The following is a 60,948-nucleotide window of genomic DNA, read 5'->3' as shown; positions in this document are numbered from 1 at the left end:
TACTCTACTGTTTTTCACAGTTATAGTTTCCATGTTTTGTATGTGCCTGTTTTCTATCTTTCATCTTCTTCTTTTTGATTATGGCTCCTTGGTGAGTTGCCAATGTCAGAGTGAGTGGCGAGACCACAGTATAGCAATATTAGTCCCTACAGTAACGAAACGCCTTTGACGTCGCACGATGCCGCCACCAGAGTAAACAGAATTATAGAGAATACCGACTTAGAACTGATGTTGAAATTTTTAAATTTGACGTATTATGACGAAAATCATCGCTAGGGTCAGAGTAGACAGAATGATAGAGTATGCCGACTTAGAACTGATGTTGAAATTTTTAAATTTGACGTATTATGACGAAAATCGTCGCTAGGGTTGTTAACTTGTTACCTACGAATTTAAAACTATGACATATTCGCTGGACGTGTCCCTCTTTGGTCGGATTGTTGTTTGTATTTTGGCACATGCGATTAAAATTGTCAGAATCCAATTTTGAAATCTTTATTTTAAATATTTAAAAATAAATTATATCAGCCAGCGCGGGGCACATTCCGTTCATAGTCCTAGTGAAACCCGACGAATTTGACAGATATTGAAACCTGTCCGTTTATTTGCAGTCGAACTACTGGTAATTATGTCTATTGTGCCAGGGTTGTTAAATTGTTACCTACGAATTTAAAACTATGACATATTCGCTGGACGTGTTCCTCTTTGGTCGTATTGTTGTTTGTATTTTGGCACTTGCGATTAAAATTGTCAGAATCCAATTTTGAAATCTTTATTTTAAATATTTAAAAATAAATTATAATATCAGCCAGCGTGAGCGGTGAGGCACATTCCGTTCATAATCCTAGTGAAACCCGACGAATTTGACAGATATTGGAACCTGTCCGTTTCTTTGCAGTCGAACTACTGGTCGTTATGTCTATTGTGCCGCCACCGATGACAGGTACCGAGCAGATATGCCAGGGTTGCCACGAAACGGGAAATAAAATAAAAATAAAATATTGTGCTTGTAATGCAAATGTTATCATTTAATCTGTTTAATCAGCGTGTTATATTTATATATTTATTTATTTTATTTATTTTAAGAACATTACACATATAGGTACAAAGGTGGACTTAATGCCGTATGGCATTATCTACCAGTCAACCTTTGGGCGATACAAGGACAAAGTTGTGTAGGTTTAATAATAAATATATATAATTATACTTATAAAATATATATTGTATAATATTATACTATACTTATAATATACATATTATCACACATAAAATTATATATAAATAAAAGCAATAACCATACGTAATATATTATTATATAATAACTATATTATAATAATATATAGTTGATCAATGATGATGCTAAAAATATTATAAATATTAATTTATGCCATAAATTATGAAAACGAAGAGTCTGCCAACTATTTCAAGTAAACTCACGTACCCTGCGCTTAAAAGTATCTCTGGTTTTTGACATCCTAATTTCCGGAGGAAGAGCGTTCCAGAGGAGAATAGCCTGGATATTAAAAGAAGAGTGGACGGAACTTGACTTGTAAGAAGGGCAACTTAAAAGCTGATTTGAAGTGGATCGGTGGTTTTTATCGTGCCTGCTGCAACGGTATTGAAAGTGAGGGGCGAGATATTCGGGAGTATGGGGATGATGCAGCAGTGAATATAGCACACACAGTGCCTGTACAGAGCGGCGCTGACGTACTGGTAACCAGTGTAGCTTGGAGCGATACGAAGATACATGGTCGTATTTTCGAAGGTTGAATATGAATCGGAGGCAATTATTAAACAATCGGTCGAGTTTATCGAGTTTGTCGGCATTAAGATCAAAACAGCACAGGTCATCATAGTTAATTATAGGAAAGATAAGGGACTGGACCAGCAAGGTCTTGACCGGAGTGGAAAGGAAATTTTTGAGCCGGTAGATGAATCGTACATATTATGTCGTACTGCCAGATATTTACGTGAAACTTTATTTTTAGATGATTTTAGTTCTCTATTTAAAAAAATAATTATGTAACCCATCAAGCCCCATAAGCTCACCGGTGAGCGAGACACAATAGAATAACAATAGATTTCCAAGGATCCACGAATCACGATCGAAGGATTAAAATAAAGACGCATTCGAAATTTCGATTATATATAAAATATCCAATAATTAATCACACGTCAGGTGTAACAGAAGCACTTCAAAACTCTTATTACGTGCGCGATAAGGGCGCGGTATGTTACACTTGATATGTGTACCTGGGTAGGTAGGTACTAATTAGTATGTAACAGGGTATTTGACAGATTTTTAATTTATTCTATATTTTTTCTCTCCTTGTTACACTTCTTACAACGTAAACAATAAAACAGAGATGCAAATACATGCCGCCAAGGACAACACAATATTAGTGTAACTGTGAGCCGATATTTATGAAAATTTAAATCCTTTTTGTTTTTTGAATCAGATTTACATCCGTACACTGAACATTTATTATAATATCCCATTGTTTATAAGATAAGTTATCGTTTTACAACACAAAATTCGTAGACAACGCGCCAACGTCACCCCTGTGGGCGCAGGTACACAAACTCCGCGAGTTTGTGTACGCGGGCCCGCGCCGCCCGCTTCCCTGTAGTTTCGTTTTTCGTTTTACTACTGTAGGGATATGTCATATTGCTATACTGTGGCGAGACTCTGTGTTGAAGAAGGTCTAATGACTTAACAAGTGTACGGTTTACTAATTTAAAAACGAAGTCTGTTGAGAGTACCTAAAACAACACAAATTGCTGTTCTTGAGCGCCACCCATGCCTCACTTTACTTAAATATAAATAATGATTAAACTTGTTTAAAGTTTCAGTGTGATGTTAAAAAGTCTCAGTTGCGATAGGTGAGGCCAACCTCAATAACAATCAAACAAAATTATTGTCCACTATCAAGTACACAATAATTTTGTTTGGGTATTTATGTTAAAATATGTGGCTTTAACTAAATGTAAATAAATATGTAAATATAACTTTTACTACAATTTTGTTGATGAGCTACTTATTATTTGTGGATGACAACACAGAGCAAAGACTTAATTGAATAAGAAGAAATTGCGTTCCCTATACAGTTTCTAATTATCCGTTTTACAAATCATTACAGTAGCTGGAATCCGAATCACCGCCGCCATGTTATGACTAAGGACATTAATTAACATTGCCAATGTTTTTCTTCCTCCCCTTAATTAGGTAGTTAATTGGTGTGGTGTTTTGAAATAGAGGATCTCGTGTGACAGAACCGTTAGTTATTTTAATGAGCACAAATAATTACAATATAAAAATAAATAATACAATTAAAATCGACAGTAAACTAGTGCACCTACAATTTACTTTGCAATTCAAAATAAAAGCATTAAAAATTATGCATCACAGGCTGGTATATCTATTAATATAGTACGGGAGCCCATAGAATATTTTTTTTTATTCCTATCAAGCTAATTTTTTGTGAGTAGCTTCATTTTGATAAGACAAACAACATTTTTATCTGCGAAAAATCTTGAAAGCAGTATTTCATACTTTGAATTGATGGTCCTAAAATACAGACTGTTTTATTTGTAACACAATAATATTCTTTAATTATATGACTATTAATCTATCAATATACAAAACATCTGCTTGTTAGGGTTCCGTTTTAGGGTTCAGTAGTCAACCAAGTTTTGTTGATAATAGAACCCTATAACGGAACCCTAACGAGCTGATTTTTTGTATATTGATAGATTAATACTCACATAATTTAAGAATAACATTGTCCTACAAATAAAACATTCCATGTTTTAGGACCATCAAGTCAAAGTATGAAATCCTTTCTATCTCTGCTTAGCTACCCCTTTCGAGATTTTTCGCAAATAAAAATGTTGTTCGTCTTATCAAAATGAAGCTACTTACAAAAAATTATCTTGATAGTTAGTAATAAAAAATTTGTTCTAGGGCTCCCGTACATTTAAGAAACCAAAAAATTCCATGATTTTACTTAACATTTTTCAACGAATGATTTTGGTAAGTGTATTCACGAATTAATAAAAAGCCACATTTAGGAATAGACTAATTAATTCATACTTAATTAAATTATTTAAAATTATATTTTTCTCATGAGACACAAAAATATTATTATGCAAGTTTTAAAATTATCATTTATCTATACTTAAATTAATTATGTAATTAACTTGGAAACGGTGAAAAATAACAAAAATTGGATGGATGTATTTTACTGCAAATCTAATAAAGTAATTTGTAGATACAAAATAAATCATAAGTACTAATACTATAAAAACGAAAGTGTGTAATTGTGTGTGTATGTTTGTTACTTCTTCCCGGCTGAAGCGATTTTAATAAAATTTGGTATCATGTAGCTTCTTAATAATATGTACTACCTTTCTACGAGTATCCTCCATATACTTTGCCGTGCATCATTATAATTTACCTTGGTTATCCAAGTCCTTTCTAGCAGTCCTTTTTTTAGATACAAAATAAATAAATCAATAAAATGAACGAGTAGACTGTTTCTCAGAACCAAGAATAGACACTATCATATCAGTAGCCCTAGCACGGCCATCAGTAGAAATGCGAAAGTATAGACAAACTGTGGAAATAAACTAAAGGTGCCGTTCCGATCTTTACTGCGGCCAATCGCGACCGACAAAAATTTAATTAAAATGCCACTTTATGACAGACTATAGTTTATGTCATAGAGTAAAGCGGGGAATTGACTATCGGGCCGCCCGTCACGGGCAGGTCTATCGCATGTCTGCTCGTCAATTCCTAGGTACGGGCACATACTCTGTGCCCGTACCTAGGAATTGACGAGCAGATGATTGAGAGACGAAGCGGGAGGCCCGATAGTCAATTCCACGCTTAAGATATTATTTGAATTTTAAGCACTATAGTCTGTCATAAAGTGGCATTTTAATTGAACTTTTCGTAACGAAAAAAGATCGAAACGCCACCTTAAGTTTATTTCAACGGTTTGTCTATACTTTCGCATTTCTACTGGTGGCCGTGCTAGGGTTATTGCTATCAATATATAATATTATATCAATAACTATAATATTGATATAATATATTGATACTTTGATATCTACTCTCTATTCTGGTTTCTGCGGTACCATATTGTGGTACTAACCACAAAGTGGTATCATAATATGTAGTGGCTTACATTTTGCCGTAATAAAGCAATACTCTGTATAAATGAACTAAAAGGTAAACGTTGTCTCGTGTTTTGGTAGCGGACGAGGACTGAGTGGGGAAGTAACGAATCAATATTTGATGTAAGTGCTTTTTCGTGCCATGGAGAAGCTTTTATCTGGACAAGGGCAAACACTGAGAGCCTGAGACTGAGCTTTCACTCAGCCCGGGCTTACCCAACACTAATGCGTTTATTAATCTATCATTTTCTCTTAATTACGCTCTAAAATATACTTTATGTTGTGTTTTGGTGTTAGTTTAATTTTGGGTAAATGTGGAATAATGTTTTTTTTTTTTTTTTGCTGCATTAGGTATACAGGGTGTAACAAAAATAAGTTATAATACTTTAGGGTATGTACGTTTTCCTTGTAGAGAGTTCACTGTGAAAGTAGCAGCGCTGAAAGACCAGAATTTTTTTTCACTTTTGTATGGGGAAACTCGTGACGCTCGGGCCCTTCCCCATACAAAAGTGAAAAAAATTTTTCGTCTTCCAGAGCTGCTTTCACAGTAAACTCTCTACAAGGAACACGTACACACCCTATTATCACTTATTTTTATTACACACTGTAGAGTAATGTAAAACATTAATTAGAGAAAAAAATCAGTACAAAATGGTCTTAAAACAACTGTTCAACAGATGTTAAGTTTTTTGTGGTAAGACCATAAGAGATAACTTATCCTAAGTTCAGCTCTCTTGTTTTTTGTTGGTACTTGGTGTAAGTCTCTTTTTTTGTATTTTGCTAATGAGTAAAATATTATTAAAGTGATCCCAATGCTTCTGTAGTTACTGTTTATATCATCTTCAAACATATTGATATCAAGTTTCCTTCAACTTCTCTTAAACGACTCCTAATTAAATTAACACCATTAATTAATTGCTTCGAAGCTAGCTTTCATTAGCAAATGTCTGGTCATCGTATGCACTAGAAAGTTGTACGTATGCAAATTGCAAATATACTACCTATCCAATTTAACTCGACGACCTCTGTGGCTCAGTGGTGAGCGCGTTGGTAGCTCAAGCCGGGGGTCGCGGGTTCGAATCCCGCCGACGGAACAAAAAGTTTTCAATGTTCCCGGGTCTGGATGTGTGTACCTATTAAATATGTGTATGATATAATAAAAATCTTAAATATATGTATGGTATAAAAGTATTAAATATATTTCCGTTGTCTGGTACCTGTAACACAAGTCCTTTAGGTACTTAGCACGGGGCCAGACTGACGTGGTGTGAAGCGTCCATAGATATTATTATTATATAATTTAAGCCAGCTCCGAAGTCGTAACACGAAAAAGATTTTAATTAATTTAGTCAACGAAGGCTGAACGGGACTTAGAACTAAACCACGAGCGTTAATTATTATCTGTGAGTGCTCTTTGTTTAGTTGCCAACTCTAAATTAGTTTTGGAAATGGATCATTCTCCCCCTCCCCGGCCGGCCCACCCTGGACTTAATTGGAATGTTCTAAGATGACACCACTCTTGCCCCTAATCAGTTAACCCCCGCTGCGTTTTACTAATTTTCTGAAGACAGTCTGACAGGATTCATAATAAAAAGTTTATTTACTGGAGTACATTTGAATAGATGTAACAACTTGCTTAAAAGAAGCATATTGTATAATATTATGAGCTTTTTCGTAACCACTGTAGATCAGAAAATGTAGAATCCTCAAAAAATTAAATATTAATTACCTGCATACGCTAATAAATGTATGGAGGTTTTATAATATTATGTACTATCAGAGAAGTTGATTGCTAGACAGATGGCGGACCTAAGTAATTTGGTCGCGTTACGTCAAACCCAGCCGACAGATCACAGCTAACATTGAATTGACATAAGCCGACCAAATGACGTAGATCTGTCAACTGCCTATAGGAATCAATTTCCTCGATGGTACATTTACCAACAAAATTAAAACTTTCCTAATCGTTAAAAGCCTGAGTATAAATCTATTTCGCATATAAAACCTCTTAATATAGTTTTATTCAGACAGAATTTATTTTAAGTTAATAAATACGAAGAGATTTAAAATTTTTAGCACAATGCCTAAAAGAGCTTGTAGGAATTGTCCTCGTTTTAACTTAAGTACCTTATTTTAGAAATTTCCATAACAACATGCTTCATATAAATATATAAGTACAACTTTTAATAAGCAACAAAATACAGGGTGTAACAAAAATAAGCGATAATACTTTAGAGTTTGTACGTGTTCCTTGTAGAGAGTTCACTGTGAAAATAGCAGCTCTAAAAGACAAAAACTTTTTTCATTTTTGTATGGGCGAGTTTCCCCTTACAAAAGTGAAAAAAATTTTTGGTCTTTCAGCGCTGCTATTTTCATAGTGAACTCTCTACAAGGAACACGTACACACCCTAAAGTATTATCACTTAATTTTTTTGGTCATTTGGTCAAACATTTGGTCGTACTGTCCACATGCGTTATAATTTTGTTCCTTTTTTTCATAGTCAACGTATTTACTAACACTTTCGACTCACAAAGGGCACAATTATCACTTAGTTTAATTACTCCGTTAATGATCTCGCCGGTTCAAATTACGTACTCTAAAACGCATTAGCGTCTGACAGCCGGAGATTATCCGGCTCGGGCTTGGCCAGCCCAGCCGCCGCGGGACCGATGCCATAATGAAATTTAATGAGCCTTAATCGCCGACGACTTAATGAAGGAACAGTAAAGATAATGCCGTCCATTTACGTACACAGTTGCTCGGTACAGAGAGCGACCCTTCCGCCGTCAACATAAAGGTTACGTCGGAGGTAAAATATTATTGAATCGTACATAATTGCTTATGCGAAAGGCGAATAGACCGAGCCACGCTTTATTTAAAGCACTAATTACAGATAATATCGTGTGTGAGCCGGACATGTCAATCTCATTTAATTGCTTAGAATCCTCGACCATCACTCTATGGAGTAAGCTGAGTCCTCAATATTACATCATTACGGTTTTCAACTAAATAATCTTCTTGATATCAACTAAAATTGATACTTTATAGTTGCTTCACTTTTTTTAACGCATGTGAACCGTATTCTTAGCTATCTTGTGACGTTTCCTGAGGACACAAAGTACACCAAAGATGATCAAAATAAGTTTAGCGGCTCACACTTTAAGATGTGGTAGGCAGGCTGACATCACTTTCACATTAGATTACAGTATTATTATAATTCTATTCATATAGAACAATTTTATTTACGTAGTTATTTCAAAATAAAGATATAGCTTTTAAAGAATAATTAGGTGTATCGTCTACACCGTACCCCACAGTGACTAATGGAAGAGACAAGATGTTTCAGATTCCAAACAAAATGAAATTTAAGTTAAGATACACTCGGGATCCGAGCGAAAGCTTTATGTCACTTCAGTTTTGTGTTAGGAGTAAGTGTGCCTCGAGTAACCCGCGGGTAGGGGTAATATATTCCCAGATATACATAAGTGAAAACATTTTAAGAAGCTCCACGGACCCACTGCATCACCCCCGGGGATAGGGCCTAAAAGCACTATCTTCAAGCCAAAGCCTTACAACTCTTCTCAAATTCTACTTACTTCACCCTGTGTGGAGGTACCCACGTGTTTGTAATGTCCTCGAATGCTCTTGATACTTTATATAAATGGGGTCATTAATTTGTCATTATAATGTAGATAATTGGGCACTTTAGGTCCAGGAAAGAATTGTTATTACGGAAAAATTCATCAAAAACGAATTTCGGTGCGAATTTATTGTGAGAACGTCTAATAATACCAATAAATTATTAATTATTATAAGAGAACTCTCAAGCTATCTAGTAATCTAACTGCTAACCTGCTTATTTTTTATACGATTGAGTAATTCCTGGTAATATGAATATCAGATAAAGTAGGCGTACCTAACCTGAAGTGCTCTCTGGCGCCGATATACCAGGCGTCGAGAAAATGTGTTATGCGGATGACACTCTTGCCATCAGCCGCGGCAAGACATATCATGAGGCAGTGGTCCGCGCGACGGCTGGAGTCGCTCAGATCGTCCGTCAGATCCGCGGACTAGGACTGACAGTGGCCCTGGAAAAGTCCGAGGCTATGTGCTTTCACAGGCCCCGGAACCCTCCACCACCCGGACTGGAGATAGTAGTTGGCGGGATCCAGATAAAAGTCACTCCATCTATGACTTACCTGGGTCTCGTCCTGGACGGAAGATGGACTTTTAGGGAGCATTTCAAACAGCTCCAAACGAAGGTGTCAAAATCGGCAGGTGCCCTGGCCTCACTGCTCCCAAATCTCGGGGGTCCAAGCCTGAGTTGCAGGCGACTTTATTTGGGAGTCGTGCGCTCAATGGCAATGTACGGGGCGCCGATCTGGGCAGACCGATTGCGCAAGGAAAACAGTCTCGCGCTAGGAAGACTACAAAGGGTGATGGCCATCCGGGCAGTCCGCGGCTACCGCACAATCTCCAAAGATGCGGCTTGCCTGCTCGCGGGGGCCATCCCCTGGGATTTGGATGCGCGTGCCCTCGCCGATGTATTCTGGCGTTGCGCTGCGGTCCGCGCGGGGGGCAGCAACCCCCTACCAGATGCCGTACGTCGGTGGAGGAGCGATGCGAGAGACATGGCAATTGATTTGTGGCAAGAGCGGCTAGAAGAGCCGCAAGCCAGCGTGGACTTAGTTCTGGCCATCCGCCCAGTACTCAGACAGTGGCTTGATCGCAAGGATGGAACTCTCTCATTTCGCCTCACACAGGTGCTGACCGGGCACGGGTGCTTCGGTCGGTACCTGTGCGAGATCGTCGGAAGGGAAGAGACCCCAAGATGCCACCACTGTGACGAAGACAGGGACACGACCGAGCACACTGTATCGGTCTGTCCCTCTTGGAATGGACAACGTGCGGCCCTCACGGCCGCCATCGGATATGACACCTCGCTCCCAGCATTGGTTCGCTCGATGCTGGGCAGCAATCAAGGATGGAGGGCGGTTGAAGACTTTGCTGAGCATGTAATGGCCGCCAAAGAGGAGGCCGAGCGCATACGCGAGCGGGAGGCGCTCGACCCTCGAAGACGTAGCCGGCCAAGGCGACGTAGGGTCAATAATGACGACCGAAACGTTCCGCCATAGCCGGGGTGCTCGGGGCATCGGTGTGGGGACGCCGATGTCCATTGTACAGAGCCCCCGAGCGGGTCGCGACGCACTATGTGTTCCAGTGCATCGCGACGTAAATACAGAGGAATGACCTAAACAAGCCCTAGTAGGGTCTCTGTTAGGCCTGGAGGGTGTCTGAACACCCTCGATCAGACGTGTCTGCCGACGACCAGGCAGACGCCCGCTGATAGAACTGCGGTGGCCCCACATTTCCCGTGGTTCTGCGAGTAGCGGCGCAGAAAGGAACACGGTCGGGTTTTAGTGGGTAGAGCTGCGGTCACTTACCATCTCATCGGCCGCAGCGAGTCCCACATACCCCGGTTGTCTTCCCCAGCACTGCCGGGGATGCATAATAGCATTTCCCCTCTAAAAAAAAAAAAAAAAAAAGCGTACCTAACCTATCTTATTTGTCAAAATAAATTACTGTACGCTATTGGCCAGTTTTACCTGAACACTTTAATTGACAATTGCCTCACCTTAGAATGTCAGCTGCTTTAAAATGAGTCTTTGCCGAGTTTTTATGGATAAGATAACAGACTAATATGTTTAACCGACATCCAAAACGGCCGAGGATATATTTTGTTTGTCTGTTTATATCTTATTTGTTAATTCATTCCCACAGGGTAGTGTTTAAGGCCCGAGTTTTTTCCTGGTCTATTTAAATAATCTTTGCAACTACAAACCCTGTTGCGATAAAGTTTATTCATATGCAGATGACACTGCTTTAGTTTTTACAGGAGAGACTTGGGCAGAAACACAACGAAATGCTGTATCTGGACTCAGGCATACTATTTCTTGGGTCCACAAAAATTTATTGACCATAAACATAAAAAAAACCAAATAAATTACTTTTTCCAAAACAAAAAACCTATACCAAAAAAAACTGGTTTCAATTATGAGTCGAACCAAACCGTGGGTGGTTTACAAAAAAATAACCACGATGGCTAAGGCGGGAGCGTAGCGCAGCGAAGCTCGAACTTAACCCAAAAAAGTCGTAGTGGGCCAACACGGAGTTCCTTAGATGACGACGACATGACAATGATGATGAAAATCATTTCTCATCCAACCTATTCGTCCTCAACTAATCTCACCACCAAAATGGTTGGGCATGATTCTAAGCTCTAATCTTACAGAACCCTAACTAGCTGATTTTTTGTAAGATTGTCCTACAAATAGAACAATCCATATTTTAGGACCATCAAATCAAAGTTTGAAATCCTTTGAAGTATCTCTGTTAGTTATTGACTTTTGAGATTTCGTGCATTTAACGATCTGTAGTTTTCCTTAAAATATCAAGCCTCAAATAGAATATCAGTAACCAATAATCATTAATAAAGCAGCTCACAAATTTTTGCTCAAAGTGAAATTTTTAGTAGTTCATAATGTATAACCTCACTTAGAAAATTTTTATCTATCTTTAATACTGAAGTTGCCCGTTATGTATTTCCAGTCGCTCACTTAGTAATACAGTCGCTCGGATAGAATTTTAATATCTGAAATAAGTAGATTAATCACAATCGACTTTTTGTAAGCTCGTTCGCTGGATTTTATTATAAATCAATATTAGTCGTTAGTTTAGTTTATTTTTCGCTTACTCAAATTCATACCGCTCATGTTATTAAACTAGAGTACTTATGTTCATCATCAGCCGCAAAGTAAGTTTTTATTCGCTCGTTTTATTATTTCCCAGTAATAAATAATTATTAAGCAATATTGTTCTATGCATCACATTATTTCGCATTTTATTATTTTCTAAACTAAATGAAATACGTGGACGTGTTATTACACGTCCAAAGCAAATGTTGTTTCTAAATATCAGTACTTTCATTTCACACTAATTTCGTCAGTGGCCACCGATAGTCCAAATGTGCCCATACTCTTTTGACAAACATTAGTAGCTCAAGATTGTTTGAGCGCAGTACTCATATGAATTCATGTAACGAATTCAAGTTTGAAGTCGCGTAGAGTGAGAGAAAAACCTGCAATGGATTTGGTTGCTTAAAGATAAGTGACTGATGAAAACGGAATATTTTAGTGAAGTTCTAAATCCGGATATATTATCTGTTGCAAACAAAATGTATAGATAAATACCTTTAATAAAATGCCATTGATTTAGTTCAGATTAACTAATTATGCCTTTTGTAATGAAGTATTTTTGGGTGAAATGTTTGCAGGTTCTAAGCTCAACAAGGAGTGATTTTTATTACTTTTAAGGATAGCTTCCCAACTTAAAGCTTAAAACGGAATCTTAAAAACATATTCAATATTTTTGTCTGAATAAATTTAGAACATTACTTAGGGAAGGCTCTAAAGTGTAGCAGCTATTAATGAGCACTCAGTTGGCCTGCGTCACGGAATCAGAGTGAAATCCTCACTCGATTGTATGACGGCGAGTGGCGACGGAGCGGAAGTGGATCCCGATGTTTTGTAATGGAGCTTTTTAAAATGGAAGTCGAACTTTTGTCAGACACTTTTAGCCGCGTCGGAGATACATTTAAGCTTTTTAACTTTTCCAGTCCGGTAATGTATCCCGCTCACTTCGCAGAGGTGACGTGTGCTTTTTTTATTCGTACGACACTTTTATGTATACTTTCGCGTTGCATTCAGGATTGTACAGTAAAACCCATTAGAAGTATTTCAGTTTCAGAAGTTGTAGTTCATTTCTTTGATTTTTCGTTTGCTTACATCATCTGTGTGTTGTTTAATGTTATAATATTATTATTAAACTTACTATTATGCCATATTCTCGAGAGCTTATTCCTGTGCTTATCAACCTTATCTGTGCCGAAGTATTCATATCTCTGTTTTTAACCGACTTCCAAAAAAGAGGAAGTTATATTATGTTCGGCTGTGGATAATTTTTATTATGAAATATGTAGTTAAATATAACAATATCACAAATAATACGAATGTACGTTTTTCTGAAATTATTATAATGAAATTTGGCTAGGAGCTTAGGACACACTTCCAAAAAGCCAATGATTACCGAGGATAATTATTATTATCAACTTTGTCGCCCACTTATATTTATATTTGTAGCCGATAGTGGATTGGAAGTGAAATAATTTAAAGCAATTCCGAAAAAAGCTTGGAGCTATCTTTCGAATGTTCTGTAGTATATTCCACGTCGACAGAATAAACATTTCACCTACGATCCATTTAGTAAATGAAATCTGGCCACCACTCAGCGCATTAATACTGGGTTCCGCTAAATCAATATTACTCTGTCATATTATATTACATCGGTAGAGTAGGTTAAATACTTTGATGTTAAGAATATTATATAGTACATATCTCATATCTCATATTACCTAGATAAACTATGTGAAAAAGTTCGTAAGTTGTAATATTAAATTAACAATTTTTAAATTAAAAAAAATAACAACCCCAAATTATAAAATATTTCTGTGAGTGTCGACCTTTCTGGACCAATTTTGATGTTTTTTTCATGATGTTTCTTTATAAAATGAACGGTTAATGTTCTATTAAATAATAAATTTATTCAAGTGAATGTTCCAATTTTTGGTTATCTTTCATGAGAATGCAAAGATGCTAATGTAAGTTAAATCGCATACTAGGATCGATAAGTATTTGTATGAGATGTGAGCGGGTAACGAGCCGCGAGGACTTTTGAGCAGATCAGCAAATGGAGTGCTTCATGCATAATGTACGAGCAGTGCTGTTTACAAAATCGCTCCGAATGTATTTTCAATACGGCTGATGGCCTCTCATGAAACATTGAAAGCTGGCCGGAGCCCGGAACAGCGTATGACGGAAACCGTACTTTTAAGGAGTGAGCACACTGAGACGGGCCGTGCCGGGGCTCAGCGTGCCGGGGCTGATCGCAAAAATCCGCCTCCATACAATATGTATGGAAGCGGAAATCTGCTACACAGTGTGCGATACGCGCATCCGCTTCCATACAAATTGTATGGAGGCGGATTTTTGCGATGAGCCCCGGCACGCTGAGCCCCGACACGGCCCGTCTCAGTGTGCTCACTCCTTTACACTAGCTCCTTCCCGAAAACCTTATATCATTTTTCATCGAAATCCGTTCAGTGGTTTAGGCGCAATGAGCTTATTTTCGCAATGTCTATAAGGATTACGATGCGACGAGCCGAACCTGATTACCCATTACCAGTATTACCCAACTTTATTAAATGATAACAGTAGATAACTGGTACCTCAGAATTAATTAATCCACTCAGAGATTGCATCTAAAAGCCCCCCCCCCTCCCCCTCTCTTCTCCCCTCCGGGCGGGTCGATCCGTTTCCAGCCACTTAAACTTCACGCGCCGCGCTCTAGCTTCCGTTTTAATTACAAAATTAATTCAAAATGTAATTAAAGTTAACAATAAGGCAGCAAACAATTGAAGTTATTTACGTTAGTTTATGCTTTATAGCGGGTGCTCGGCGGCCATCGTAAAGTGTGCCCTAGCCCCCCGCGATAGGATCGCTTACCGCGTGAACTGGGGACTCCATTGTTTTAATTTTTATATAGCTTTTAAAGTTGTAAAGTGATACAGCTATTATTAAATTACGGGGTACTGTGTGGAAGAATGATCTATTAAACCTAATTGTTTTTTTAATCTCGGTTTATTGCCGATTGACGGGCTTTTAGTTTTTAACAGGAAAACTATACTTAATAATATTATTTACTTAATAATTTTGTGGCAGTGTATAATTAAGCAGCCGTAAGTGGTTTTTAACCCCCGACAAAAAAAGGGGTGTTATAAGTTTGACGTGTCCGTCTGTCTGTCTGTTTGTCTGTCTGTCTGTGTGTATCTGTCCGTGGCATCGTAGCATCCAAACGGGTGGACCGATTTTGATCTAGTTTTTTGGTAGACCGTAGAGACCAGTATAAAATGTAAGTACCTACAAAAAAGTTAGTAAACAGTAGTTTTCTGCAGCTTGGCAAAACAACCTTTTTTTTAATTAGCTACTGGCTACGCACGTACACTTCGTAGAATTCTACGACACGACGTAACTAGATCTCGTAGCGTGCTACGAAGTTCTACATTTTCGACACAATGACCATCGACCAATGGCCAATGCAACAAATACTTAACTATGGAGTTAATGTATGATAAGTTATGTTATGTTATGTAAGTATTTGTTCAGTGATCATATTTTATATTCCCGATTAAATAATAAAGCATAGTTCGTTGGAATTAGGTAGTTTATTTTTTAGATATTTCTTAGCAACGCATAGCCACATTATTTGTGGCATAGTCATTTGACAGCTCTTGTTTAAAACACATACTAAAAAATAAATGTACTGCGGGCCCACTTAATTTTAGGTTGCTTTTTAGGGATCCGTACCCAAAGGGTAAAAACGGGACCCTATTACTGAGAGTTCGATGTCTGTCCTTCTGTCCGTCTCTCTGTCTGTCTCCAGGCTGTAACTCAAGAACGTAGCGTAACGTAGTTAGAGAGTTGAAATTTTCACAGATTATGTATTTCTGTTTCCGCTATAATAACAAATACTAAAAACAAAATCAATTTAATATTTAAGGTGGGCTTCCCATATAACAAACGTGATTTTTTAAACATTTTTTCCTTGTTATTAATGATAACAAAAGGTGCCACCTGAAATGTTCACAAAATACTCAGTTTTTTTTTCACTTTAATAAATAATAAAATTTGAATAAAATTAATAATTGAGGCGGGCTCCCATATAGACGCACTCATTTTTTTCTTATTTTTGCTTTTTAGTGGTACGGAACCCTTTGTGCGCAAGTCCGACTCTCACTTGGCCGATTATTAGATATTCTTTCGACATAATAATATATCTTTGATGCAAATATTTAACAATATCTCCTTTCTTAAGTTGACTTACCGGGCTTCTACATCTACACTAATAATATTATTATACTCGATACACGTAATATTATCAAGCTTATTCTTAAAAGCTTCCGTCGTTGCTATTCCAACCACTACTTGTTATAAAGCTGTGTTGAAAAGCACTTAACGGAATTGATTCAGGCCATTTACCATTCTTTATACAAACAGAAAAACCTTTCCATTATCGTAAATTATAAAACCTTTTAACAAATAGAACTCTCAGATTACAGGTTTTATAATTATTACTTACTCAATTCATTTATTTTATTACGACACAAATTCAGTGGCACCTGACCAGTGCTGAATTTATATTTTTAGGGTTCCGTAGTCAACAAGGAACCCTTATAGGTTCGGTCTGTCCGTCCGTCTGTCTGTCCGCGGTTTTGCTCACAGACTATAATAAGGCCTAAAAAGCTGTAATTTGGCATGAATGCATATCATCCTAATGATGCCGACAATGTGATGTTGCTTCTGGAAATGTGAAAAAATTCAGGAGATTAGGAAATATTAGGCTGAATTTAAAAGGAAAATTATCACGGCTAGGAAAAATTTCTTTCTGAAATTCCTCCTCCCTTAGTCTACACGTTATAATTCCCAAACCGAGGTTGTCATGATTTTTGTGAGCGATTCTCGCTTCAGTTACGTGGAATTTGGAAACGTAAGAGAAAAGCATAGCAAATACGACACTTATGGCCTAGTCAACGAATAATTATTATTATTGTGGATGGAAAAGTCCAAAGAGGACTTTGAGTTGTGAACTTTGTTTGGATTAGTTATGACTTACGAGATAATTATACATAATAATTGTACTTGTATAATGGAGGTCAGTGTCCAGGCTCCATTAAACAAGTACGCTGGACAGATACCCTTTGAAATGACAGCTATTTTTTGTGCCTATTTGACACTGGCCTCTATAATAATACACTGGACAGGCCATGGACAGGCTATGCCCAAAGACTTCTATTTAAACTGATGTAGACGGGCCACAGGCACCAAATTTTCCGCCGTTCCAATAGAGCTAATTCACACCGTTGCAGTCAGTGTTCACTGGGGCGGTTAGCAAATAAATTTTTAAAACAAACTTAGTTTTATTTTCAGATACTAAATGTAATCAAAGGGCAAAATGCTATCTTGTGTTATAAGGTTTTGTAAAAAATATACAAATAAATCAAATAAATCTTCAGGGATTACCTTTCACATGTAACTATCATAGTTGTTCACAATAGAGGAATAATTTTAACCTGGCTACAGCAGGGCTGTAGCTAGAGTCAAATTTGAGGTAGGGCAGCGTCGGTTACAGGTAGGGCGGAAGCAAAAAAAATCGGTCAAGTGCGAGTCGGATTCGTGCACGAAGGGTTTCGTACCGTTATAGATAAAAATAGGCCAAAATTGTGTTTTTTGTAATTGAGCCCCCTTTAAATATAAATGTTATTTTAATTGTATTATTAATTAATTAAGTGATTTCGCAAAAATGTCCAGTGCCTACTGTTGCCATTAATATCACTATGCAGCAAAAAAGGCCAAAAAACACGAATCCTTAAATATTGATTTTATTTTGTTTTTAGTATTTGTTGTTTTGATTTATCTCTAGGTCAATGATGTATTAATTTCATTCAATAGTTATTCTTAGATACTTAAAAAAATTCTGTGACAAAGCATGAGCACTATATCTAAGAACTACATATTATTAAATCCTCAATTACGAAGAACAAGCGAACAATATGGTTAAACTTCTGGATGTAGGTAGTGATCCACGAGTAGCGATTGTATTTTGCGCTTTCACCTGTTTTGAGCAGTGAGGTTTTTCGTCGTCAATTTGCTCTTCAACCTTCCGTTTTTTTCCAAAGAAAGCCCGTATATCCATCGCGAAATCAAAGAATATTCAATTTAATATTATGTCAATACAAAAAAGAACTGTATTTATTTTTGAAGAAAACACTCTTTACTTTACTTCACTTGAACCAAACAACCAACAATCATAAATAACCTTTCGGTAATGTAAAATGTTTATTAACTGGGATTCCCCGTACGAAAGATTGCCGATATTGCAATCTATGGTATTCACAGATACTATTATAATTAAATGGACGCATCGCTTCATGTAATTGTGATCCAAATGCCATCTATACACAGAACAAAGAATTATTATCGACGACTTCTGTGGCCCGATGGTTGGGCGTGTGGCAGCTTAATCCGGGGGTCGCGGGTTCAAATCCTGCCAACGGAACAAAAAGTTTTTAAAGGTATAATAAAAATCTTAACTATATAATGTATAGTTTATATAAGAATAAAGTATATTTCTGTTGTCTAATACCTGTAATGCAAGTCCTTTAGGTCTTCCTTTTTAGGGTTCCGTACCCAAAGGGTAAAAACGGGACCCTATTACTGAGACTTCGATGTCTGTCCGTCTGTCCGTCTGTTTCCAGGCTGTAACTCAAGAACGGTAATAGCTAGAGAAATGAAATTTTCACAGATTATGTATTTCTGTTGCCGCTATAACAACAAATACTAAAAACAAAATAAATTAAATATTTAAGGAGGGCTCCCATACAACAAACGTGATTTTTCTAACATTTTTTGCTTAACTATCAATGATGACAACAGGTAGGCACTTGAAATTTTCACAAAGGCCTTAATAATATATGTAATTTAATAAATACCTAATAATAAAAGTTAAAAAAAAAATTAAGGGTTAGGTAGGTAGGTAGGTCCCATACTATTTCTGCTCTATAACGGTACGTGCGCGGTATAACCCTTCGTGCGCGGGTCCGACTCGCACTTGGCCGATTATTGGTATTTTTAAGGTAGGGCATTGTGATTTTAAGGTAGGGCATTGCCCCACTATGCCCCACCCCTAGCTACGGCCCTGGGCTACAGCAAATTAAAAGTAAGAGTTATGTGTCTCACAGGCTATGTATGTATGTATGTATGTATGTTTGTATATTATGTTATCGTTAATTTACGTAAGCCAGTTAGAAAGAAAGAAAGAAAGAAAGAAAGAATGAACTTTATTTGGTAAAAATAATTGTACATTAAAAGAGGAAATAAAACATTTGAAAACCGTATCTACCAAATTGATGCCTACTCAACATGTGTTGCGATCATAGTCGCAACGCTGATTTTTAGTTAGAGTGCAAATTAACGCGGTATTCTGCAGATTTTCTGGGTGAGTCAGTTAAAGTGCAAAAAATTGATTCTATTCTTACATTACTAGATAATCTGCAGAATATCTAGGTAATCTGCAGACTACCGACCATGCATACGGTAAATTGCATAAAACAGGTTCTTGTTTGAATAAATCATATTATTTAGTAGTAGGTATAGAGATTATTGAGTATATTTTTTAGGACATTAACAAAAGAATAAAATTCTTATTAAAATTTAAGTAACCAAAATATTACTGCACTGATAAAATAATTATAACAGATGAAAACAACTAAAAAAAAAACAATAATAAACAATTAAAAACAGTCTAATGTTAGCCATACACGCAACGGTCTACCGGAGAGGTCTACCTGTGCAGCAGGTATGCCTGCGCAAGTAAATCGGAATGTGTGTGGGAATAGACCTGTGCAGTTGCTTGGACCTGCGCATTCGACCGGCGCAAAATCGAGAATCAATTCTTTCGAGTCACACCTGCGCAGGCATACCTGCAGGTGACCTCTCCGGTAGACCGTAGCGTGTGTGATTGCCATAAGGTGCTAACATGCTTAAGTCAAAAAAATTTAGGACACAAACGAAGGAAGAGCTTAGCCTAGAATGTGAAAGAGTGACGTTAATGTGTTTTTATTAATTTCCTAAGATTGTTCTGGGTTTTTAATGTTTTTATTGGTAGAATATTAACCATTGGATATTTATTATCATGCACCAGTGTAGGCCAGTGATACAACTTCTAGAAACTTCATCGACAGTTTTAGTAAAGCGTCTACTATTTTACTGAATCGACCGACTTAAGTCCTTGACTGTATTGACTTTTACTTTGTCTTTGACTAGACTTTGGACTTTACCAAATAGAAAATCGATGCTAAAAAGAGAGAAAAGAACATAGTTTTTCCGCCACTTAATTGACACTGGCCATGGTTATACATATAGCCGAAGCGCCATAATAAGGAAAAAATAAACAAAAGATAAAATATTCAATATTAACTTCAATGTTGTTGTTGTTAATGTTACTCCACTGATAAAATATAACAGACCAAATCGTCAAACATAGGAACAGAGGGGTGCAGTCCCAGCGAAGGAGCGTAACAAAAGTATTTAGTTCACTGTCTTCCGCAATTCAACGATGTACCATTCGTTACTTAAATGCAAACTAACTAGGTAAAGTACAAAAAATAGCTTTTATGGTTTAAAATTCACACCTTACCGGATGGTATCAGGAAATCTGCAGATTACCTAGTTAATTTGAACATTAACGTATTCCGCATTCTAACGGTAACATTTAGATACAATGCATTCGACCACCCTCCCGCTTCACACTGACCTCACCCGCGCACGCCCTTTTCAGGTACCAGTTAATTGTAAGTTGTAGTTTAAGTTTAATTAATATTATTATTAAAAACATTATATTTAATAACGAAATTTTGCTTCTTAATTTGTAATAGACTTTTTTTGCAGTCAGTACTTGCGGGCGTTTTTGTTTACGATCTTTCGGGTAGTTAGGGAGCATACCCATACTACGTACGGCCTACTTTTTAAGATTTTTTGACTCCCCCCCCTCCCCCTGGTGACCACGACGCGTAGTATATGCCAAGACCCCCCTTCAATTGTTTACGTGGTATTGACAAGAATAATTTTTAATCATTTTGTAAGTAGAAAGAGTAGCTAGAAAATTAAAATAACTTGACTTATTAAGTTATTTATAACAAAAGACTCTTTGCATGTTTATAATAATAATTATTACTGCTTAATTAAATATGGGAATAAGAAACGATCACCAAACCATACTTTCATACCCAATAGTTTGCCAAAAAGAAATAAATACTTAACACCTATATTTAAGATAATATTATATTATATGCTATACAAGGTGTAACAAGTACAAGGTTTAACGCCTCCGTGGTCTAGTGGTACAGAGCGCGGCTCTTGACTCGGAGGTCGTGGGTTCGATTCCTGCGTTGGAAGCATGTTATTTCCAAGTTTGGTTAGCACAATGCAGGCTGATCACCTGATTGTCTGGCAAGTAAGATGATCCATGCGTCGGATGGGCATGTAAAAAGTCGGTCCTGCGCCTGATCTCTCGCCGGTCGTGTCGGTCTGCCGTCCCACTGGGTTATGAGAGTAAAGGAATAGAGAGTGCTCTTGTGTACTGCGCACACACTTGGGCACTATAAAATTACTCCTGCGTAGCTGGCCTGGTTTCAATGAAACCGGCCACCGTCACCGAAACCGGTGTGGGAGCTATTATTAAGGTGTAACAAAACTAAGTGATACCTTAGGATATTGTGTACGTGTTCCTTATTTTACTGTGAAAATAGCAGCGCTGAATGAGCAAATTTTTTTTTTACGTTGGGCAAGCGCCCCAGTGTAACGAGTCTCTTAGATTAAAAAAAAATATAATATATAATAATAGTCTAAAATTACAATAGAACAATCAGAGAAATTAATTTCTAGGCACATGGCGGACCTAAGTTATTTAAGTTAAACCCAACCGACAGATCACAATCAAAATTTAATTATATAATTTATACGTGGGAGAGCCATGCTTCGGCACGAATAAGCCGGCTTGACCGGAGAAAGACCACGTTCTCACAGAAAACCGGCGTGAAACAGCGCTTGCGCTGTGTTTCGCCGAGTGACTGAGTTTACTGAAGGCCCAATCCCCTACCCTATTCCCTTCCCTACCCTCCCCTATTCCCTTCTCTTCCCTTCCCATCCTTACCCTCCCCTATTACCCTATTCTAGGGTTACCATCTGACCGGATAAAGCCGGTCTAGACCGGATTTTTACGTGTTAGACCGGACTCCGCCCGGATTTTACGTCAGACCGGATTTTTTTCATTCTTGCATGTCGTTTCACCCGCTCAAGCGATGAGTGCCGCACGCACTGAGCTCGGAAGCCCCGGATCGCAAGCAGTGGACTTCTCATAGGACTAAAGAGAGAAACAGACTTTCAAGTTTCAGTGGAGTCAGTGAGAGCCATATTGCTTACGCAATATAACTATAAACATGTGACGTGTGAACAATTTTATTGCGAAATAGCTTAAAATAACAACTTTTTGTATGTAACGGTTGCTAGCATCCAAATATATGGGTCTAAATTGAGCCCTCAGGGTGACAACGACAACTTCTTAAAACGACAACTTCCGAAAACAACAACTTCCGAAAACGACAACTTTCTAGAATGTCAACTTCCGAAAACGACAACTTTCTAAAATGTCAACATTCGAAAATGACAACATCCTAAATCGTCAACTACCTAAATTGACAACCGCCAAAATTGAGATCTTCCTGGAACGACAACGCGTTTGATCCTTTTTTAAAGGACTTTTGCCGCTGACTGTTTTTTTTTTCATTCGTTTTTAGGGTTCCGTAATCCGTACCCAAATGGTAAAAACGGGACGCTATTACTAAGACTGTGCTGTCCGTCTGTCCGTCTGTCTGTCACCAGGCTGTAGCTCAAAAACCGCATTGCAAGACATTGAAATATTTCACAAATTATTTATTTCTGTGGCATCTATAACAACAAATACAAAAAAATTATTATGAGGCGCTCCCATACAACAAGCGCGATTTTTTGCCCTCTTTTGCTCGATATCAATAATGGTAATAGGACTTGAATGGTAATAACTTTAAATATTCACAAAAAACTCAGTTTAGTATTTTTACTTTAATAATAAAATTAAAATAAAAAAATATATAAGGGGGTTCCCATTTTATAATTACCTAGTCAATGGTACGGAACCTTTCGTGCGCGGATCTGACTCGCACTTGGCTGGTTTTTTGTCATTAGTATGTATATGTGTATATAAAATAAACTAACAAACAATTCATTCTCGAATAAACTGCACTTTACTATTCTCGAAATGCTACTTCCTCATTGCCCCATTGGAACTCTATAATAATAATATAATAGCTCCCACAACGGTTTCGGTGACGGTGGCCCGTTTCATTGAAACCAGGCCAGCTACGCAGAAGTAATTTTATAGTGCCCAAGTGTGTGCGCAGTACAGTGCTCTTCTGCAGTTCTCTATTCCTTTACTCTCATAACCCAGTGGGACGGAAGACCGACACGACCGGCGAGAGATCAGGCGCAGGACCGATTTTTACATGCCCATCCGACTTACTTGTCAGACAATCAGGTGATCAGCCTGCATTGTCCTAACCAAACTTGGGATTTACATGTTTCCAACGCGGGAATCGAACCCACGACCTCCGAGTCAAGAGCCGCGCTCTATATACCACTAGACCACGGAGGCGGAAACTCTATAATAAAGGTGTTATTGCATGCGTTCTTAAACTTCTAATTGGTCTTACTGGCATATTTAAAGTATGTCTAAGAAGAAAGCAGTATCTCTCAGCTTGATAATCCTAAAATGCAAATAGTGTTGATTTCTTTCATGAATTAATAGTGAATTTCTTAAAATCACAAAAAGGGAAAGACTTATACTTACTATCAACGCCCTCTGCCCCTAACATGCAGGTACTAATAAAAAAGTGTCGAGGTCAAATCAAGGTCATATATCGTTCTGTCTAGCCTTCAGATTTACGCCGAACGCGCGATATGGAACTTCGTTCCACTATTTTTGGGGAGTCTAATTAGCAGTGGTTTGCAACATTCCGTCGCACGACTGTGGCGCCTCATCTAGGGGACTTTTCACTTGAGACGCAATCTAGTATAAATTAAACATTTATCATTTTCGGAATTTGTCATTTCAGGAATTAATTTTTTCGGAATCTGTCAATTTAGGAATTTGACATTTTAGGAATTTGCCATTTCAGGAATTTGCCATTTTCGGAAGTTGACGAGTTTAGAATACACGTTCTCGGAAATTGGCATTTTCGGAAGTTGTCGTTTTAGGAAGTTGTCGTTGTCACCCTGAGGGAAATTGAGGTCTAAATAATATAAGTAAAGAAAAACGTACTTTAATACTATGATTTTTATTTAATACAGGTGTGTGACCGGACTTTTTTTTCAAAATCAGCATTTTTAGACATGTCAGACAGGATTTTGCATTTTTAGGCCTGGTAACCCTACCCTATTCCCTCTAAAAAGGCCGTCAACGCACCTGCAGCTCTTCTGATGCTGCGAGTGTCCATGGGCGACGGAAGTTGCTTTCCATCAGGTGACACGTTTGCTCGTTTGCCCCCTTATTTCATTTAAAAAAAAATTACATGATCCGACTACATGACGTTGTTCTGTCAACTACCTAGGATTTAGGATTTTCTCAATTTCATAAATTTCCTCGATGGTACATACTAGCTATTTTAGTCACGACTGTAGTTCAAATTGTAATCGAACACCAAATATAGTTGATGATCACCAAGCTTGACAGCTTTCACCAAACTTCAAAATGCCTGATAAGTGACAAAAGTGGCTGTTTTTTAATGGCTGTTGGCTATAGCATATAAATAACCATAATAAATGCCAGTGTCAAGCATTAAATGGCGAGAAAAAAATTCGTATGACGTTTCTCTAGTCGAATTTGACTACGTAACAAAACTCTAGACCCCCTCCCCCCTCTTGTGACCGAGCGTAGTATTTTGAAAACCCCCTAAATGGGTCACGTAGTATGGGCATGTTCCCTTACGTTCGGTATTATAACCGAACACCATAGACCATCCTTGTCACTCTTGTAACTTGTTACAAAATAATATTGGCATCTCGCGTGTAATGTAATTTATTTCGCGTGCTCTTGTGTGTAATGTTTTGAGTGTATTGTTTTAAGATTGCTTTTTAAATGACATTTCGTAGAGTACGGCATGTCTAGTGTCTACATCAGTTTAAATAGAAGTTTTTGGTTACGTCAAATTTAGTTCTCTTCCTCCGCATGGGGGCGCTGATTCCACTTCAAATACTGCACAAAAAGCAGGTGGGTGGGTGGGCAAATAGAGGTCAGTGGCTCGGGCTAGAAAGAAAAATAACACTTTTAGTTTTTACAAAGTATCGACTGCAGTCATGCCCTAACTCCTAAACCCATATCACTCTTATAAAAGCTTAAACTGTCAAGTGTCAACTGTCTTTGTCAAAAGCCACGCCGTGTTTGACATTTCAAATTCAAATTATAAAATTGTTATTGTTGTCAAATGTTGTGCAATACATTAGACAATCGGATTGTAGAAATCATACTAGTAATCTGTGGTAGAAATAGGTACTAGATTGGCGCGAAATATTAACACAATATTCTGTTCTTTTAATTCTCAGTTAATTAATGCTGGTGCCGTCATAATATATAAGTTATGCCAACTACAAGGAAGAAAGTCATAAAGACGGTGTATAAAGATGAAGATGACAGTGCTGAAGGCGGCGACTTCAGCGATTCCGGTTCTGAGGCCGAAATAACTCCACCATCTAGTTCCGATGAGGACATCTCAGATAACAACCATTCGGAAGATGATTTTAAAAAGAGCCATCCACGACAACGACAGCAAAAATCGTCTAAGGCCAGTAAGCCCAGAAAAGTAAACTTTACAAAATCATTTCTTGGTAAAATAAACAAACAGAGTCATTCACAGGAAGATGAGGAACAAGAGGAAGAAACACCCTTTTCTGTGAAAGATTTAACAGAGGCCGATAAATTACTTCCTTCTGTATTAAATTTGTCTGAAAGTGGTATGTATATATTCAAGATTTAAGTGGAAAGTTATATTTAACTTACCTAACCTAACCTACTAGGTATAACAAAGTATGAAATTAAAAAAATTAATGATCTTTAAACCTACCCTATTTTAATAAAATAGGGTATTCAAGATTTTTAAATTTCCAAATTTTATTGCTTCCAATTAAGATTAATTGCCTTTTTATGATGTTGTATTTATTATAAGTGTGTATTTATATTACAGTAAATGTGTTATTTGCCATACTTTAGTTTACTTAGTTTCTATAAATTATTGCAGATAGCAGTGATGATGAATCAATCCCAGCTCCACGTAAAAAGGCTCCTGTAGTTGCTAGTACATCCAAAATACTTGAACCTACTAGTGATTCCGAAAATATAATTATTACAGAATATCAAGATGTGAGTATGATGTTACTTAACTTTTTTTAAATCTTTTGTACCTGACTGCTTCAGATTTTGTCATCTGACCTTTTTCGCATTATTCTACCTTGAAGGATATAATATAATTATTTTAAGGAAGAAAACATTAAGTGTTACATTCTTATTGCAACAAGATATAACTTAGGTTTTTAACCAATACTAAGATCCAATTTCACCAACCTCTGTTTGTTAAATCCTAAAAAGGCATTACTTAACGGACCTTGGAAAATTAAACAGACTGTTAAAATACTTATGTCCCACAGTAAAAATTTAACAGCGGATTAGTAAATGCAACGTTAAGTGAACAACGAGTAAATAACATTCAATTTGTTCGTTCTTGTTATAAGGCGACGAAATTGCAATGTAAAAGTTTAATACGACATGTTGGCTGCAATGTGTCATTTTCACCTTATTCGTATAATACGTCATCTGGTAGATAATGCGACCAAATTAAAATATCACTGATCGCATACATTTGTTACACTACAATAGTCCTTTTTAATTTACCAGGTTACTAATTATGATCTGTCAAAGCTGAAAACATAAATCATGATACAAACTTTTATTTACTTATTTCGGCTTGGTAATTTTGATACAAGTCAGTGTATTTGCAATGTCAAGGAAAATCCGAGGGCTGAATTTTTGACAAAATGAAAATAAATAATTATGCATAACATGAAAAATAATAAATAATATGTAAGGATGTGGCGAAACATGGCGGCAACACTCAAAAGTCAAAACAGATTATTTTATTGATATTGGATATTGTCTTTAAAAAGTTGTTGTTTTGACTATTATACTGGCCTGTTATATATTTAACGGACCTCCCCAGCAGGAATTAAAATTTAACACTGTGTTAGGCGATTTGACATGACATTAGCGTATGGTGGAACGCTCGATAGCTCTAACAGGTCGTTAACTGATTTAACAAGCCATTATTTATTTAACACTAGCTGTTGCCCGCGACTTCGTCCGCGTGGACTTCAGTTTATAGCGCGCGATGTCAACAAAGGTGTCAAAAGCTTTTATAAAAAAACCCTGGTACCCCTTAAATCAATACAGCTGTCCAGTGTGCACACAATAAGTATTTCATTTTTTTATATTAAACTTTATATTTATACCCTAGAATAGATATAACAATCGAAACTTAAAAATGTAAGATGATACCACGTCTTATAGAAAGACTTTTGAGCAAGCGTCAGCGCGATGTAGAAGACGCACGGCGCCATCTATTATGAATTTTTGGAACTAACTTAATTTGAACAAATTTACGCATTTTCACCCCTTTACAACCCTTTTTTCCAGTAAAAAAGTAGCCTATGTCCTCTCTCAGGCTTTAGACTATATGTATACAAAAGTTCATTACAATCGGTTCGGTAGTTTTGGCGTTTGGCGTGAAGGCGAGACTGACAGACAGACAGAGATACTTTCGCATTTATAATATTAGTATAGATTATGTGCACACTGCACAGCTGTTTTTGGGTATTTTGATTAATTAAGGGCCGCGCTACACCGGAATAGCAGTGGCGAGGCGAGCACTTTCAGCGCTGCCATTTCGGTGTAGCGCGGCCCTAAGAAATTTGACACAAATTTTGTTGACACCGCGCGCTATAAACTAAAGTCCACGCGGACGAAGTCGCGGGCAACAGCTAGTTATGAATAAAAACAATATATAATAAAGTAGGTATGATTAGTTCTGTTACAATAATGCAGTAAAAAATAAAACGCCATCTGTTTTCATATATTAGAATTAAAATGTTGATTGCATTGATATATTTTCTGGATGGAATATACGAGTAGGCCAACACGGTACACTCGAACTCCTTTATTTTAGAGCGCCTTCTGTTGTCAACTTGTCACATATATTAGAAATGCAGTAGGAGTTCTATAAGATAAGATATATTGATTATTATTATACCAAGTGATAATATTTTTAAACATAATATTCTAACGTATTAAAAACTATAAACAAAAACAATATAATAACTAATAAGTATGATTAGTTCTATGTTACAATGAAGTAAAAAATAAAACGCCATCTGTTGAATCGTATTAGAACTAAAATGTTCATTGCATCGATATATTTCTGGATTTTTTATAATATTATACATAAAATACCTATGTTTAAGATTTTTTAAATTTTATTTTAATACACATCCAAGACCCAGGAACAAAAACTTTTTGTTCCGCCTGCTGGACTCGAACCCAGGACCTCCGGGATGAGCGCTGGCCACGCGCAATGCGAATTAATTTTCATCGATATTTTCATGGAACTAAGATATTTTCCCACATCAAAATGTAGCCTATGTCCTTTCTCAGACTCTAGAGTAACTGTGTACAAAATTTCATTGCAATCGGTTCAGTAGTTTTGGCGTGAAAGCGAGACAGACAGACAGACAGAGATACTTTCGCATTTATAATATTAGTATGGATTGCTTGATGAAACTGGGTCTAAGCCTGCAAAATAACCAATTGTTCATTTAACTGCAGCAAAGCTCAAAGGAAGGGTGATATTTTTATAATTTATATTTGCCCAAAATGCTGGTCTAGAATAAATGAATGGGGTTAATAAATTTATGATTTGATATATTATTTTATTCTACTTTATATAATTAGCATCTGAATAATATGTTCTAGGTATGGTCCCATAACAAGGAAGATAACAGTGAAGAAGTTGCTCGTAAAACTTATTTGGAACTGGAAATGCACAATAACAAAATTGAGGAAACAAAAAAATCTATTCGGAATTATGTAATAAAAACAGACAGTGCTAAAGAATCAAATATAAAAGATTTACTGGCTTTGGGAGAAGAGGAACTGCTAGACAAGTCAGGATATAGTGCACAAGATGTGAATGATGATAGTGATGCTGAAATGGAAGACTGGGAGGAAGTCAAAGGTAACTAACACTTTTTTCCCAAACATGCTTACGTGTCTTGGTTAAAGTGAATTCAATATAATGTTGTTGCTTCTGTTTCTGTATTGATAAAAAATACCAACAGTGAGGAGTAATCAAAGGTTTGGCAAGTGGGCCTTGTAGACTAAAATTTTAAACTAATTATGACTACCTACTTCACTCTAGAGTCAGGACTTCCCAGACTGTGCGTCGCGACACTGTCTCAGAGGCGTCGCATGTCAACACAACCAAATCGTGTGAGCGCCGCGCCGCGCGTATTATGTCAATCATACATCCCGGGATTCCTGGGCAGTCTAAATCCCCGGTTTCAGAAGCTATGCTCAGAAAAGCAATCGCAGCCTTCACATTAGCCAGCCTTGCTGGCTTTAATATCTTTCATAAATATCTCTTTAAAATAGGCTGGTTCTAAAATTAAAAAAGTATTTTTGGGGGCTGGGTTGAGGGGCGTCGTAAAGAAAGTCCCAAGGGCGTCACATGACAGTACAAATAAGTTTGGGAAGCCCTGGTCTAGTGTATGCAAGAAATGCAGGTTTATTTACAGATTATTTTCTTGCACACATGCATGGGCGTACTGAGGGGGGGGGGGGGGCAGGGGGGGGGCAGCTGGACCCCCTGGATCATGTTGACGTCCCTACTAAGTATATTATCTAGTACTTTTATCTATAAAAATTAAGAAAACGAATTTTTGCCTTTTGTTTGCAATACAATATTTTTACAACTAAAAGTTATTATTTTTTAAATTCTTTTTAAACACCTAGCTTATGAAAAATCTGATTTGCCCCCCCCTGGCCCAGAATCTGGGTAATTTGCCCCCCCCTCCCTGGCCCAGAACCTGGGTAATTTGCCCCCACCTGGCACCAGAACCTGGGTAATTTGCCCCCCCCCCCCCCCCCCCCCCTGGCCCAGAACCTGGGTACGCCCATGCACACATGACTATAGTGCATAATACATTAGGTATATCACAAGGAACCGATTATATTAATCACATTAACACAACATTGAAGCACCAACATGAAAATTTAACTGCAGTAATTAGCATGTTATTTTCTATCATTACTGTAAATTTTGTTCATCTGTTTTCAGAGTCAAAAGGAATACCAACACAAGGGCTACAGTTAATTGTTAATATTCCTGACGAGTTATGTAGGAAAAGAAAAAAGGTTGATGTTGAAATGATGTTGAAAAGGAAAGCCAACAGGCACACAAAAGAAGCTCAAGTTTTTAAACATAAGGTGCATGTACTGTGCTGGCTAGGCCACGGAAACTATATCAGTCAAGTTATAAATGACCAGGAAATACTGGCCGCTGTGTTGTCATTGTTACCTTCAAAACAATGTTATCCTGGAGACCAAGTGGATATGAAATATGTGGAGCACATCACAACTTGGTTCAAAGATAAAGTAACACTGAAACAGGATAAAAATGAAAATAAATATAAACCAAAAGCACCACCACTGAAAACTTTATTGCTGCAGCAAATAAAAAGTAAGGTTTTCTCAACAAAAAAGTATATAGTTTTTGCATTTGTCGCCATGCTTCGGAGTCTGGGATTAAAGTGTAGAGTGATGCTGAATTTTGTAACAGTTCCTCTACGACCTCCGGCTTCTGATCTTCTTTCGCTGTCCACAAAACCAACATCGGAATCAGATAAACCAAAAGAAAAAGATGAGTCAAGTAAAACACAAACGAAAAAACAGCCACAAGTTAAATCGAAAGACAAGAAATCATTAAACAAAAAACCTATTACCAAAGCAAAAATACCTCAATTAGATGGAGTTTATGATTCATGCAGCAGTGACAGTGAGATGGACAATATTGTACAACTTGATGGTAACAATGATACTATGACAGTGAGGACACGAAAGGCAAAGAATGAAAATACTAAAAGCATCGCAGATCAAGAAAATAAAGTGAGTGATAATGATGCTTCCCCTCCAAAAAAACCAAGGCGACAAACACGTTCACAAGCACCGACAGCCAAAGCTGCAGTAAATGCACCTGATCCTGAAGTTACAAAGACACGTAAAGGTAATCAAAAAATAGAAAGTAAAGATAAAACCACTAATAAAAGAAATGTTACAACTACAAGAAAATCATTGTCCTTAAAAAAAGATGTGCGGAGTGACGAAAAGAATGAGTCAGAAACATGTGCTGTTGAATCTCAACCAAAGGCAAAAGGTAAAAGAACATCAAATGTGCTTGCCAAATCAACAGCAAAATTAGAAAAACGCTCGGAAAACTCTAAACCAAAAATTGTTATAAGTAGTGTTGAGAATAAAACTGTCTCGAGTGAATTTTTTGAAAAGGATGAAGAAAATATTGTTAAAAACAGAAAACGCTCTCGTACTACTGAACCGATATCAGATAAAGTAGAAACAAAACCACGCACAAGAAGTGCACAGCAAGATAAAAATAATACGAGCAAATATTTTCAAAACGATGATTTAAAAAAAAGCAAGGTAAAATCTCCAGCAAAGAAAATTAAAGTAGAAGAAGATGATGATGATTCAAAAAGAGTTAGTCACAAAGACCTTTCAAAAACGAAAGAAAAACCTAAAAGTGATGTGTCAGAAGACCTAAAACATATCATAAAGGGTAGGATTAAAGAAGAAAAAACTAAAGCAAGTTTAAAAGTTGTGAAAGGTATATATTATCCAAAAAAATTATACTATGTCACTTAAAACAACATAATTGTAATATACATTAGATTATACTATACAACATTATGTCATAATGAATTTTACTAGAAACTTTAATGTTTTATTATTATTACAGGTAAAGTTAAAAAAGAGTCAGATGATGATAGTGATTATCTACCTGTTGAATCGCCTAAACGTAAACCGTCGGGCAGTGACGATGATTTTAAAGTAAAAAAGACAACACCCAAGCCAAAAGGTAGTGCTACCAAAAAGAAAGATAGAAGAGTGCTTTCAACCGATGATGAATTGCCAATAAATAAGGTGGATGTATGGGCAGAGGTGTTTGTAGAAGAGCTAGAAGAATGGATAGCAGTTGATGTTATAGAGGGAAAAGTGCATTGTGTTTCTGATATTTATGTAAGTTATTGTTTACTACTGCTGCGTTCCAAGCTCCAGCACATTAACTAATTTCTGTTTAACTCTAATTCGAAAACTTCGGTCAATGTTGACTTGCTACTCTGTTGACAAAATAACCGCGCGGTAAATATAAAATATCCAAATGCAAGTTTTCGTCGGTGTGAATCAGGCACCAGATTTCAGCCTGATCTTAAAGGTGACATGAAGAATCGCGATATCGATCACGATAGTCGACCATAGGCTGATTTACATATTATAAAGGTAGGTAATAGGTATTTCAATGGAAAGCACCTGACACAAAGAAGCCAACATTCCATCGGCGTAAGGCCTGAAGGCTCATAATTGTAAGATTTAAAAGGAAAAAATACTAAAAAATTATAACAATATAATATTGCTGCAAAGTTTTCACGCTAGATGGCAGCAACAGCAAATATAGTTAAGAAAAGTTTTGTTCGACGTTTAGCAACATTTCTGGTACGTGTGCAACGTGACGTATTTTGGTCGGATTATTGACTGTATAGTGTATGTGCTAGTAGGGCCCTCTGCTCCGACCTTTACTTAATATTCCCTATTGAAAGATAATGTTATGGTTATTTCAGCGGCGAGCCACACATCCGGTAGCGTATGTAGTAGGTTGGGATAACAACAACCATATCAAAGACCTCACCAAAAGGTATGTGCCTCATTGGAACACTGTAACGCGTAAGCAACGCGTACAACCTTCGTGGTGGGATACCGCTGTGAAGCCGTGGTTGGGACCCAAAACTGCCAGAGACAGGGAGGAAGATGAACGGTTGGAGAGAATGCAGCTGGAAGCACCTCTGCCAAAAGCTATATCTGAGTAAGTGAATGAATTTTACCCCCTTTCTAGTAAAATTATTCACACTTTGTATGCAGAAGTTATAATATTCATACAACTTTTCGTCCCTGTTTTTTTTTTCATCAAAATATGTCTTGATATTACACCTATATTTCAAAAATTGACATTGGAATACAATGAGAATATAATAGAAATGTAGAATAACTATATTTTCAGGTACAAGAACCATCCGTTGTATGCTCTCGCGCGGCACTTGCTAAAGTTCGAAGCGATTTACCCCCCAGACGCTGCGACGCTCGGCTTCGTACGTGGCGAGGCGGTGTACGCACGCAATTGCGTATACGTGTGCAGGTCTTTTTTTCCATTGTATTTAAATCTAATTATTTTTATTGTGAATTTATATATATTTTTCGGGAATTTTTCCTAGTGTTTTCCTTTTTAATTTCTTATTTGTTCCTTTTTTATTTATATTCGGTTATTTAAATTTAATTTTAATTATTTTACCTAAATATTTTACTATTTTTTTTACATATGCAGGTCTCGAGACACTTGGCTCAAAGAGGCCAAAGTAGTACGCCTAGGAGAGAAACCTTATAAGGTTGTGAAGGCGCGCCCTAAATGGGATAGGGTAAGTACCTTCTCTAACACAAAGTACTAGGTCCAAAACACTAAGCACTATCACTGTCCTAGGTTGTAGCCAAGTCGTAGGTTTCACTCTTGATCACTTATTTTGATACACTAGATGGCACTGTGTGTCCGTATCCGTAACAACATATTTAATATTTATATATCTCTTGCATTGGACAGCAATCATACCGCAGAAGAATATTATATCTTTAGATTTCATAAAATTTTTCTCAGATACTTCGTCCGCAGTATCCATACTAATATCATAAATACGTAAGTATGTCTGTATGTCTGTTAGCTCTTCGTGCTTGAACGACTGAACCGATTTTTATGCAATCTAGTATGAAGATAATTAGACTTTTAGACATAGGATAAATAAAATAAAATATATTTTTATCCAAAACAGGTATTATGAATACACTTTTTGAACGTCGAAACGTTCGGGATCTAGCCCGGCGAGAAGAACCGATGTAAGAAACTCGCACGGCACGGGGCCATCTTTAAAAAAAAAATATCTTGAAATAAAATAATAGAACAGATAGTTAATTATAACGGAACGGATAGTTTACTACCTACCGCCAACACAATATTCGTTGCTTATTTTCAGTTATCCAACAAGCTCATAACTGATAAACCACTGGAGGTGTTTGGACCGTGGCAAGTGCAAGACTATGAGCCGCCGACAGCTGAGAACGGCATCGTGCCTAGAAACGCGTATGGAAACGTTGAACTGTTCAAGGACTGCATGCTCCCTAAAGGAACGGTACACATTAAATGTAAGTGCTCTTTTGTCATGCCGGTATCAGCAAAACAACCATATAATTTTATAGAAATCCATACTATACTGTACTTACTTGATATTATAAATACGAAAGTGTGTTTGTCTGTCCGTCTGTCTGTGCGTCCGTCTGTCTGTCTGTTACCTCTTCACGCTCATACCGCTCAACCGATTTTGCTGGACATGGAGATACTTTGAGTCCCGGGAAAGGACATAATATGATACTTGTTATCACGGAAAAATGTACGGTTCCCGCACGATAAACGAATTTTGGCGCAACGGAGCTGCGGGTGACTTCTAGTGTTAAATATTTCATTCCAAATAAAGTTTCGTGATCCGTCTCGTTATTCGGACCACAATTAATGACCAAAAACTTGCCGCAAAGTTTTGTTTGGTCGCTTTACATAAAAAATAGGCCAAGTGCGAGTCGAATACGCTTACAAAACGTTCCGTACCGTTTAGAGGGAAAGTAGGAAAAAAAAAATTTTTTATAAATTTTTTGCCATTAATCTAAAATAGTTATAAGCATAATAGTGAAAAGTTCCGTTCGAGTCGGACTCGGAAACCTTTACCCGAGACTTAGCGTTAACTGATAACTGCGGGGTAAGTTTTCGAATTCGAATCGAACGGCATTGTAAGTGAAGTACTTATACTACTAAAATTATTTATTTGATGCATCTAACTGCAAGCTATCTTTACAATATTCTGTAATACAGGATCATGTCAATTTATTTCATTCCAGTGCCTGGCTTAAATCGAGTAGCTAAGAAGTTGAACATCGACTGCGCGCCTGCCATGACAGGGTTCGACTTTAATGGCGGTTGGAGCCACCCGGTGTATGACGGTTTCGTCGTTTGCAAGGAGTTCGAAGAAATCATCACTGAAGCTTGGGCCAAGGTATGTATGTATAAAATGCAGAGACATATACAGTAAGGCATGTATTTAACGCGGCGACAATTTGTTACCATTCCGGGTCTTAAAAAAACGGATAGTAAATAAACTACTTTGGCGATTACATAATTTGAGGTAGCATTTTAACTAGAAAGCGGCGGCTTTTTAATGAGTTTTTTTGTTTCTTTTGTGGCAACTGAATTTCTTCTAAGGCGACAAATTATTGGCGGATAAAAAAGTTAAAATAGGCTTTCATAAATTCTAAAATATGGTTGTCTATAAACTTCACCAAGGTCTGAAATAAATACAAACAAGATCTCATAAAAACTTATTTTGGCTACAATTTTAGGGATCTAAATTAACCAAATTGTGACATGCAAAAAAACTATTCTTGGTCTATTTAATTTTTTCTTGACTATCTTAAGTGTAACAAAAGGGAGTGAAAAAATTATGTATCGAACGGAAAACTAATCTAAGTCAATCAAAATCGATTAATTTTTATTCGTTTTGAATTAATCATGGGCGCCGGCAGGGGGGTGCCAGGTGGTGCACTTGCACCCCTTGGGAATCTTAGGATTAAATTAACCTACTTGCTTTAAGTAACTTACTTTTTAACGTCTTTAACCCAACCTACAACGTGTTTTGTGACGTTCGCCAGCTGCTGCCGCAGCACAGTCACAGTTCTAACCTAACATAATTTTGGACTTTCTGGATTGTGTTTGTTTTTGTTTTGGCGAGCCCTCCTTTTACTATGTAATGGTCGCCGGCTGCTGCTGCAGCACGCTCGCTACGCTCGCTCGGCTCCCTCTGTGTTGTGGTCTAAGTTCTAACCTAACCTAACCTACTTTTAGACATTCTGGATTGTGTTTGTTTTTGTTTTGGCGAGCCCTCCTTTTACTATGTAATGGTCGCCGGCTGCTGCTGCAGCACGCTCGCTACGCTCGCTCGGCTCCCTCTGTGTTGTGGTCTAAGTTCTAACCTAACCTAACCTACTTTTAGACATTCTGGATTGTGTTTGTTTTTGTTTTGGCGGGAGGCTGCGCCCCCCGAGCCCCCCTTTTACTATGTAACGGTCGCCGGCTGCTGCCGCAGCACGCTCGCTACGCTCGCTCGGCTCCCTCTGTGTTGTGGTCTAAGTTCTAGCCTAACCTAACCTACTTTTAGACTTTCTGGATTGTGTTTGTTTTTGTTTTGGCGGGGGGCTGCGCCCCCCGAGCCCCCTTTCAGGGAGGCTGCGCGCCCCCGTCCCCCCACGTCCGTATCCGTTCCGTTGCATTCGTCCGCCGCTTGTTATTGGCTGAAACGCGCTCAACCCCCCCGCTCCGCAGCCCTCGCACTGCAAAGACACACGAGCGCATTTGCCGCCTTTTTCAAGAATTTACGAATCTGCGAACAATATTCTAATATCCAAATACATTATTATAATACCCATTTTCAGTTTTAAAGCTACCTAATAATCGCTGCCAAATGTGTATTTTTATAATGAAAGCCGATAGTTGCCAGTGAAAAATTAGTCGCCACATTAGATTTTATAATACCTTAACCAGTTTTACACTGATCCCGCATGATATATTTGATACCTTATAATAGCAGTCGTTTTTTAGTTTTTTTGATCCTAGCCTTTTGTTGCTTGTATAGTTTAATAGTTGCTAAGATATTTAATCACTGCAAAGTTAGTTTTTTTGTGACTTAATAGAAAGTCGCCTAAAAAAGATATTAGTTGCCGTGTTATTTATTTGCCATACAGTAATACACCATAAAATTAATATACCTAGCGGAATAGAGAAACAAAGGCCTGAGCAAGAGAGATGTCACTATCAGTAACACTGCGTGGTAAAAAGAGACGTGTCATACATGACAGCAGCACTCTTTTTTTGACGTCCAGTCGGCACGTGCCGCACGTTGACAATTTATTCTCATAGAAATCATGTTCAATTATATATAGTGTATACGTACACATATTTTTACACACATATAATATAGTGTATACGTACACATATTTTTACACACAGATGAAACCAATTTCTGTTTCGTTTGACAACTCGAGATTGTTGCTCTATTCCGCTAGGTATATTAACTTTATGGTATACACACACTCAGCTGTTGCAGCTGTAAAAATTGTATGCGTGTGTTTGTGTGTTTGTTAAAATCCATTGCCGAAGGAAAATAGAGAACATAATATTATATTCACAAAAGCATTGGCAATCGTTCACGATTTATTTGCGTATCTACCAGATTTTTTAAACTCACAAACTCAAACTCAAAATTTTTTATTCAGAATATTTTTTTCCAAATATTCCCTGCACGTTGGTTAGATTAAAACCTATCGTGATATAAGAATTTTCTCTGATCTTATCTGTATTACATATTATTACTCATCATTTTCAGGATCAAGAAGATCAAGAGCGGAGAGAAATTGAAAAATTCGAGGCGAGAGTGTATGGAAACTGGAAAAGGCTTATAAAAGGGATGCTCATAAAGGAAAGGCTTAAAGCTAAATATGGGTTCGAAGAACCGGGTACCTCAAAGGATACAAAAGGGAAAGGTCCCAAATTAGTCGTAAAGAAAAAGTAGTTGTAAAGGTAAACCACTTAGTTTCAGTTATTGTTATACAGTGTGTAACAAAAATAAGTGATAATACTTTAGGGTGTGTACGTTTTCCTTGTAGAGAGTTCATTGTGAAAGTAGCTGCTCTGAAAGACGAATTATTTTTTTCACTTTTGTGTGGGCAAGGGCCCGAGCGTCACAAGTTTCCCCATACAAAAGTGGAAAAAATTTTTGGTCTTTCAGCGCTGCTATTTTCACAGTGAACTCTCTACAAGGAACACGTACACACCCTAAAGTATTATCACTTATTTTTGTTACACCCTATATATAAGTATCAGTACCTGGAAGGCCAAGCCTTATTAGGAATTGAAAAAACAACTTAAAATGAGCGAATTTCCTAGGACGAAAACCTAGCTGAAAATTTTTCCTTACAAAAACGCCTACTTAATTTTATGGACTCATATCCGTTTCGAGATACCATTTGTTCTAGATTACAAAAGTCTTGTTTTAATAAGTTTGTTGTTAAAGATCACGGGGAACAGGTTTCTCACCTACAAATTGTAAGATTTGTTTAGTTTTGTTATTGATTTTACTGTACATTAGCGTAGTAAATGTTTTGTTTTTACTAAGTAACTAACTAGCTTGTATCAAGCAATAAGTTTACCTTTCATCAACATCACCTAACCTTTTTAAGGCATTAAAAAAATTCTCCCCGCTCAAGCTTAAGGCTGCGTTTCCACCAGAGATGTGTTGCGAGGAATGTGTTTTTAAGATCCAATAGCATCACCGAGCTGAGCGATGTCATGGCAAGCTCACGTCAATGAAGCGATTCTATTGGTTCTCAAAAACACATTCCTCGCAACTATGGAGGGTAGATCGATCTACACTCCATACTCGCAACACATCTCTGGTGGAAACGCAGCCTAATCCATGTTGCTGATACTCTATGTCATAATATGGTTTTTCCAGCAGATAAGATGAACACAGCAACATGGATTAGGCATTGCGTTCGGTAAATATTTTTATTAATAAGACTCAAATTTACTCAGGTATATCATCTGGCTTAATCTGCGATTCGATTGAATGACTAGCACATTCATTAAATGACACCATTCAATTGAATGACTAAAGGACAACTCGTCAAGACGCTGACTATGATGTTTAACGTTTTGAATAAAAGTCATAATATTATAATGAAGTCGTTAGGAGAGTGTCGGTTATATCATACCAATTTTTACTTTCACTTAAACATTTGGACTATGAAAATACTTACAATAATTAATTGACAGGGTAAATATATAACATACGTAAATCCACGCTGTCAATATATTATTATATTACTGGTTTATAGCACTTTAAAGTGAATTTAACAAAATATCAACACAGTGCTATCAGCTGTGCGAGCTGTTTGACGCCATAATAATATTTGTTTTAGTGACTACTAGCGCCGCAGTGGGAAAAAAAATAAAAAACGTTCAATTACCTGACTGATTTCATGTTCTATCTTCAAAGGGCTATGTTACAAATCGCTAACTAGTTGGACGTTGAGTGGCGATCGTTCAATCGACATTCGGCATAGTCATTCAATGAATGCGCTAGTCATTCAATGGAATGGCAGATTGAACCAGATGACTGCGACATATATACAGGGTGCAATTAAACCTTCCGGCCAAATTTCGTTATAATGATCCTTGTTAAAAATAAAAATACATGTATTTTTTTATAGTCACTCAATACTAAAATGAGAAATAGCTTCAGAAAGTTTTCCTATAAAACACTAAATGGATACTACGCGTCGCCGGCGCGTGGCTGCCGCGTCACCCCCGCGCTACCCACCACCGCGAAGTGACCGTTCTGCAACGATTTTAAGTGGGATAAAATATTTTATTGTAAAAAAAACACCCTATTTTTTTGGTTGATAATACCTATACCTAATGATACCTAAGCTCTAAAAAAAAATTGGTTTAGTAGTTAGGTTTAATTGCACCCTGTATACAGCATGACTGGTGAGACATGTCCAATACTTGAGGAGAGTACTCGGTACTCGATTATCATTATAATTATGTAATAAAATAAGGTACTTAATTTTTGAACAAATTTCCCTTAAAATAAATGAATCATGGACATAAACGTAAATTACTATGCGGCAGGCGCGGCGGCGTGCGCCCCGCGCCGTGCGCTACTCCTCCCACGCGCGCTGTACATGCGTTGGTATTTAACCAACGCATATATACATAGTAGCGTATTATTTAACTTTAAGCTACAATTACTCACTGATTAATTGATATTTTTTTTTTTTAATATTATTTATTTCATCTAGTATAATAGCCAAATATCACGTCCTCGAGTATTGAACATGTCTCACCAGTCATATTGTATAATATATCACAATAATTATTCAGTATAAAATTCTGTGATATATAAACGATAATAATAATAATAAAATAATGTTAGCTGTTTTTATTTCATAATTAGATTTTAGAACGATGATGCAGGCATCTGTTTTAATTTTTGCAACTGCTAGTTTTAATTGTTTTTTGTTATTCATGTTCTCATTACTTTTGTTTTTTTTTTTACAATAATATCCAGTAATTGGATTTTACATTCAATTAATATTTTAACAATTTAAATCTTATAATCTTATCTTATATTCTATTTAAAAGAATGTTATTATAATAATTTTAACATGTAGGAAACTAAGAAATATCATGAAGGATCATTTTCACGCTCATTGATGTTCTATTTTTAAACATGTCATAAAACTTGGCATAGTTGTTTTTGGCAGCCGCCCTGGACAATTATGGCTCAATTAATAATAATGGTTACCTCATTTTATAAAATTAGATGTTACTGTTGTGATCTTAAAATTTGTGAATCTTTAGAAAGTACCTGTTATTATTTTATTCTGCATGCTACTTTTGTTTTTAATTGAATAAAAATAAAAGATTTTATATATTCATGTTTTAACAATTTTACGAGTCCATAATAAAATAGAAAGGAAATGTTTTATAGAAATAAGATGCAAAAGTAAAAGACGATTCAACGTTTATCAATTTATTTAAAAAATAATAACGACAAACGTCGTGCAATAATGCAAAAAGCTGTCTTATAAATTTATCTTTGTGTTTTTATAATACATGTTACAATGCAGAAGCTTTAAGCATCGGTAGTTACATCTAGCTGTTCAAAATCGGTATTACGACAATATGTACAGATTATTTGGTGTATAATAGACAGTGTATAGTTGCTTCAGATCTGAAAAGCTTTGTCCACACTGTGCCTTTTTCTGTTCGTCAAAAGCATGCGTTATAGCGCAGTCAATAGCAAACGTGAGGCATGCCCGCGACGCATGCCCTCTGACCTTATCCAAAACTTCAAAAATGGCAATATTGGCGTTGCGTTCCTTGACGCATTCAATTATTTAATGCGCCAATATGAAAGTTGATGACGAAAATTGAAGATGAAAGTGCACAGTGTGGACATAGCTAATGAGATCTGGTCGGTCGAAGTGACTGCATTACGTGCAATCTTACCGCGTTTACAGGATAGTTTTTTTTTACCTTCAATATCAAAAATGATATTAAAAGGTATAATCACAATGCCATTTTACTTTTTTTTTACTTTATTTTATTTTTTAGTATTTTTATCGTATAATATTTTATATATTACATATCTATAACATACCTATTTTAAGCCTATACCTTACATACTCCCATCACTCCAATATTTTATGATGAATTTATAAACTAAGGGCCCAGACACATTCATCACAGTTTGTACATATTATGAAAGGAATGTAACCTTAATTTATATTTTCTTATCATAAAATATTCGCTTAGTGCTAAATATAATTTTATTAGCTTATTACAATTACATATAACATAACTCATTAGTCTTATTATTCCATATCAACCATTATTAAAGCCAGTTTAATAAATGGTATGATCAAATCGTCTAGGTAGCAGGTACTTTTTGCTACCATATCGTATAATATTATGATTATGTATATTTTCAGTTTTATATCTACAAGTCCAGCTTGATAGATTTAAGCCATGGTTAATGTGCCTGCGCCCAAACCATAACCAACACCTTTGGGGCCAAAGTTTCGTCCGTAGCAGCTGCGGCAGTAAATTTCACCGTTGGGCCCGTCGTTTAGGTTGGTGGAATCCTAAGAACAAATACAATAAATAAATAAATATCTATGGACGCTTCACACCACGTCAGTCTGGCCCCGTGGTAAGTACCTGAAGGACTTGTGTTACGGGTACCAGACAACGGAAATATATTTAATACTCTTATACTATACATATATTTAAGATTTTTATTATATGATACACATATTTAAAACACATCTATGACCCAGGAACTTTTGAAAACTTTTTGTTCCGTCGGCGGGATTCGAACCCGCGACCCCCGGCTAGCTCTCAGAGAACTCGCAGACCACCAACTTAGCTACAGAGGTCGTCACAGATAGATAGGTACCGCATGTCGCTCTATTTGTATGAAAACAAGCGTGCCACTTTTTTCCTACCTACTGTGGTCTGCGAGTTGTGACATACCGATGATAAGAAACGTGTCCATTATCTAGGCCAACGTTTCTATTTCAATTTCTAGAGCTCAGTACGGCACTTTTAGGCATTTAGGCATTTTTAAAATTCCGATTGACGTACGATTCCGATAGTTGACTAAAGAACAGACTTTCGAAAGACAAACATTGCTCGTCGTTTGGGAACGCGATATGGGACGCAAAGGACATACACATGCGGTATCTATCTTGAGTTCTGTCTGTGGATCTATCCAACCAAGTATTTTTAAAATGTTTACCATAAATCCTACATTGGTGCCGAAAGTGATTTTGGATGGATGTTTGCTATTATAGTTAATAATAAATAGTAGTATAGACAATACTACTATTAATATTATGAAAAAGCTAAAACCAAAATAATGATCCAGTAAAGTGTTTTACATATTAAAATTTGAATCATGTCCTCATAATATTAAAGTGATATTTAAAAAAATATATGATATTTTATATTAGAAGTTAAAATTGGAATGAATTAGGGACCTTTCCGATTTTAGGAAAATCCTGGCGAAAATATTGATTTGACGATTCCCAAAATACGAAGAAGAATAGAAGTCGTGAAGTGACAAATTTGACAGTTAACTTGTCACTGTCAGTTGTCACTTGTCAGACATCTACCCAGAACAAGTTAATAATTTCATGTTTTTCTTAAATTTCTTTTTTAATATTAATAACATTAATAACGTTATAAGTGAAAATGAAAATCGTTCTATCTAATATTATAATCCCCCTTCTCGGAATCACCCTATTTGCAACCTGTTCGGCAGATTTTACTACCGAAGATTGTGCATCACTGGGATTTATAAAAGCGAATTTGCTGTGTTCTTCGTGTAACCAGCTTAAAGAATTCGGACTAGATGAGCTAGTCGATCACTGTAAGCAATGCTGCCACAATGACGACTCCGCGCCCAAGGAAAAGAAATATGCTCGCGCTATACTAGAAGTGTGCACCTGCAAGTTCCCGGCGTATCCACAAATTCAAGCTTTTGTTAAAAGTGACCGACCAGCTAAGTTCCCTAATCTACAAATCAAGTACGTCAGGGGCTTGGATCCAATTATTAAACTACTCGACAAGGATGGAATCGTCAAAGATACAGTTGCGATCGAGAAATGGAATACGGATTCTGTGGAGGAGTTTTTGAACACTCATCTCGAAAAGGAGGAAGATGATGACCGTAGCTATTTAAAGACTAACCAAATTTAAATAATACAAAATGTAATTTTTGATAATAAATTAATATTATGAAGTTATAATACTTGGACTTTTAATACTGCAAGTTTACTTACAAGAGATTTGTGGCAATCCGCACATGCGAAGCACCGTTTGTGCCATGTGCCATTCTTAGAGTGCATTTGTTCAGCGGCGTAAACTGGGAATCCGCATCGTGGGCAACCCTGCCCCTTCGCTGCTTTGGGACCAGTGAATGGCATTTGTTCGGTGCTGAAAAAAAAACAACAACATAGTAAAGGTAAAACTAACTCACTATGTAATTTTTTTCTATTTGATTGTTATGATCTTAAGGTCCAATTACATAGTTTCATATTATCTAGCTGGTTAAAATTATTAGATCCTGTGTATTTTTACATTTAAATAACTCTTTCACCGATTTAAACATTACTTTTCGGATCTGGGATCTTTAATATTGTAAAGTTTAGCAAACCAAAAAACTCACTATGTGATTTGTGGCTCGGAGTCTGTGGAGACTAGGGTTGGTGCATGCCCATACCCAAAACCTCTAGGGCCAAAGAGTTTTGCATAGCATGCTCGGCAATGAATCTCCTTGTCGGGACCATCGCAAGCAAGCATTGAGTCCAGTGGACGATGACACTCAGCACAGTTGAAACATTTCTTGTGCCACATCTAAAGGATGTTTCAAAGATTAATTAATGTACATTGGTCGCAGCTTCAAAGAAATATTATTATTTAAGGCATATAATACAGCTAATTAAGCTCTTTTTTCATCATGCCATGGATAAAATACTTACGGTTCCCTTAGCCAGCTGTTGCTCAGCAGCGAAGACCATACCACCACATCGGGGGCATCCCTGACCTTTCGGAGCTTTGATGCTAGTTGTATCAGGGTTGTAGAATGGGCGATTGGCAGATATTTCTTCCTCACTAAAATGTAATTAATCAAATTGTACTATCATAGAGACTTTAGAATGTTTTAATCCCTCAAGCCCCAAGCAGTCTCATACGACTGTGATAACAATAGAATTCCAAGAATTTTATGACCTATACTTGATTGTTAGAAATACTTCTGCCTGTAAATATTTGTTCAAATCCACTAAACCCCTAGGATTATGAATATTATGAGTATGCAAAATAAAATTCTGTCACCCATTATTACACAGTATTGATACCCCATTCATTAAAATTAACTTTCTTAGTTTAGCTTAGCTCAACAATTGTACCTACAGTATACTTTTTTGAACACACACTGCCAAAGTATTACATTTCCTTTCGACTTCGAAATTAGAAAAAAATCGTAAATATCAAAATCGAACCGTTTGCTATTTAAATCTAAATTAAATTATATTCTATCGTCTACATAAAGAGCAATAAGTAATATGCAACGTTTTGAAATTATTACTATACGATACTTACCTCAGGCCGTCAGTTTGCAGAAAACCGGAGCCGCATGCGAAGCCATAACCGTGGGGACCCCATTTCTTTCCGTAACAGGTCTTACAGTAGACGTCATTATCGGGTCCGTCGCATGCGATGATGGAGTCCAAGGTTTTGGTGCAATCGTGGCATTTAAAGCATTTGCGATGCCACTCGCGACCCTTTGCGAGGACTTGCTCGGCTGCGAACACAACGCCGCCACAACGGGGACAACCCTTGCCCGGGGGCGCTTTGATAGCGGCAGTGTCTATGACGGTCGTCCTAGGCGCCAAGTCACTGCGAGATAAAATATAGTCCCTTTAGACGTCGAGCCCGCTACGAAATAGCATCGTTTACACTTAATGAAATCAAAAGTAGAAGCGTACGATATAAAAACATTAGTAAATCAACAGAGTGTAGCGTTGGATGATATTTTTATGCCATGTTGTGTCACTGCTGCGACTTATGCAACAGTCGTAATAATAAGGATGTGTGCTACGAAAATAAAGAAGATGAACGAGTGGTTTCAGCGAGATGTGGGTATTATTATGTTGTAAGAACGTGAGGCAAGACGCGTCTGTATTAAAATTAGTCGGTTCGAGAACGAACCGCGTTCTATTTCTGCTCTGGCATTTTGCCATATCTTGTTTGTATTATAAGCCGGTTTTTATGAAACTGATGTGATAGAAATAACCGAAAGTTTTGGTAATCTGAGATGTTAGTACCTGACAAATTTCATTACAAAATGTTAATTAAACGACATGCCTATATAAATATTAGTGAACACTCTGAGATTTGCTAAGCGTCTAAAAGCAAATTACTGTATTTAGCCAGTATGGTAATTAGTAAAATCGATAGTCCTATAGACTATCATGATCTAAGTGGGGGGTGATAAAAATTAAGTACCTTTGCCATTCTCTGTCCTTTAAATCACATACAAGACCCAAGGATGACATTCCCCCGTGTCCAACACCCCTAGGGCCAAACTTTATGGCGTAGCATCCTACAGCGAAAGCAAGTAAGCATTAGCATTTTGCATCTGACGATGAGCTCACAGCAGTGAAAATCGATGATCGTGTACAAAGTTATCGCCAAGTTATAAAACAAAACCGAGCTGTGCCCTCGCCAGATGAAAGCCTGTACTCGTTGTAATTCTTACCCATTGGCGTAGGGGTCGCTCTGCAAAACTCCTGCGCCCTTGCCATAACCGTATCCCTTAGGACCAAACTTCTTCCCATAACATACTATAGAGAAAAAATAACAAATTATTGTAACAGTCAAACCGGGACAGGTCATGCTGTAAATTGTATTACGACATTACACATAGGTTCATCGTACTTTAATGCACTATCAGGTATTCGGATTCCTCGTACAAGGTTATAAACAAGAGAATTAGCTTACGAAACTTACCTTTGCAGTAAATGTCTTTGTCGGGACCCTCGCAGCAGTTGGTAGAGTCGAGGCGCTTGGAACATTCGCCGCACTTGAAGCATTCCTTGTGCCACCCCTGGACATACATTGAACAGTCAGGGAATGTAGGGCGTGCATGCGGGAAGAACACTACAGGGGCACTCCGTTACCACAATGATACTTTGATGTTAATGCCTAAACTGTTCACGGTGCAGATGACATTCGAATCAACAATGCAATTACCTCGACAGTATATTTCGTTATCAGGCCCATCACAATGCATCATTGAGTCAAGGGTCCTGTTGCAGTTTAAGCATTTGAAGCATCGCTTGTGATATCCCTAGGGGGCAACGTCAAAATGGTCTATATTCGGTAAATTAACTAAAATTATAATCTCAAGCATCACTTAAAAGTTCCATTGTTTCATTTTTTTTTTATGTTAGTGTGGTCCATTCAATTGTATAAGGTATCTTGATAGCCTTGCACTGTTATGGCATATCATTCTACTTTTAAACAGTCCAAGCCTTATTCACTCGCCTTAGGTAACTTTTTTTTATTTATTTCTTATAAGTATGCTTTAGATGATTTGTTTTACAACAATTAGTTCTCTCAACTCTCTACCTCGTAAGTTAACAGTAGATTTCACATTTTATTTGGTTCTGTATGTTTCTTATTTTCTTCTACAATTATTGAGATTACAATATGTTACATAATATATTGTTAAGTGAACTATGTATCTACGATTCTTACCCGTCCACGAGCGAGCATCTGCTCCGCCGCATAGACGTAGCCGCCACAACGCGGGCAGCCCTCGCCGGGTGGAGCCTTCGCTATCATTCGTGGCTCCATGCAGGCGCCGTTGGTTCTTAACCCATTCCTGTACACATACGTCGAGTAACTAATAGCAAACGATATAACATTAAAGAGCAACAATGATTATAAATTGTTAAAAGCCGATTCGATGCCGGTGCTGCCCAGTCACCTCTACGATAATAATATAATATCCACACAAATGATTGCGAAGCAGAACAACAGCGGCGCACCTCCGCCGTAATGGGAGAAGGTAAGGGCTCCCTGCCGCCCGCTCCGCTCCGGCCCGAGAACAAGCCTCGTACGTGATATATCTACACTATATACAGAGGGCGCTTTCCTTATCCCATCACAAAAGTCATCAAATTCGTTACAACTACATGTGATAAGCGTTAGTCGGTGTTAGTCCAGTTCAGTGCGCAATGAACAATACAAAACAGAAAGAAGATAGAGAAAGAAAGAGATATCCTTGAGAACATGCTTTGTGGTGCGTTTCGAGATTTGCGAAGCCGTGCGAAGGCTCACAGTTTTGGGTTCTCACCATTTCTCTGTCGTGTTCAGATCGCCCCGGTCAGGAGGGGAAAGAAAGTAGGGGAGGAGGGTGGTTCGAGTGGGCAAGTGTCGTCGGCGTGATTATACCAAATACCAAACAACTCATGCCAACCTCGACCTTACAACAAGAACTTTCGATTGGTGGTCGACTCTTTTATTAAGTTTTGTATAAATAATAAATAGACCGATAAACAAAATAAATTAAGCGATAGCGAATAAATAATCCTAACTAAATTAATTTAAAGTACAGTGGTGGTCGCGAGGCGAGCGCAGGTCGGCCCAGGTGTGTCGGCGTCTGCGACCTCTCCCGTCGGCTGCTCCTCAATTCCTGTTGCGACATAAACGAGATATCATGCACGTGTCGAGCGGCGCGTAATGTACAGCCGAGCGCACTTTCTGCTTATGTGATATTATGTACACGCGGTTAATGTTGTTACGTACGGGCCTAGAGGCCGGTCGTTGCGACCATAGATAAGGAAAGACCCTCAGAAGCGCGGGCGGCGGGAGACAAGTGAAGGAGGTGTACTTACGCGTTCTCGCCCTTTAGGTGGTCGCCGGAGTCCATGGACAGACAGCCAGCACCGCCGCCGAAGCCGTAGCCTTTGGGTCCGAATTTACGCGCATGGCAAACTTTGCAGAAAAGTTCACCCTCGTGCTCGGAACAGTTGGTGGAGTCCAGAAGTTTTTGGCAAAGACCTATTTATAACAGCACGTTTTACTTTCGACGATACTTTTACAAAGGGCTTAGAGGGTATTCTTTGCAGTAATAATAATATTGTTTATTGTTTTATGACGTCTAACATTCAATACTAATCTTCAAGATAATGTATAATTATCTACATACAAACAAATATCTAATGCACACAACAATATAATAAAATACTGCCCTGAAAGAGAATATATTATATTCTCTTTCAGATCGGTATTTTTCAATATAACTAGCGACTAAATATCTAGCAGATACAATATGAGCAATATATCATTTTCGCGTGAAGTATTGAATATCTAGATAGAAACTAAAATAGACTCACCGCACTTGAAGCACATCTTGTGCCATTTGAGCCCGCCAGCGACGCGCTCCTCAGCTGCATATACGGACTTGCCGCATTTCGGACACTTCGGGTTATCTATCGGTTTGAAAGGCATTGTGCTCGCTTAACTTATCCTGAAAAATGACAGTCCAATGTTTAATGTCGACGCTCACTTGACCTTAAACTATCGTTGCACTTATCGTAGTATAAATCCTAGTACGTTTGAAAAGACGCTAATCAAATTCCAGTAACTTTTCCAATGCAGTCTGCAGAGCTCCTATTCGAGAATATTACATCACAGCACTTCAACCGTATGTACTAGTTAATATCGAATGGATCAACATCGAATAGCTGACTGAATCCACGAGTGGAGTGATCGTTGGCAAAAATCCAAGGCGCCTGCACAACATCTCTCGCATTAAAACTGCCACTTTATTACTCAATAAGCACAAGTACCAAGTGAAATGTTAGCGACGCGAACGTCCTCGGATCGCAGATGTTTGCACGTAAACCGCGAAAGGCGGGCGGCGCGTTGGCCGATCTACGGCGATCCAAATTTGGGGCGTTCAGGTAAAGTTACTGGAATATTGCATCTCTATTTATAGCTAGCGGAGTTCACTCGCGGCATATTATGGAACACTTTCACTGGAGCACGGACCTGTTCGTCGAGTCGCTACGAGAGTCGTGCTCCCGAACGCGTATACAGTGCGGGGCTGTGCCGAGACTGCGGTGCGCGGAGTCGAGTGATGCGCGAGGGCAGCGCGCACCGTAGTCTATGTGGAGTTGCACACGGCCCGGTGGAGGGGGGCCGCCCCCGCCCGAGCCTCGCCACCCCTACACGCCATGTCCTGCTGTCTCCTGTTGTCCTGACCGCCTCCCTGAGGGGGTCGGTTCTTCGGTACCTCGGGAGACCTCTGAAACGAGTTAAAAAAAGTTTTATTTCACGGGTTTTTGAGTTTTGAAATTATCAGAACTCGAACCCGTCTGCCTGCGTCTGCTCTGCCGTCTGGGTTTGAGTTCTGATGACATTTATTACTAGCTAAAAGCCGAACTTTGTGAGGGCTCGCGTCGTCAAACCTTGACTTTGACTGATGATAACACAAACATTGACTGACTGATGAATGATAATTTAAACACATCTACATATAAATTACTATGTTTATGCACAAATCAATAGGCGTGATAGTTTTTCCGTAAAGTGTACCACAAAATGTAAAGGTTGTGGGACATACTTGGGCTCGCTTCGCTCGCCTTGATGAAAGGCGTTTTTTTAAGAATCATAATGTTTTTTATAACAATAATTAAGCCCTACTGCCCTACACATCAATGCGGGGGTGAATTTTTTTTTGCGTCCACCCCACCATGTGCGGTGTCGTTGGATAGGTTTTTTTTTAATATTATGTGTGTTCAAATATCCTTTTCCGATTTAGGGATCCATTTGTGAAATATGAAGTTTTAAAGTGGAAAAAATCGTTAGAATCCAGTGTCCCCCCCGTTTACCAGCTAAACAGTTGCTTCTGGAAATGTGAAAACCGTATGTACTATGAAAAAAAAATTCACCCCCGCATTGATGTGTAAGGCAGTAGGGCTTAATTATTGTTATAAAAAAAAAACAATATGATTCTTAAAAAACGCCTTTCATCAAGGCGAGCGAAGCGAGCCCTAGTATGTCCCACAACTAGGGCATCGAGACCGGGTTTTCCCGAAACCCGAAAACCCGGGTTTTGGGATCATGAAAAAACCCGGGTTTCAAAAATGGAACTTTTCGGCTTTTTCGAGCTTTTCGGGTTTTTCGTTTTTTTGATAATTAATAAAGGCCAGACCTGATTTAAGGCATTTATAACAAACTAACATACAAATTATTTATTTTTATAACATACTAGCTGTCTGGTGAACTTCGTGTCACTTAAAAACCATCCCTGGACTTCTACGAATATTTTAAGACTAAAATTAGCCCAATCCGTTCAGCCGTTCTCGAGTTTTGCGCTTAGCAACACATTCAGTGACTCATTTTTATATTATAGATTGTATAGGTTTAATTATTTATATTGGTCATAATTAAACAAAATATAATGTTTTAAAGTTAAAGTTTCGTTTTAAGAGCATTAAAGACTAAACGTCATAAAAAATATTTATTAATAATAATTAATAATACCTTCATATTTTAAAAATTCCAAGTCTTGTTAAACTTATTTTATAGTTTTCAATCAACATTCAGTGATTGACCACAGTTTTGTTTATTATGTGATCAAAGGTTTACAAAATAAAGTATGGAGAGCTTCAAAGGGTTCTTACTTCTAAGTCTGCTGAAAGTATCGTAGACTTTTGATGATGGGCAAGTCAGCCACTAGTTAGTGACAAAACGTTGAAACTTGTATGGACCGTAATTGCTGATAAAATACACCCATCAACAAAGTCTTCGGGATATTTGTATTTTTGGAATATCCTGTCAGGAATTTTTGAAGACAGTGTATGGAACAGTGATTATTTTTTAGTATTTATAACACATTATTAAAACACTTTTCCGAATTTTATCGTTTCTAAAGCAATCACAGGTTTCTACAGTCATAAGATCAATGATAAGTCAACAAATCTTTATTTCGTTTTATAAACTGAAAATTTCATTCGAATGAGATATTTTTATTGCTGATTGTCAAATTAATAGTAATAATTTATACTTATCGATGTTTGGCATTATTTTTACTAAAAATATTTTTTGTGCTCTGCTGCGGTATGACGCCCAGTCTTCTTTGCAATTTAAAGTCATTATTTTCAGTCGTCTAACTTACTAAAAACCCTTAAAGGTTTTTGTTTGTCGTTATGTTATTTGTAATTTTTTGTTATATTCACAACATAACAAAAAGCGACAATATTAAGACTATGCAATCAGTAAAAAGGTTCCAGGAAAGCAACCAGCCCCTAGAAACTGACAAAACCATACCGAGGACTTTCCACCAAGTATAATCTGAATCCATATTTTTGTATTGCGGTCTGGAAAATGCGGCAGATTGCTTTTCATTGCTTGAGAGACTGATGTTGGTAACACATAATAGAACGAATGGTGGCTTTCTTTAGCCGGCCGTGGATGTCATACTCACTGCGGAATTATTAAAACACGTGATTTTAGTGAATCGAGATGAAATATAACAAGCAGAGTTTTTACCAGCACCAGCGCCAGAGACAATTTCTTGTGTGTAACAGCATGCTAACCATGGGGTAATCTTCCAAATTCATTAAAAGCAACCTTACGCATTTGCCATAATGTTATAGTGTGGTCTGACATGAATTTTGTCTATTGAGACTAGAACTAATGACTACAAAAAGCTTCGAGGTGTGTAGTGTAATGTAATATTTTTCAGTAATTTAAGATTTTCTACTAAGTTAGATGACAGAAAAGTTACCTTAAATTGCAAAGAACATTCGGCTTCATACCGTAGCAAGGCAGACAAAAGGCAATTTCAAGTAAAAACTAGGCACAAACATTTAATTACAGGTATAATGTATGCTAACATCAAATTAATAACTTGACAATCAGCAATAAAAATGTAAAAGATTTAAAAAAGATTTGTTGGCATACGTTTTATATTTAAGGTTATTTTTCCATTTACTGTCTTCAAAAATTATGGATAGATTTTTATATATTTCATAAAATACAAATACATTTAATAATATAATATGTAATTTGGAGGTGAAGCTTGTTGTAATACATCTTAATCTTGGCCCGAAAATCTTAATCCCTAGCTTTGATAAGATTCAATATAATAATATAATAAAATAGGGGATGTAAATAGTCGCTTCTATAAAAGTACGGTACGGCTGTCACGTTCACTCGAGACTTGATTGGGCACTGCCGTGACCGCACACTATGGTATTTAAATAGTATTTTACTGGAAAGGTGTTGGCAATCGCTGAAAATCATATTTAAAGTATTTTTGCATCGTTAATCTTTGAATTTTAAGGAAACCCGAAAAACCCGGGTACCCGGGTTTTCATTTTAAAAACCCGAAAACCCTAAACCCTTTGTGGTACACTTTACGGAAAAACTATCACGCTTATTGATTTGTGCATAAACGTAGTAATTTATATGTACTTAGATGTGTTTAAATTATCATTCATCAGTTGGTGTTTGTTTTTTTTTATATGTAGATGTGTTAGGTAATCATCAGTCATAGTCAGGGTTTGACGACGCGAGTCCTCACAAAGTTCGGTTTTTAGCTAGTAATAAATGTCTGGTGACTGGTAATAATTTGTATCTACAATAATATCTTGATTAAAAAAAGGAAACAAAACGCGTGCAATGTACAATATAATATATTTTATTTAATAATAACATCAGTTTGGATATTTAATACCTGGGTCTACATTATAAATTATTAAATTCCGGACGTTGCCTGCAACTTCGTTTTTTTGAAATTAGTTGAAATGAGTTTTTCGCTCGGGAACCACATAACAAAGCCATCCTATGTTTGAATCGAAATCTATACTTATTTACTTTTCTTCCAAATATAGTAAGTAGGGAACGGCACACATTCCAGTACTAAAATAGTGCGTTAGTACTGGTGCTCTATTTAATGCACCGCCGCTCGGTAAAAATTTGTTTTCTTCCGCATTCAGTCACGGCTTTACTATATGATTCACTTGAAGAATGCATAATAATTAATATTTCCTTTGACTATCGATCAAAAGAGAGCAAAGGTAGATTTTTGTGCATACATATTTTAACTATTGGTTAAGTCAAAGCAATATTCTCTACATTGCATTAAATGAAAATAAGTTTCTACATAACGTACCTATCTGTTAATAGGTTTTAGGTATATGTGATTGGTATAAAACCACTATTCTATTTATGCCCGGATTTTGCGAGGGGTTTTTTTATATTATTTAGTAGTGTGTTAAATTGGCCAACGTTAATTAACTGTAATCAGTTAAAAATACAACGTCATCGAAAACATAAAATACCGTCAAAAAACTTTGAAAAGAAAGAGAGTTCTTTTCGCTTCCTCAAAAATCAAAAATCAATATTTCTAAAAGTGTTAACAAAGTTAACACTTTTAGAACGTCTACATGAGGCCTACCACCTTATAATATAAAGAGACTCATTTTCCCCCTGAATTTCTTTGGGTTCATTTATTTATTTAGAGTACTATAATGCTATATAATAAAATAATAAGACCAACTACTTCGTTGTCTTTAATCTATATATATAAAAATGGATTTTTAAATGTGTTAGTCGCGCTAAAACTCGAAAATGGCTGGACGGATTGGGTTCATTTTGGTCTTAAAATATTCGTAGAAGTCCAGGGAAGGTTTTAAAGTGACACGAAGTTCACCGGGACAGCTAGTGTATAATAAATAATAAAGCAATAAACTAATACATATCTTTTGTCTAGTACAGAGAACTTTCTTCCAACTGCTATAAAGTCCAGCAAAGGCAGCACAGTGCACACGTAACGATAAAGCCTTTGGGTACCGTATATTATTTGTTGTATAAAACTTTAACCTGTTACCCGGTGCATTTCATTCAGCCCTAGTATAATCCAACTAAGATGAGGGTATTATTATATTGTTTACATTCATCGATAAAAGTTCATTTATAAATACAATGACTCATATTCCAAATTCGGATTCATCAGATATAAATACATCGAATAATGACATGACTGACTCATATTTTGGCAAGACCTGCCCGATGACTCCACAATGACCAATGTTTATGACAAATTATTTTTGCTGCGAGACGATGCTATGACGGCGTAAGGGCCTCATAGAATTATTCTTTATTATGAACACAATTAGCACTGCGCGAATCTCAGCGCGGTTGGCCACTGCCAACATCACCACACCTGCTCCTCTATTAATATTTTTAACAAAAATAGCCTTTATGCAGTTTGTAATGTATTATGAATGTATCGCGGTAACTGCCTACAGCTAATTATTTCTGATGATGGGCCACTGACAAGCTTCATTTAGCTTCAAATTGTTTTATTTTTGTTAATCACTTAAATTATAAATACAATAATCATTCACATCGTTTATTATAATATGGTGACTGATGATCAATAACTGACATAACGGATTATGGTTAGGTTAGGTTAGAGTTAGCTACTTCTACATTTATGTTATATGTACCTTAGTAGGTACTTGGCAAGAACTAGGAAGGTACTAAGAATTTATTGCTACGAGTGGTCATAATTTATCTCATCTTACTGAAAAAAAAAATTGAGTTTAATCGCTAAAAATTCTTAGAAAATGATGATTAAGTAATTATAAATCTTCAAGAGACTCCTTAGTCCTTAAATAGTTAATATCATTTGTTAAAACTTCCAAGTGTTAGTGCGAGTGTTAAACGATATCAAAGTGACACAAAACAGACACTTTGTGCTGCTATTCTGAGACTATGTCAACAAACTTGTATTTGGTTTTTTGTGCTCCCTTTGATTTTATTTCCTGAAACATTCTTTCTAGGCTTTTATTTCTTATTTAAACTTCAAATGGTCCTGATACATACTTACAGTTATTTTATTAACTTTAAATAAAATTGGAAAATTAGGCTCCATATTACAGGTGATACTGAATTATTTGGCTCTCTAAAAAAATCTGAAGTGCACCGCGATTTAAATGATCAAGGGTATTCTAATGTATACCAGATACCTATTAAGTTTACATCGTGGTATTTACTATTTACTATACCGAATATCCTGTAGATAAATACTTAGTCAGGGCCTGTATTCACTTTGATTAGTGCAAGTGCAGGTGATTAGTAATCAGAGTGTGGACAGCAACCGATTAGTGCAAGTTCTTTATTTTCTCCTAATCACTAATTACCTGCACTCGCACTAATCAAACTGAATACAGGTCATTACAACCATGAAATACTTTATGTTAGCTTCTTATGATGCTACTATAGGTAAAAGTCAAAATAGTTGTATTTTAACCAAGCTTTATTGTAACCAAGCCGCACGAGTAATGTAGTGCTCAATTGTGTGTGTAATTCATATTAGGACAATTTCTGTTCGTTTTCTCACAACCAAGTAGGACGGATAAACCATTACGACAGGCGTGAAGTTACTAACAATATTTAGTCAAATTACATTCGATAATTGCGAGTCCAACACCAAGTTGGATAACAGAAATGTATGAAATTTTGCCTAGGTGATAATACACATTAAAGTATCGTATTTATTGGCTGTGTCAAATTCCTACTCTTTTGCACAGAATTTTGCTGCCGTTATAGATTATAGAATATATTACTGCAATGTTTTCACGCTAGGCGGCAGCACCAGCACAGACAACAAACAAAACGTTTTGTTCGAATTTGACGTTTCTGTCAATTGTGAATTTTGGTCGGATTATTACTGTATGTGCTGCGTAGCGCCCTCTAATTCGACATTTGCGTAATATTCTCTATTATCAAATGCAATTTGAGTAAGTACAAGATCATAATATCATGTTGATGGTATCGCATTGACCGCAGCACGAGGTTACCATTACGGTGCAAGTGACCCATGGCCACCGACCATGTAAGGGCAAACGACACGTGTGACCAGACCATAAACATCACTCACCTTAAATACGACTACTTAAGTGAATACTTACTTGTGTTTAGGTACCTATATTTTTAACCGACTTCAAAAAAGGAGGTTTCTCAATTTGACCGTAGATTTATAAGCCTTTTTATGTTTGTTCACGGATAACTTCGTCGTGTATGAACTTTTTTTAATTGGAGGAAAGATTACATTTTAAGGATGATCCTATTATAAGGAAATACTGTTTATAGTCGGTTCTGTTTCGTTAAAATTATGTCTTAAAAAGGACACTAGAGATACTATGGTATACCAATATCTAGAGAGTAGAGTTCTTTATACAAAATACAAAAATACAGAGACAGTAATTTTCTGTGACAGCTCCGGAAATTCCTATCCATTTATTAGTTTTGCTGAAGGAATGACTCGAATATGTTAGCGATATAAAAATCTACGTACCTAATCTAAAAAGTAAAAATCGAATCAGTACAGCCTAGGTAGTACGTAACATAGACTGCCAAATACTTCTCTCCTCCTTTGATCCCTATGTACGGGTGAAAATCAAACTTACGAATGTAAATAGATACAAATTACAATGTAAATATTCTAGAATCTAGAATGTTTTTTTTATCTACGGACGCTTCACACCACGTCAGTCTGGCCCCGTGCTAAGTACCTAAAGGACTTGTGTTACAGGTACCAGACAACGGAAATATATTTAATACTTTTATACTATACATAATATATTCAAGATTTTTATTATATCATACACATATTTAATACACATCCAGACCCGGGAACATGGAAAACTTTTTGTTCCGTCGGCGGGATACGAACCCGCGACTCCCGGCTTGAGCTACCAACGCGCTCACCACTGAGCCACAGAGGTCGTCATTTCATCGTTTAGAATACAGAGTGCTACAAACTTATGACCTGTCTGGAGCCCCAAGGACACCCAAGGTGTATTGTATTTTTGTTTTGTTGGCAACATCTACTTATAATTTTTCGCCTCACGCTTCTACAAGGTTAATGACTAGGTTTTGGACGTCAAAAGAAATGTGAAACATCCTAAAATATTGTCCACTAGTTAGTTTGCAAATTCGCTGTGCCATTCGCGTTCCATGCCATAATTTGTTACAACGAGTCACCTTTACATGATAAAAAGTATCAAATGTCCGATGGCTATTCCTAGCTAGAAATTGATACAGCAAATTAAAGGGAAATTTAAACTTTGAATTTTAATAAAATATTAACTTTCACATTTTGTATAAGATTAAGCTTTTCGTAGCTATATTCATGTGAAAAGCAGAACCTAAAGTAGCCTGATCTCTTCACTATGGATGACTCTATGTACTGCAGTCTGTCAGCTCCGTTGAGCAATTACCTATTATAGACCGACAAGGCTTTAACTGAACGTGGCGAAAAAATTAACTTACGTCGCCATTATACAAAACCCCCATTTTTTAAATGTTTTTGACAGTTCTCCTTTACCGGCAGCGCCCCGGCCCACCCGACAACCGACAACCGACAAGTCTCTACAATTAAATTAAGTATACAAAATACAAAAGGGAAATAAATATAAATTATCGACAAGTCAGCAAGCAACAAACGTTTGACAGCAGATGTTGCGCAATATCTGCGTGCGCTTTTATAATTCCGGACGTCACGTTATCACGTTATCGTGGAAGCAGACTTCCACAATAAAACGTTGGGTACGTTAAATGCCCTTTTGATTTTACGCACCGCGGACGTTTAGTGGGCTTCAGAAGAGTGTAGACGTCGTGATGTCCTCTAACGTGCACCTGAAAAAGTTATCGTCTATGGAAATTTAAAAGCGTCTTTATATAATATTTCTATACATTTTACTTCCCTATGTTATCGTTTTACCGCGGACGTCCACGATATTACCGCCACGTCCAAAATTATAAAAGCGCACACGCACCTACTCTCGCCATAAACACAAAATTTCGAAGTAACCTAATTTAAAAAAAAATACTAAAAGTTTTAATATCATCAGGGGCCTTACTCCCGACACTGATATCGATTTCGATTTTCGATTTCAACGGTTTTTGACACTTTAGAGATTAGACATCTAAAATAGCGCTATTTTAGATGTCTAAAGCATATCTAAAGTGTCAAAAACCGTTGAAATCGAAAATCGAAATCGATATCGGTTTCAGGAGTAAGGCACCAGGTTTTGAATGTCACTAGGATACCTATTATCTAAGAATAAATACTTCTTAGTTAGAATGAAAAGAAAGTAGAAAATATAAGCTATCTTCGTCCTCCGTTATTTTCTCGTATAATTTATTTCGCTATCTATCTAAAACAAAATTCTTTACTTCGTAAAATGTTAAAAAATGTAAAATATATTCGTTGGCAGATTCTCAAAGGTGTCTATAATGTAGCGATGAAAAACTGAGACACGTCAAAGAGGATTTTTTGATAAGTGATGTAAACACTTGTTAAATAATAGTAAAGTCTAAAGAAAACTCTATAATACTATTAACAACAACGTTGTTTATTTGTTTTTGATCAGTGTTCATTTAATGCATATCTAGGTAGTTTCAATTTATATCATTTATATCATACGTGGGAAAGCCATGCTTCGGCACGAATGGGCCGGCTCGACCGGAGAAATACGCAAGCGCTGTTTCACGCCGGTTTTCTGTGAGAACGTGGTATTTCTCCGGTCGAGCCGGCCCATTCGTGCCAAAGCATGGCTCTCTCACGTATAGGTCTCCGTTTGTTCCTTTGCTCCCTTATTTTATAAAAAAAGAATACCTCATTAACTAGACTAGTGAGACTAGTGGTAGGTTTCTATCACAAAGATGTAGGACGTAACTGGTAGTCAGTTTTGCATTATTATAATATATTCGTTTCGAAATCGAAACGAATATATAATAATGCAACTTATAAACTGCATCAAATGATGATGCTTTTTAAGTTCGGTATACGTTGACACGAAAGATCATACAGGAACCTAGCTTAACCATATTATACCTATCTATACTAATATTATAATTGGAAAGTGTTTGTTTGTTTGTTTAAACGCGCTAATCTCAAGAACTACTGGTCTGATTTGAAAAATTCTTTTACTGTTGGATAGCCCATTTATCGAGGAAAGCTATAGGCTATATTTTATCACGCTAAGTATAATAGGAGCGACGAAATAGAGGAAAATGTGGAAAAAAACGGGGGTAAATTATTTGAAAGAGCTTATTTGAACGTGCTAATCTCAGGAACTACTAGTCCGATTTGAAGAATTCTTTCAGTGTTAGATATCTCATTGATCGAGAAAGGATATGAGCTACATTTTATCACGCTAAGACTAATAGGAGCGAAGAAATAGAGGAAAATGTGGAAAAAACGGGGGAAATTATATGAAATTGCTTATTATATTATGAACTACTGGAGCAATTTTTATGTTATTTGGCAAACTTGAAGAATAGACCACGTGAAGGGACATAGGCTATTTTTTGCTGCAAAATGTACGGTTGTGTTAAATTCCTAAATTACGCAAACGAAGCCGCGCGGAACATATATCTATACTAATATTATAATTGGGAAGAGTTTGTTTGTTTGTTTGTTTGTTTATTTGTTTGAACGCGCTAATCTCAGGAACTACTGGTCCGATTTGAAAAATTCTTTCAGTGTTAGATAGCCCATTTATCGTGGAAGGCTATAGGCTATATTTTATCACGCTAAGACTAATAGGAGCGAAGAAATAGAGGAAAATGTGGAAAAAAACGGGAGAAAATACATTTGAAAGGGCTTATTTGAACGCGCTAATCTCAGGAACTACTGGTCCGATTTGATAAATTCTTTCAGTGTTAGATAGTCCATTTAATGAAAAAGGCTACATGTTATCACACTACGACTAATAGGAGCGAAGAAATAGAGGAAAATGTGGAAAAAACGGAGGAAATTATTTGAAAGGGCTTATCTCACGAACTACTGGAGCAATTTTTGTGTTATTTGGCACAGAATATAAGAAGTAGACCATGTAAAGGATCATAGGCTATTTTTTTGTGTACTAATTTGTCTGTGAAATATCTAATTTATGCGGGCGAAGCCGCGCGGAAAGTCTAGTATATAATAAAATCGTAGGAAAGTCAATCTGTATATTGAATATTTTTGTACAATAATTAATACTTGGGATGTGATCTACTATGGTAACGCGGACGAAGTCGCGGGCAACAGCTAGTTATATTATATTATCATATCGAAAATTTGAAATCGGCGCATGGAATCTTATCTTATATCTTTAAACGAGAAATTCTTGTATATATATATAATTGGAATCTCGGAATCGGCTCCAACGACTTTCATGAAATTTAGTATATAGGGGGTTTCGGGGGCGATAAATCGATCTAGCTTGGAATCATTTTTAGAAAATGTCATTTTATTCGTGTT

The 60,948-nt window shown here is 37.0% G+C and overlaps 4 protein-coding genes and 1 long non-coding RNA gene across 19 annotated transcripts; 3 read left to right on the top strand and 2 right to left on the bottom strand.

Annotated features, from left to right (window-relative positions):
• Window positions 1–9,141: 9,141 nt before the first annotated feature.
• Window positions 9,142–10,314, top strand: LOC121729064. The gene has a single exon (XM_042117452.1). The coding sequence runs from the start codon at window positions 9,142–9,144 to the stop codon at window positions 10,312–10,314; it is 1,173 nt and encodes a 390-aa protein (XP_041973386.1).
• A 7,501-nt stretch (window positions 10,315–17,815) lies between these two features.
• Window positions 17,816–36,953, bottom strand: LOC121728802. The gene is made up of 3 exons (XR_006035867.1): window positions 36,898–36,953; window positions 35,580–35,581; window positions 17,816–17,827 (listed from the first exon to the last, which is right to left on the bottom strand). It is a non-coding gene; the product is annotated as an uncharacterized LOC121728802 (long non-coding RNA).
• LOC121728800 (DNA repair protein complementing XP-C cells homolog) lies at window positions 25,489–38,762 on the top strand. The gene is made up of 12 exons (XM_042117096.1): window positions 25,489–25,953; window positions 26,238–26,359; window positions 29,018–29,279; window positions 30,381–31,940; window positions 32,073–32,353; window positions 32,953–33,194; window positions 33,390–33,524; window positions 33,711–33,801; window positions 34,408–34,576; window positions 35,321–35,475; window positions 37,858–38,081; window positions 38,340–38,762. Exons 1-11 carry the CDS (start codon window positions 25,581–25,583, stop codon window positions 38,041–38,043), a joined length of 3,576 nt encoding a protein of 1,191 aa, XP_041973030.1. The 5' UTR covers window positions 25,489–25,580; the 3' UTR covers window positions 38,044–38,081; window positions 38,340–38,762.
• A 2,775-nt stretch (window positions 38,763–41,537) lies between these two features.
• On the bottom strand, window positions 41,538–49,789 carry LOC121729155 (muscle LIM protein 1-like). 15 transcript variants are annotated; one of them, XM_042117573.1, is made up of 12 exons: window positions 49,668–49,789; window positions 49,010–49,143; window positions 48,509–48,674; window positions 47,367–47,493; window positions 46,617–46,713; window positions 46,366–46,450; window positions 46,113–46,181; window positions 45,207–45,503; window positions 44,585–44,717; window positions 44,272–44,459; window positions 43,886–44,039; window positions 41,538–42,184 (listed from the first exon to the last, which is right to left on the bottom strand). In XM_042117573.1, the coding sequence occupies exons 2-12, from the start codon at window positions 49,122–49,124 to the stop codon at window positions 42,062–42,064; spliced, it is 1,554 nt and encodes a 517-aa protein (XP_041973507.1). In that variant the 5' UTR covers window positions 49,125–49,143; window positions 49,668–49,789; the 3' UTR covers window positions 41,538–42,061. The 15 variants fall into 15 exon arrangements, 11 of the variants coding, with proteins under 11 accessions (XP_041973507.1, XP_041973498.1, XP_041973496.1 ...); XM_042117564.1 differs by lacking the exons at window positions 46,113–46,181; window positions 46,366–46,450 and adding an exon at window positions 46,860–46,956; XM_042117562.1 differs by lacking the exons at window positions 46,366–46,450; window positions 46,617–46,713 and adding an exon at window positions 46,860–46,956 and having other exon boundaries at window positions 46,113–46,209.
• On the top strand, window positions 43,218–43,932 carry LOC121729157 (selenoprotein F). The gene has a single exon (XM_042117574.1). It carries the CDS (start codon window positions 43,296–43,298, stop codon window positions 43,800–43,802), a length of 507 nt encoding a protein of 168 aa, XP_041973508.1. The 5' UTR covers window positions 43,218–43,295; the 3' UTR covers window positions 43,803–43,932.
• Window positions 49,790–60,948: the final 11,159 nt, after the last annotated feature.

The sequence above is a fragment of the Aricia agestis genome, chromosome 7 (assembly GCF_905147365.1).
Source record: "Aricia agestis chromosome 7, ilAriAges1.1, whole genome shotgun sequence".
Lineage (NCBI taxonomy): Eukaryota > Metazoa > Arthropoda > Insecta > Lepidoptera > Lycaenidae > Aricia > Aricia agestis.
Note: the sequence above shows the minus strand (reverse complement) of the source record. Positions and strands in the feature narration are given on the sequence as shown.

Coding starts and splice junctions, on each gene's coding strand:
- LOC121729064 (XM_042117452.1), top strand. CDS start 9,142: ATGTGTTATGCGGATGACACTCTTGCCATCAGCCGCGGCAAGACATAT.
- LOC121728800 (XM_042117096.1), top strand. CDS start 25,581: ATGCCAACTACAAGGAAGAAAGTCATAAAGACGGTGTATAAAGATGAA. Junction 33,195..33,389: donor CTGCCAAAAGCTATATCTGA/GTAAGTGAATGA, acceptor CTATATTTTCAG/GTACAAGAACCATCCGTTGT. Junction 35,476..37,857: donor TCACTGAAGCTTGGGCCAAG/GTATGTATGTAT, acceptor CATCATTTTCAG/GATCAAGAAGATCAAGAGCG.
- LOC121729157 (XM_042117574.1), top strand. CDS start 43,296: ATGAAAATCGTTCTATCTAATATTATAATCCCCCTTCTCGGAATCACC.
- LOC121729155 (XM_042117573.1), bottom strand. CDS start 49,124: ATGCCTTTCAAACCGATAGATAACCCGAAGTGTCCGAAATGCGGCAAG. Junction 47,494..48,508: donor CACCTAAAGGGCGAGAACGC/GTAAGTACACCT, acceptor GTATGTGTACAG/GAATGGGTTAAGAACCAACG. Junction 46,182..46,365: donor AGCGACCCCTACGCCAATGG/GTAAGAATTACA, acceptor GTTTGGCCCTAG/GGGTGTTGGACACGGGGGAA.